Source organism: Thamnophis sirtalis, unplaced genomic scaffold (assembly GCF_051295495.1).
Source record: "Thamnophis sirtalis isolate CommonGarterSnake01/CBP01778 unplaced genomic scaffold, rThaSir2_p1.2 scaffold_10, whole genome shotgun sequence".
In the NCBI taxonomy this organism is placed as follows: Eukaryota; Metazoa; Chordata; class Lepidosauria; order Squamata; family Natricidae; genus Thamnophis; species Thamnophis sirtalis.
Genome location: NW_028261390.1, coordinates 72,525,470 through 72,597,558, shown reverse-complemented (window position 1 = coordinate 72,597,558; position 72,089 = coordinate 72,525,470). Strand labels below are relative to the sequence as shown.

The 72,089-nt window shown below is 43.9% G+C and overlaps 1 protein-coding gene across 1 annotated transcript; it reads right to left on the bottom strand.

The window, feature by feature from the left end:
* Window positions 1–22,732: 22,732 nt before the first annotated feature.
* Window positions 22,733–60,453, bottom strand: ADGRA3 (adhesion G protein-coupled receptor A3). The gene is made up of 19 exons (XM_087724900.1): window positions 60,123–60,453; window positions 55,634–55,705; window positions 52,042–52,113; window positions 50,559–50,630; window positions 50,162–50,233; window positions 49,677–49,837; window positions 48,500–48,713; window positions 46,910–47,074; window positions 44,147–44,348; window positions 41,809–41,958; window positions 38,219–38,380; window positions 37,288–37,491; window positions 36,642–36,858; window positions 35,941–36,149; window positions 33,136–33,251; window positions 31,343–31,466; window positions 28,946–29,091; window positions 24,738–24,833; window positions 22,733–24,619 (listed from the first exon to the last, which is right to left on the bottom strand). Exons 1-19 carry the CDS (start codon window positions 60,356–60,358, stop codon window positions 23,350–23,352), a joined length of 3,960 nt encoding a protein of 1,319 aa, XP_087581026.1. The 5' UTR covers window positions 60,359–60,453; the 3' UTR covers window positions 22,733–23,349.
* Between the last annotated feature and the right edge of the window lie 11,636 nt (window positions 60,454–72,089).

The following is a 72,089-nucleotide window of genomic DNA, read 5'->3' as shown; positions in this document are numbered from 1 at the left end:
ATCTCTTCCACCCTCCCGAAACTTAGCAGTGTACCAAGAGTGCCCTCTGCTTCGTTTCATACACAGGCACGGCCTCTCCAGACCAGGAATGTAAGCCCACCCCTCTATTGAACAATAGCGTGCTTCTCCTACGTCCTCTTGGGTTACAAAATAGGAAGCCAGGACCTCACAAGGTATTCCTCAATCATGGTGAGACTTTGTGACAGTGGGATAGATGGATTTATCCTCCCATTTGTATCGCCCGTCACTAAATCATTAATAGCTCTAAGATACCGACAGATGTGCCAGGCCCTGCATCGTTGCAGATTAAACTGCTCCTGATATGACGCACGGCATCAAAATCAGGGGAAGGAAACCTTCGTCTAGGCTAAAGCAGAATCTTGCTCAGCTCTCTTGGCCCATAACTGAAGGACAGGACAGGACAATAATGAAGCAGTCTTTAGAAAATAAGTCTAATAATTTGAACACTCTATGGGCATTTATAGTTATTGACTAACCTCCTTGCAGCAAACAGCCTGATTAGCACAAGGAAAATAATCTGTTTCTGCCTCCCAGCAATTTGCCTCATGGTACAAACAGCCAGTTTCACTTTCAGTTTCAGTTCCCTCCCGATCATCAGCTGTTTCAGGCTGCAGGGAGCCTATTGCAGCCTCCGCAAGCCCCATTTTCCCCGTTTGCTGCAAGGAGGTAAATTGATGGGAGGCAGAGGCCAAAGGGTGGGGGGCAGTGGGTGGGTGGGGCTACATTCAGCGTATAAGACGCACCTAAATTTTCACCGTCTTTTAGAGGGGAAAAAGGTGCGTCTTATACTCCGAAAAATATGGTATTTACCAAGGACATGAATGATGAAGAGAAGCCGAATATGTTGTGACCTAGGCTTCCCAAAATCATGAAGCAGGCTCCTCGTCCTGATAAAACCTCTTTTATTTAGTTGGAAGGGAATTCCTCTCCAGCAAAGGACAAGAAGCAACGGGTGGAAACTTATCAAGAAGAGAAACAGCTTAGAACTAAGGAGAAACTTCCTAACAGTGAGGACAATCAACCAGTGGAACAGAAGTTGCCTCCAGAAGTTGCGTCTGTTTCATCACTTTTTAAGATGAGGCTGGACAGCCATCCATCTGAAATGGGATAGGGTCTCCTGCTTGAGCAGGGGGTTGGACTAGAAGACCTCCAAGGCCCCTTCCAACCAGGGATGGGTTCCTGTACCGATTGGTACCGGTACCGCTTCGGTACCTACCACACGTTGCTCATACATGTGCAGTTGAATGTAATTTGTTCTGCTCAGGCGCAGAAACATGCTTGCAATGGCAGAAGAAACTGAATCACTAGCAATAGCAATAGCAGTTAGACTTATATACCGCTTCACAGTGCTTCACAGCCCTCTCTAAGCGGTTTACAGAGTCAGCATATCGCCCCCACAGTCTGGGTCCTCATTTCACCCAGATAGATAGATAGATAGATGATAGATAGATAGATAGATAGATAGATAGATAGATAGATAGATAGATAGATAGATAGCAATAGCAGTTAGACTTATATACCGCTTCATAGGGCTTTCAGCCCTCTCTAAGCGGTTTACAGAGTCAGCATATCTCCCCCACAGTCTGGGTCCTCATTTCACCCACCTCGGAAGGATGGAAGGCTGAGTCAACCTTGAGCCGGTGAGATTTGAACCGCCGAACTGCAGATAACAGTCAGCTGAAGTGGCCTGCAGTACAGCACCCTAACCACTGCGCCACCTCGGCTCTCTACTCCAGTTGGGCTGAACCTGGCCAAACTGGGAGCAACCCACCTCTGCTTCCAACTCTGTTATTGTTATTATTAAGCCCTGAACAGGAGAACGGAGCTGGGAAGCAGGTTGATGGGGTGGGGAGGGAATGGGGATTTTGCAGTATCCTTCCCCTGCCACGCCCACAAAGCCACACCCACAGAACCGGTAGTAGTGTAATTTGAATCCCACCACTGTCCTGAAACTGTCTGTTACTTTGTTAAGAAACTGCAGATCAAAACTGAACCACAGGGCACATTTCAGTTGTGTATCTGAGAAACATTTAAGGCCTAAGCACAAAAATTAATATTGGGGATTGGCGTTCTTAGGCGTGGGAGTTTTTCCCTGGTCTGACATCATCTTACTTTGCAAACAGCTGGCTCATCATTTACAAGTGTCATTTCATATTTCGTCAAAGAGAAATGAACACAAGATAGTAACATTTCATTCCTTTTATATTTACCTACTTAGGAAATTTACTTGCCACCCATCTGGTATCCAATAACTCGCTCGTCTAAATGATCAATTAATGATGGTTTAAGATGATTTACAATATATAAACACCCAGTTATAAGACTGTGAGTCAGGATTCTCTTTAAACGAGCAGAAAAATCTATGAAAAGGCTCCACAATGAATAGTCGTGTCACAAGTGCAGGATAGATATTTCAGATGACTTAAACCCAAGAACAATGGGATTTGAAAACAATGGCTATCACTTCTTATGAAATTGTCTTTGAGAATGAAATCTGCAGATTTTCACGAGGCTCCTTTCAGAAATTAACCGAATGTCTTCATTCCCTAACCTTTCGTGACGTATTATAAAAAGCAAAGAAAATTACATTCTCTTCCTTCGACTTTAAATAGGGCTATAAAGAGACGCAAGGGAAAGAGGAAAGGTGGCTTGTGATGGAAACCAACGGAAGGGTTACAAGGGCTTTTATCCGTCAAAAAGAAAATTAGCAATGAATGAATGCTATCAAGCAAGGCTACATCACGCCTGGCTGAGGATATCTGGAAATATAATAAGAGGCATAAGGTGGCATTTCAACCCACTAGATTGCAACCGTCTCTTCCTGACCAGGGAAGATACGATGGGTTTTCGAGAATTGTATCCGGATAATTCTGGAAATAATGCGCTGCATTGACCCGACGGATAAAATGACTTCATGGAAATGTTCGGAGTGCAGTAACTAGAGCAGGGCTGGGTGTCAGGCTTCCAAATAGCATCCAAAATTAAATCAGAGTCCAAGGCAAAGGATTCCTCAAAGTTCCAATTTATGAAGAGAGCCACGTTGGCACATCTGGGAAAACCCGAATCTGAAAGCTTCCTGATTTTCCCCACCCAGTTGAAATCTTGCCCCCACACCCACAAGTCCATCCCGTGGCCCAATCTCCCACTGACACACTGGCAGCTTCCACCCATCCAGTTCCGGCCAGGTGCAGAGACAAAGGATGACCTTGGCTTTCTAGAAAGAATGTTGTTATGGCTACATAGCATCTAACTCTAATCCCCCCTCCCATTTTCCCACCATAGAAAAGGCATAGTAGAATAATAGAAAGTGTGGCGGGCCAAAGATCCAAGAGAAAAGATGGATGCAGCCCTGACAGGTAACTTGAGATATCTGGAAATCAACCGTGCATAGATTCTTTCTAAAGTCCGTGGGAAGGAAGGTGAAAAAGACATTTGAAAGGAGTTGTAGGGCTGACTGAATATTCTGTAGTTGATTTGCTTGAAGGTAACCGTGTGTGCACCAAGAACCTTCCAGATAAACAGAGCTGCTACATGACATCCACGCTTAAAGGATTTCTTTTCCCTCGACACATAGACGAAGGAGCTTCCCTTCCCAGAAGCCCGAGGTAGTTAAAAGGCTTTGACAGAATGATAAATAATAAGAAAAAGGAAGAAACACTTTCCTCGCGGCCTGAAAGAAAGAAAAAATAGTAGGTGGAATTGAAGGAGGTGAAAAACTATCATGATTCTTTCGGCAGGAAATGATACAAGTTACCTTTATGGGAAAACAGAAGTGATAAGAAAGAACTGTCAAGCAGAACACTTCTAAAAACAACCTATCGTGCTTCGGCATATGGCTGAATCACAACATCAATCCTATTTATGTGCAAAATGGTGCATTTGGAAGCTGCTATTCTGAGCCAGGAATGAACTTCAATGGAGCTCCGAAGTTCAAGCCATTGATGCCAAACGGCCAGAGTTGCTCCGAGGTTTCCATTTGGCCATAAAACATGCTGTTGAACATGTGCTGGGAGGGAGACGCATGGGGGGGTGGGGGAGAGCCATTAAACCAGTGGTGAAATGCAATTTTTTTTTACAACCAGTTCTCTGGGCATGGCTTGGTGGGTGTGGCAGGGGAAGGATACTGCAAAATCCCCATTCTCTCCCCACTCTGGGGCCAGCCAGATGTCGCATTTTCTAGTTCTCTGAATTACTCAAAAATTCCCGCTACTGGTTCTCTGGAACCTGTCAGAAGCTGCTGAATTTCACCCCTGCATCAAACTATCTTGCTGTAAGCATCTTATTTTTAAATCTCAGCATGCTAACTACGTTTGTGTCACCTATTAGCTGATCCAGAATAAATGCACTTCCATCCCCCTTGCTAAGACTGAAGACTCCCTGTTGTTCCTTCACTTGTAAATCCAGGTTGATTGACTTTCTCCATTGTGCTACATTACAACGTGGTTTCTTCATTGGGGTGGGGGGTTAAATGTGCTTTGGAACCATCTCGTCTGATTAATAAGCCATGGATTGAGATGCTCTGTGATATGTGGGCTCTCAGCCACTATATCAACAAAATATGGCTGAAAGATTCACGCATGAGCTCAGACACCTAAATAATACAATACCAGCCGGGTGCAGCAGCTGGCAAAAAAGCCAACATAGAGCCATAGAATTGCAATGTGATAGATGTTATAATTAGATAGATAGATAGATAGATAGATAGATAGATAGATGGATGGATGGATGGATGGATGGATGGATGGATGGATGGATGGATGGATGGATGGATGGATGGATGGATGGATGGATGGATGGATGGATAGGTGGATGGGCAGGCAAGCAGGCAGATGGATAGTTGGATGAATGGATGGATGGATGGCTAAACAGACAGACAGACAGACAGAGTTAGAGAGATAGTTAGAGAGATAGAGATCTTTTTCCTGTAACAGTGAAACATACAGCAAATCCAGAAAGAATCGTGGCCCCCCCAGGGATCATCCCAGCTTTGGAATTGACGTCACTGTGAACCTCAAGGCTATTTTTATTTATTCAACTGTCAAATCTCATGCAATTTTGAAAATCCTTATTAGGCTTCTCATTTGCTGTATTAAGGACATCACATTCGATAAAAGAGCCACCTGCGTCCCTTGTTTTGGTCCAGGTTCACTGCTATTCTTATTATGGAGCCTTCTGTCCTTATTTCACTTGGGTTTCAATTCTCACGGCAGACTGTCTTTCCTGGGTGAATCTAATCTGAATTCAATGCTCTTTCTGTGGTTCTCCCTCTTTCTCTCTCTCGGTATCATTTAAAGCATTTTAATAGCCTTTTCATTAACACCATATGCTTATTTGGGTATGACATATGTTAGGATATTATAAATAGACTTCTTAAAACCGGCTGCTTTGCCATTTAAAAAAAAAACACTCAGCAGAAGCATGGAGATGTAATCCTTGGAAGCATAAGTTATGGCATTTGAAACAAATGTATATATATATTATTATATCAGTCTAACTTTATAGCAGGCAGCAGAAATGTTTTCTTGCTTTAGCTGGTGTTCCAAGCTTGGATGAATTCTTATAGAGAAAGAAGCATTCTATTTATCCCTATTTAGATCACAGGTTGTTCTGACCGAGGCTTCCCGAGAGCATGAAGCCAACTCCTTGTCCCGACAAAAGCCCCTTTTATTAATTGACTGTGAATTCTTCCCATTCACATCCAGCAAAGTCTTTCAAGGGAGGATTTACGGTCACAGACCTTATCTGGCTTGGAGAGCTGCCAGGCCGAGATCTGCAAAACTTGGCAAGGAGCCTCGGAGAGTCACGAACCAATGAAGCGAACTAATGGCCTCCTGCAAACTCCACTCCCCCTTCGCTCCTCTTTTGTTTCCTCTGGGAGGGGCCATTCATTGTCAAGCTGTGGCCTTACTCCAGTGGCCGGTTCCAGATCCCGTTCCAACCAGTATGATGGCAGCGTCCACATGGATGCGCATAGCGCACACATGCTTCTTACTGTCCAGTGACGTCTCCATGAGCCTACGCAACGCTCCAGCTGCTCAGCAGAGCATCGCACAGGCATTGTATGCGCCGTGCACAGATGCACAGAAGACTTTAAAGACAGATAAGGAGTGAGGGCGGGCAGGTGGGCCCTCCAGAACACCGTACCAGAACGGTAACTGGTGCTCACGGCAGGCTCTGGTATGCCCGTACAGGGTTGCACCGCCTGCAACCCCCCTCTGCCTTACTCCCAAGTCGACTGCTGTTCTTTAGCTCTTCCCTTCGTCTGGCAGCTCTGCGCATGCGCACCCTGGGAACAGGCTCCAGCTGTTCTTCTGCCTCACTGATGTCTGACTCCGAAGGCAGCTGATAACTGTCGGACGGCTCTGGCCCCCGTCTCTGCCTCCGACACAGAGCCCTCCTCAGAGCCTTCCCCAGACTCCAGGACAGGCCCATCTTCCTCCCCAACCTCTTCATTGTCTGAATCGGCTGCCAGCTCTGCTGGTGGGTCACAACACAGCTCCCTTTGTTTAACAAGGTTAATATGAAGGCTAATCCATTTTATCCTTCTTTCACTCTCCGAGGTGCAGCCCTGCCGAGTTCTTCCTCCATCATTGGGTTCACTCTTTAGGTTCGATAACCATGATCTAATCGCTCGTTTCTAGCTGTCAGCTAGATGGATTCATGGTGCGAATGCAATTACTTTAAGGAAACAGAATATGTATTCCACTTCATTTCCAAACATCACTTTCTCTTTGGAAAGGAGGCGTCACGGGCAAATTTCCTTCAAAAATGTGCCAAGCATTCATCAAGAGCTCTTCGTTAACCATTTGCACTCGCCGTTCCCTGCCTCTCCTGTAGAAAGTTAACCCCCACCCCTAGAAAGATGAAATATTTTAGGAAATATTGAAAAAGGCCAAATATTCTCTTTCCCTGGATGAGAAATGGAAAAACATGTTTTTAGGCAGGAAACAGACTCTCTCTCTCCCTCTCTCTCTCTCTCTCTCCCTCCCTCCCTCCCTCCCTCCCTCTCTCTCTCTCTCTCTCTCTCTCTCAGGTGCAGAGACAAAGATGACCTTGAGTTTCTAAGAAGAATGTTATTATGGCTACATATCACCCAATTCCATATAATTGCCTGTTCTGACCCCCACCTTGTCCGTTCAGAAACGAAAGCCAAACAGAACGTTCAAAGGAATGTTTTTTATCAGTCCCGGCTCTTGCTGGCTGCGAGCCCAAAATAAACACAGATAAATGCTCTGGCAAAAGTCCTCACTCATAAACTACTACAAAACAGGATTATATCAATCAAGTCACTTATCCAAGTGCTTTTCTCGATGGTTGCACACGAACGGAGAACGTTGACTAGAACAGAAACGGAACGCTGACTTCTGCAACCAGAGCGTGGCACCATCAGTCTTTTATCCACAGGAGGAAATCTTAACGAGCAACAGCTGCCCGTTATCATCTCCAGTGAATCCTCAATTGTTCCTTACGTCGGTCAGCCCTTCTCCTGCGTGCATCCCGAAACAACTCACAGGAGGTTTCTGTGTCAGCCTCTCTCACTGATCCAAGGCTCAGTCATTACCTGGGGGCCACCTAGTCTCTCTGAGCCCTGCTCGGAGTCAGAACCCTGTCGAGGGCCCTCCACCTCCTCCAGGCCTGACTCATAGGGTCCCTCGCTGTCAGAGTCTGATAGCAGCTTCAAAGGCTTCTGCTGAGCCACAACAATCCCCCTTCCCATTTTCCCACCATAGAAAGTAGACAGTAGAAAGTGTGGCAGGCCAAAAGAAAGGGTGGCTTGCAGGTATGACAGTGGTCCTGTCCACCATTAAAACCATCTTTCCAAACAGCCACCCCAGTTTCCAGTGTCTTTCTCCCCACTTGGACCTGAACCCAGAATGGACGTTTCTTCCGAGACTCCCTGGAGTGAGGAGCTCACAATCTCCCTCTCAAACTTTCCTAAGTTCCACTGGGGAATTTTAAGAAGCCGAAGAAAAGGACACCAGGAAGGGGACAGGCAGCCCGAGACTGAATTTCTCAAAAAAAAGACTTGCTGCCGATCTTCAAATTTTCATGTTAATAACATCGTGGATAAAAAAAAAAGATGAAAGCAGCTGTTCTGTTCACCGTTTAGTCCCACCTGAATCTTCAGGAAGTGAGAATTGGCCTCCGGTCAAACACAGAGAAGCTCATGGATTCAAACTTTTGGCAAAGTTGTTAAGCCCATCTTTTCCCAGGGATGTTTCAAAACATCTCCTCAATCACGTTTTGTTTGAAATCAAGACTTTCCCATCATTTATTGGTTTACAGAAAACATTTATCCTTATTTTTTTTGGGGGGGGGGCAAATAAAATCCTTATTTTGGGGGGGCAAATAAGCCTCCAGGATGGCTTAGCTGCAACATACGAAAACAATGGCCAAGAATAGGAAATAGTCGGGCTTGTATCTCGAAGGGAAACACAATTTATTTGGCACTCCTAAGCTTTTTCATTTTTTAAATGTTTGATCAGGCAGTTTTCTTTTTTCTTTTTTTTCTTTTGAACACATAAACACAATAACAAAGACATAGACTACATTTATACATGTTCCTTCTAGTAGCCGTTTTGAATCGGTACGTTTTTATATACAATATTTTCCCTCCTAATACACTACCATTGGATTTAACCATTTTTTTTAAAAAAAATTATTTTAAATACATAAGTACATCAACAGAAACAAAGACATGACTTAAAAACAACATAGGAACAATAAGTTCCATCGTATATCATACAGCGGTTCCGAATCGGTTTCTTTGCAGTTAGTGTTTTCCCTTCTATACATTTCTATCTTTCATTCATAATTTCCTTATTTGTTATCCATTTTTATGTACTATTCTATATTTATTTATATACTTAGCTACTTATGACCAAATATTATTTACCTATATTGTGCTTTATATTTTTACTGTCATTTGTTCTCTTACATACAGATTATAGGTATACATTCACATAGTTATTCTTTTTCTTTGCCATTCTTATATTATTATTATCCAATTTGGAAGGTTATAAGGTATAATTTGGAATGCTTTGTTTACCATCCTTCGCACCTGCTATGATACCACCTTATTTTCTCTTTCTTTTCTTTTCTCCCTCCCTTCCTTCTCTACTTCCTTCCTTCCTCCTCTCCTTCCCCTTCTTCCTTCCCTTACCTCTCCCCTACTCCTACCCTCTTTCTTCTCTTTCCTACCCTCTCTCCTCTTTTTTCTCTTCCTCCCCCCTCTTCTTCTTTTCCTCTCCCTTCCACCCACCTCTCCTTACCTCTTTCTTCTTCCCCTACCTCTCCTCCACACTTCTTCTTCCTCTCCTACTATCTCTCCTTCTCTTTCTCTCTCTTCCACCCTCCACTCCTTTCCATTCCTTCGTCCCTCCATTCTCTACTTCCTTCCTCCCCTCCTTTCCTTCCTTCTTCCCTTCCTTTCTTTTTCTATTGTTATAGGTGTCTAAAAATTTAACCATTTTTAACCCTCTTATTTCATTATCTTTTACTTCTCTATCTATATTTTGGCTACGTACATCAGGCAAACTTTCTCCTTCTTTTGCTTGTGCAACGTTTTTCCTTGGTTTGTAACTTTGATCTTTCTTAGGTTCTTATCGGTAATCTTCGTTGCTTTCCTTCAAACACCTGTAACATTTTCCCCCATGCTAGATAATATTCTGTCTCTTCCTTCCCTTGGATTTCTTCAGTTAACTTCTCCATCTTGATGCAGTCTATAGAGTCTTTCTAGACATTCATCTTCATTTGGTGTTGACTTATTTTTCGATCTCTGCGTGAATCCAATCCTAGCCGCTGAAACTATATGTAAGATTAGATATAGGGCCTCTTTTTTATATTTAGTCGTCATTATACCTAATAAGAATGTCTCCAGTTTTCAGTCGATTTGATTTCCTGTTATGGATTACAGCCAATTTTTAACTTTTTCCCCAATATTTTTTGGATCAGGGAGTTTCCAACCCGGAGGAAAATGTGTGTGTGAAGTGTGATCTGAATTCTAGAATCTCTCTCTTTTTTTGCATCTCCTTGGCAGAGAGATACAACCTTATTTTAATTATGGAGTCAGGGTTCTCTTACCGTATTTTTCAGAATATAAGACGCTCCAAAGTATAAGACGCACCTAGCTTTTGGGAAGGAAAATAAGGGGAGAAAATCTGCTTCTGCCTCCCAGCAATTTGCCTCCTTGCAACAAACAGCAAACAGTACAGCCTGAATCAATCAGCTGCCTCCAGGCTCCGATATCAGTGAGGCAGATGAACAGCTGGAACCTGTTCCCAGTGTGTGCATGCACAGAGTGGCAAGATGAAGGGAACAGCTAAAGAACAGGGGTCGACTTGGACGATGAATGGGCCCTCCCAGAGGAAATAAAAGAGGAGCGAAAGGGGAGTGGAGTTTGCAGGAGACAATTCGTTTGCTTCATTGGTTCGTGATTCTCTGAGACTCCTTGCCAAGTTTTGCGGATATCGGCCTGGCAGCTCTCCAAGCCAGATAAGGTCTGTGACCGTAAATCCTCCCTCGAAAGACTTTGCTGGAGGTGAAGGAGCAGAATTCATAGTCAATTAATGAAATTTGTTGGGACCAGGAGTTTGGTTCATTTTCTTGGGAAGCCTCGTTCAGAAAAAAACTTGTCTGAAAATATAGGGCAGAGAAACTCAGGGTTGGGGGGGGGGTGAGACACTTCACCAGTGTGCGAAATGCTTTTCCTTCCCCCATGAGAGGGGAGGGAGGGAAATGCCCCTCGAATGCGACGCTTGGAGTCATCTTGAGTTCAGAGAGCAATTTAGCTGCGACGGTTGAAACTAAAATTAGACCTTAAAGCTCAAATAAACATCTCTTCCTTTCAGGGACCTTATTCAGCTAATATGTTTCAATCATTTATATTACCCTCCGTTTTGAACTCATTTCTAATCCTGCCCAGTATAATGAAGGCTGAGCTTCATTATTGTGGAGGCCCTTTCGACTCCTATTAACATAGTAATTCGAGAGATTTCTTTGACAAACTCCAATTCCTCCATCGGGAGGGGCTTTTTTTTGTTTTTTTGAGTCTGTACTTTCCTCCTGATGCTCCTCCTTTTGACCCAAGCGGGATGAATGTTTAATTATCTCTTTCCTCGTGTCCTATTTTAATAAGCACCCGGACTGTTTTGGAGAGAGGATATGTATTTCACATATTGGTTTTTTTTTTCATTTTATGCCTGTGCCAGCCCTTAGACGCTAAGCAGCTTTCACAAATGTTTTAAATTTTGATACTTTTCCCCCTCCCTAAAAGAGGGAAAGGGAGAAAGGGAGAAGTATTTCATCAATATTGCAAAAGTATGGCGTTCAGATAAGCCTCCTTCGAGGGGAGTTTGTAGTGATTTTGGGAACACATTCCGTGCAAAAACTTAGGAATGGTTTGCCACAATTGCCTTCTGGAATTTAAATTTTGTTTTCCCAGTCTGCAGAGCCGGACAGTGAGGAGGTTGGGGAGGAAGATGGGCCAGTCCTGGAGTCTGGGGAAGGCTCTGAGGAGGGCTCTGTGTCGGAGGCAGAGAGGGGGCCAGGGCCGTCTGACAGTTATCAGCTGCCTTCAGAGTCAGACATCAGTGGGGCAGAAGAACAGCTGGAGCCTGTTCCCAGTGTGCGCATGCGCAGAGTTGCCAGACAAAGGGAATGGCTAAAGAACAGGGGTTGATTTGGGAGTAAGGCCACAGGTGGATAGTGAATGGCCCCTCCCAGAGGAAATAAAAGAGGAGTGGGCTTTTGCAGGAAACAATTAGTCTGTTCATTCGTTCGTTCATTTCAGGAGTGTGAAGATCTGTCCGTGAATCTCAGAGACTCTGTGCCAAGTCTTTCCTTGCACAGCACCTCATTTGGGAAAATATTTACATGGCACCGTTCCAAGCTAGATAAGGTCTGTGGTCATAAATCCACCTTTGAAAGACTGTTTGCCAGGCATTTGCTGAAGGTGAAGGAGAGGAATTGACATTCGTTTAATAAAAGGGGTTTTGTGGGGACCAGGACTCGGCCTCGGGCTTTTTGGGGGAAGCCTCGGTCAGAACAGGAACCTCCAAAAGTTGGATTAGTTGAAATGTGATTCAGGGAATCCAGTCCTATATCCTACAGGCAGGCATCTCGATTAACTGGATCTAAGACGGCTGTGTGTGGCCTGCAGACACCACTATAGGATGCAACTTGCACTTAACAGAATAGAATAAGAGAGTGGGAAGGGGCCTTGGAGGTCTTCTAGTCCAACCCCCTGCCCAGGCAGGAAGCCCTATACCACTCCAGACAGGTGGTTGCCCAATCTCTGTTTAAAACTTCCACATTTCTAAAACGATGCATCTGTCCAAGGGTTCAGTTCCCACTGACCTGTATCTCCCACTCGTTTCCCACCAGTTACCTCTTTCTGCAATGCAGCATATCTCCTTAATGCCAGAGACTGACTTTATCTTCAAAAGAGATTGTTGTAAAAAACAAAAACAAAAAAAAACCACCCTTTGATAAGTCATAGCTTTTGGCTTTGCCAAGTAAATCAATTTTAATTAAACTTAGTACACTGAGGCACTGACTCATTCCTCCCCCCCCTCTCTCCCCATTTCTTTGAGACTGGCTGCAGGGTGCTTGTCAATATTGAAGGAGGAAGTCAGGGAACAAGGTGTAACTTCCAACTTCCAATCATAGTTCACTGTCCTTTCACAGCATTATTGGGTGTTGGGGCTGAGACGTCCACCGTGAGATATTTTTTAAAAAAATGAATCTTCCATTGTGCCTAAGCCTGTTAGCTTGAAAATAAAAGAGGGAAGCCAGAATAAAATCAGTTTAAAAAACCCACTCAAGGTAGAAAATCGGAGTTTTTATTTAGTTAGTTAGTTTGCCAAACATGTACAAGAGGTGGCGCAGTAGTTAGAGTGCAGTACTGCAATACTGCAGGCCACTTCAGCTGACTGTTATCTACAGTTCAGTGGTTCTAATCTCACCGGCTCAAGGTTGACTCAGCCTTCCATCCTTCCGAGGTGGGTGAAATGAGGACCCGGATTGTTGTTGGGGGCAATATGCTGACTCTGTAAACCGCTTAGAGAGGGCTGAAAGCCCTATGAAGCGGTATATAAGTCTAACTGCTATTGCTATTAAGTATAAAGATAAACATGGACACGAATGAAGGAAATGGGGACAAATAAATGGGGACAGTAGGAGAGGGACGGAAGGCACGCTGGTGCACTTATGCACGCTCCCCTTTAAGGACCTCTTAGGAATAGGGTGAGGTCAACAGAAGACAGTTTAAGATTAAGATTAAGCTATGGGGGGATTTGAGGATGTAACAACGGAGTCAGGTAGGGCATTCCAGGCGTTGACCACTCTGTGGCTGAAGTCGGATTTTCTGCAATGGAGTTTGGAGCGGTTGACCTTGAGTTTGTATCGATTGTTTGCCCATGTGTTATTGCAGTTGAAGCTGAAGAAGTCATTGACAGGTAGGAGGTTGTAGTAGACAATTTCGTGTACTACGCTTAGGTCACACCATAGTTGCAGGAGCTTGCAAATGTTGTTCCATATTCTTTCCCAAGCTTGGCCCAATAATCAGTCTTAAGAGACGGAAGGAAACATCAAGGTTGGAATTTATTTTCCTACTTACAGGTAGTCCAACCTGACTCACAAACGTCGTTGGCTTGGGATCTTTAAATCTGGTTTCCTTTCGGTGTGATCCACTGCCGGGAACTTGGCACTCAGTTCAGTGGTGCATTTAGAGTTAAAAACTGTTTAATCTCTGACTGGAGATCACATTAATTAACGTAATTATCCTATCATTAGGTGAACATCTGTCCCAGGCTCTGATAAGAGTTTGTATGTAGGAGCTTCTCAACCACCAAATGTATCCCAGCCGGATGCCTTCCACATATATTTAGACTACAAATCTCGTAACTCCCATCCAGAGCCAATGTTACACCCAGCTGCGTTCATTCCTCTTAGTTTTGCTCTTTGGAGAAAGTGGGTGTAAAGACCTTCCATAAATTCTATTGATAGCTACTGAGGCTGGGAAGGTTGGGCCACAAGGAAGACTTAGCGCCAAAGAATGGAGGCCTTTGAACTCGGGGGCTGGAGAAGAAGACTCCTGCATTGAGTCCCTTGGACTGCAAGGCCATCCAACCGGTCAGTCCTAGAGGAGATCCACCCTGGCTGCTCTTTAGAAGGCCAGATCCTGAAGAGGAAACTCAAAGACTTTGGCCACCTGATGAGAAGGAAGGAAGCCAAAGAATGGAGACCTTTGAGCTCTGGTGCTGGAGGAGAAGACTCCTGCATTGAGTCCCTTGGACTGCAAGGCCATCCAACCGGTCAGTCCTAGAGGAGATCAACCCTGGCTGCTCTTTAGAAGGCCAGATCCTGAAGAGGAAACTCAAAGACTTTGGCCACCTGATGAGAAGGAAGGAAGCCAAAGAATGGAGACCTTTGAGCTCTGGTGCTGGAGAAGAAGACTCCTGCATTGAATCCCTTGGACTGCAAGGCCATCCAACTGGTCAGTCCTAGAGGAGATCAACCCTGGCTGCTCTTTAGAAGGGCAGATCCTGAAGAGGAAACTCAAAGACTTTGGCCACCTGGTGAGAAGGAAGAAGGACTCCATGGAGAAGAGCCTCATGCTGGGAACGATGGAGGGCAAAAGAAGAAGAAGGGGACGGCAGAGAAGGAGGTGGCTGGATGGAGTCACCGAAGCAGCCGGCGTGAGCTTCAATGGACTCCAGAGGATGGGAGAGGACAGGAAGGCCCGGAGGAACGTGGTCCATGGGGTCGCGATGGGTCGGACATGACCTTGCAATTAACAACAACATCTCCCTTCTGAAGAATCAAGTCCCTTTTCAATGGAACTTGATTCCTGATTCCTTTTCCTTTTTTCCAATTACCTAAGTAGCATCCAGATCTGTTGCTGGCAAGGTGGCTCTCCTTCCCATCTCAGTTCTTGGATGAGAATGTACATAAACATTTTCTTAAGGGAAAAGGTTCTCCTCACACATGTGGGCTAGTCATTCCTGACTCTAAGGGGTGGTGCTCATCTCTGTTTCAAAGCTGAAGAGCCAGTGCTGTCCGAAGACGTCTCCGTGGTCAAGTGGCCGCCATGACTCAACGCCAAAGGTGCACGGAACGCTGTTCCCTTCCCGCCAAAGGTGGTCCCTATTTTTCTACTTGCATTTTTACCTGCTTTCAAACTGCTAGGTTGGCAGAAGCTGGGACAAGGAATGGGAGCTCACTCCGCTATGCAGTGCTAGGGATGTCTCTCTCTGTCTTTCTGTGTGTGTGTGTCTCTCTCTGTCTCTCTCTCTCTCTCTCTGTGTCTTTCTGTGTGTCTCTTTCTCTGAATTCATGCCGAGCTTCTTTCCTGTGGTCTTTGGAATCATGGGGTTATTTTTTTAAATAACCTCCAATCTGAGCTAGGGTTACTGGAAGCAGATGTGGGTATGTGGGGTGTGACAACCCTGTTTTTGCACAACGAAGCTGATCTTCCTCTTTCCTGCTTGAAAAGACCGATAATAAGAGAAAGAAGGTGAAAATTAAATAAGTGAGCACGCACCTCCTGAAAGTCGTTGTCCATGAAAGTTGCCATAGAAACATTGGCTTATTCTGACTCTCCAAAGTAAGCCATTGGACTCAAAAAATGCCATTTTAAACCCATCCCAAATCACTTTTTAGGCAGCATTAGGAATGTGATTTTCAATTTGGCCTTCCTGTCCTCTCCCATCCCCTGGAGTCCATTGAAGCTCAGGCCGGCTGCTTCGGTGGCTCCATCCATCCACCTCCTTCTCTGCCGTCCCCTTCTTCTTCTTTTGCCCTCCATCGTTCCCAGCATGAGGCTCTTCTCCAGGGAGTCCTTCTTCCTTCTCATCAGGTGCCCAAAGTCTTTGAGTTTCCTCTTCAGGATCTGGCCTTCTAAAGAGCCGTCAGGGTTGATCTCCTCTAGGACTGACCGGTTGGATGGCCTTGCAGTCCAAGGGACTCAATGCAGGAGTCTTCTCCTCCAGCCCCAGAGTTCAAAGGCCTCCATTCTTAATTCTTCAATCATAAGGACCAGATTGTTACCCACATTACACATGCAGCCTCTTTCTCTCTCTCGCTCTTGTTTTCTGGAAATGTTATGCAAAACCTACATTCTTCAATAAACTTTAGTTCTATAATCCCACATCATTGCATGGCTCAAAAGATGATCTGAGGAGATGGAAAAAATCCTTAACCCAGTTGAGCCAAGGTGACATCTGGTGACTGACCAGGAAGAAATGGTGTTTTGTCACTGCTCTCTTTTGGGAAGTCCCCTCCCCCTCCCCCAATTCTTGATCTAGCCTATTGCTCAACTGTGGGGGGTCAAGGAAAGTACACATTGACCCTATAACTTCATGAAATAAATAAAAAATACTCTTTTTTGTTTTTACCTTGCATTACATTTCAAATAAGGGACACAGTGGCTCAGTGGCTAAGACACTGAGCTTGTCGATTAGAAAGGCCGGCAGTTTGAATCCCCAGCGCCATATAATGAAGTGAGCTCCCGTGACTTGTCCCAGCTTCTGCCAACCTAGCAGTTCGAAAGCCCATAAAAAATGCAAGTAGAAAAATAGGGACCACCTTTGGTGGGAAGGGAACAGCGTTCCGTGTGCCTTCGGCATTTAGTCATGCTGGCCACATGACCACGGAGACGTCTTCGGACAGCGCTGGCTCTTTGGCTTTGGAACGGAGATGAGCACCGCCCCCTAGAGTCGGGAATGACTGTGGATCCAGTTGTAATGCATCCAATTTGAAACGGGTATCTCTATTCCATTTTCCTTCAAACGAAAATGCAGAATTTGCTATAAGTTTGCTTAATGGACCAGATCCACAGGGACTTTTTTCATTCCGCGGCATCTGCTTCAGTATTACATTGGGGAACTTATTTCCAACAAGAGTTTACAGCTCTACGTCACCGTGCAGAATACATTAAGGCAGAGCCACCGCATCCAAAATCACCTCCTTAAAATGCAGGCCTGCTCTTTTGAAAAATTAATCTTTCATTGTTGTATTTGTTCGGATAGTTGTGGCAGCTGCGTAACTGAGACGGGGGTGGTGGTGGGGAATTGTTCTTTGGAGCAGAAACAAACATTCGAACGGGTAAGTTTGTTCTGAATAAGGCTTCAGTCGTCACATCCCTTTTCTTGCCTTGAAATCAGGGTTATTTGAAAGAGAAGGGGGTTTTTTGGCTTTAAAAAAAGATCCTTTTCATAGGCCACTCCTCGGAATTTGCTTCACTTGCAAACTTTACAGATGTAAATTTACAGATTTAAGTAATTCCAGTTGCTGTTGGGACTGCAAAAGAACCACCCAATGTTCTGGCTTAGCCAATGGGGAACCACAGATTCTGATTCTGTTGGTTGGGAAATCTATGTTGCCTAGCTTATGGCCAAGAATTAGGGAAGGAAGGAAGGAAAGGGAGGAATCAAGGGAGGGGGGAGGGAGGGAAGGAAATAAGGAAGGGAGGGAGGGAAGGAAGGAAGAAGGGAGGGAGGGAAGGAAAGAACAGAGGGAGAAAGGGAAGGAAGGAAGAAAGGAAGGAGGGAAGGGAGGGAGGGAGGGAGGGAAAGGAAGGAAGAAGGGAGGAAGGGAGGGAAGGGAAGGAAGAAGGGAGGGAAGGAAAGAACAGAGGGGGAAAGGGAAGGAAGGGAAGGTAGGAAGAAAGGAAGGAGGGAAGGAAGGGAGGGAGGGAAGGAAGGAGAAGGGAGCGAGGGAAGGAAGAAGGGAGGGAGGAAGGAAGAAGGGAAGGAAGGAATCAAGGGAGGGGGGAGTGAGGGAAGGAAGGAAATAAGGGAGGGAGAACGGAAGGAAGGAAGAAGGGAGGGAGGGAAGGAAAGAACAGAGGGAGAAAGGGAAGGAAGGAAGGGAAGGTAGGAAGAAAGGAAGGAGGGAAGGGAGGGAGGGAGGGAAGGGGAGGAAGGAGAAGGGAGGGAGGGAAGGAAGAAGGGAGGGAGGGAGGAAAGGGAGGAAGGAAGAAGGGAAGGAGGAAGGGAAGGGAAGGAAAACATTGCCAACTTCTATCTCATACAGGTATAAAAACAAAACTCTAAAAATCTCTATTAAAAGGAATAAAAAATATACAAAATAACAATAAACACATGGCTAATTAAACCTATCATACTATAAACGGGGATGAACTAATCAGTCAATTTCTCGCTGCAGCTGATCTGAGGTCCCAGTCGGAAGGATTTCCAGGGCTTCTGGGCAAAACTTGGCAACGTTGTATGTTGTGGCAAGATTAGCATCTGACAGCAGCCGGGAGGTGTCAAACTCTGCTCTCCGGCTGCCGTGGGATTTACAGAGTGTTGCTGAAATGAGGCTACTACGAACGTCTCTTGTCGTAGAGACCTTGGAGGAAAACATTGCCCCTCCGCAGGGGGGATTTTCTCGTGGGGCCGGCTTCCGTATCTGATGTCTTGATAGAGGTTGTGATGTTGCTTCTTGCCTCTCCTATAACAGATCTCTCGAGATCCCCCTTTTCAAATCCCTCAGCCCCACAGCCCCCTTGATTGCTTCTGCCTCTGGATCTCGTCTCCGTATCCTTAAAACCCTCCTTTGATTCCACTCCGCAACTGTTCTGATTCCTTCTCCATGGCATGGAGAGGGTTTCTGTGGGTGTCCGAGTGTGCATTTGCACAACGGGGAGGAAAAACTGAAATTCTTTCATGGGATGAACTTAGAACGTAGAAATAGAATAAGAAGAGTTGGAAGGGACCTTGAAGGTCTTCTAGTCCAAGCAGATCCTGGACCTCTGATGGTGGACCTGTGGCACGCAGAGCCCCCTCTGAAGGCACATGATGCCCCAGCTCACCTCCACCGCGCATGGGCACATGCCTCCCACCGGCCAGCTGATTTTTGGGTCTCTGCTGCGCATGTGCAAGGGCAGATGCCCCCTCCCCCAAGCTCATTTTTGCTCCCAGGGAGCTACAGGGAGGCCCACAACATGGTTCATGGACGGTGTGTGTGTGTGTCACTCGCACATGCACGGGGAGAGCACAGGGGGGGTCACATGTGCATGCATGAGGGGAGAAGGGAGCACGGGAGGGCCAGGTGTGCATGCAGGGGGCCAGGGCACGCTAGGGTGGGGATCGCACACACATTGTATTGTGAGTGTGGTTCCGCGGGTGGACTGTTGATTTGATTGATTGATTGATTAATAAATTTATAGGCCACCCAATCCCGAAAGGGCTCCGGGCGGCTTACAGAAAATAAATTTTAAAAAGTGAAGAGGAGGAAAACAGATTAAAAAAGAAAACACATCATGCACCCAGTCTAATCGGAGCTGGACCTCGGTCAAGAGGTCAACAGCCCCAGGCCTGCCGGAATAGCCAGGTTTTGATAGCCTTTCGGAAGGCCGTGAGAGTGGGCAGGGTCCGGATCTCTGGGGGTAGGTCATTCCATATGTTGCACAGAAGTGCAAGAGCCAAGATGGCGCAGTGGTTAAATGCAGCACTGCAGGCTACTTCCTCTGTCTGCAGTTCAGCGGTTCAAATCTCACCGGCTCAGGGTTGACTCAGCCTTCTATCCTTCCGAGGTGGGTGAAATGAGGACCCGGATTGTTGTTGGGGGCAATATGCTGACTCTGTAAACCGCTTAGAGAGGGCTGGAAGTCTAACTGCTATTGCTAGTGCACAAGCTTTCGGCACGCAATGACCAAGAGGTTATCCGTCACTGCCCTGTCCTATTTCAGACAAGCCTCTTGTTGAAAGCCTCCCGGGATGAAGCTCCCACAACATCTGGAGCTGGAACTTCTGCTCGTTTCTCCTGAGTTCCAGGTCGCTTCTCTCCTTCGTTAAGCCTCCATCCGTTGCTTCTGGTCCTGCCTCCTCGGTGCTTCGGGAAAGAGATTGCGAGTGAATGGAATTGGGGGACATCCATGCCTTTGAGTCTGCTTGAGGGCAGTGGCTTCGTTCCCTCTTTAACCCCACATTCTTTCCAAACTGGCCCATTAACCTAATTGGGTTTCTGCCTCTAGGTTTAAATTTTATTTCCCTTCCTTGGGGGGAAAAGAAGCAAGTATCCCACACAGCAGGCGGCTTCCTGGGCGTGGCTTTGTTCAAAATAAGTTCGAATCGTGGTTTGATGCACATCATAGCCCCAGCGAAAGGGAGATGTCGTCTAGAAGTGATTGTCAGGCCTGCAGCCATCTTTTCTTTCGGATCTCAGGCCCGCCACACTTTCTATTATTCTACCGTGCATTTTCTATGGTGGGAAAATGGGAGGGCGGATTGGACGCAGTTAGATGCTATGTAGCCATAACAACATTCCTTCGAGAAAGCCAAGGTCATCCTTTGTCTCTGCACCTGACCGGAACTGGATGGGTGGAAGCTGCCAGCATGGCAGTGGAAGATTGGACCATGTGATGGGCTTGTGGGTGTAGGGGCCAGATCTTGAACTTTCAACTGGGTGGAGAGAACCGGGAAGCTTTCAGATTCAGGTTTTCCCAGATGTGCCAACGTGGCTCTCTTAATCAATGGGAACTTTGAGGAATCCTTTGGCCTTGGGACTCTTGGATCAGAGTACATTTTGGATGCTATTTGGAACCCTGACTGTGATGTGATTAGGAGAAGCAAATAGAGATGCTATAAGCAGAGCGAAGCCGCAGAAGACACTGCATTATCCGCAGCTGTAATCATTTCTCGCATGCCAGATGCTTCTTTAGGAATATAAGAGCAATGAGGAACAATCTCCCCTTTAAAGACTGTATAATTATAAGGGCGAATGCTGTCAAACAAGAACATGTAAAACACCGCCATTCGTTTGAAGGGCATCGATCCACAGTGGTTGGATATTCCTCAAATGAAGCTCCTTCACAGACAAGCAAGCCACTCCACAACAAAAGGAACACATGTCGGGAGCCACAAATCCCAGGCTTATTAATGCTCTACAAGGAGGCATGTTCAAACCCAAAGGAGCTTATCCTGGCTCAGGAGCTAAGCAGGGTTAGGATTAAGCCGAGTTAATACTGGGATATGACATCACTAGGCGATCCCGGAACGGCAGACTTAAGCTGGTAAATTAAAAACAACAGCCACGCACCGGGGTTGTGGCAGCCATCAACCACACAACTGCTAGGAAAATGACACAGCAGCATAGATCAAGTTGTGGTCCCAGCAACCTTCCCAGATCCTGAAACAAATTGTAGACAACAGATGTGCCTGCACTTTCTGTATTTCCCGGAGCATAAATATGTGTGTCCAAATCACTACATTTTAGTCCTGGGTTTTGGGGTTGTGTGGGTGCGTGCATGCAATTTTGTGTTTTTTAAATGGAAAGACTGATGTCAGGACTGGCTGATTCAATTCCTTTTGTTTTCCTTTGAAAACTATGAAACAACGGTTATCATCCATCCATCTATACCATCTATCAACTATGTTTGTATCTATCTATCTATCCATCCATCCATATCATTTATTATTCATCTATCAATTTATATCTTGTCTGTCCATCCATCCATCTGTCTTATCTTTCTTTCTTTCTTTCTATCTATCAATCATATCTACCAATCATATCTATTTATCTATCATCTATCAATCATATCTATCATCTATCTATCAATCATATCTATCTATCTATCATATCTATCTATCTATCCATCCATCCATATCATTTATTATTCATCTATCAATTTAGATCTTCTGTCCATCCATCCATCCATCCATCCATGTCTTGTCTTGTCTATCTGTCTATCTATCTATCTGTCTATCTATCTATCTATCTATCTATCTATCTATCATCTTTCTATCTATCTATCTATCTATCTATCTATCTATCTATCTATCTATCTATCTACCTACCTACCTACCTACCCTATTCTATCTATCATCTATCTATCATCTATCTACCTACCTACCCTATTCTATCTATCATCTATCTATCTATCTATCTATCTATCTATCTATCTATCTATCTATCTATCTATCTATCTATCTATCTATCTATCTATCTATCTTCTTTAAACAATCATATAATCCCTTGCGGGGTGGAGTCTGGGCAACCGAATGCAGCTAGCAGAGTGTGTACTGGCCAGATGCCAAAGCGGAGTTTTAGTCAGCAGATATATCTCATTGTGTCCAGAGAGAGAAATATTTCTTCCTAGGATCGAACTCACAGCCTCCTGATTGTGAGGCGAGAGCTCACAATGTTCTTCACAAAATAAACCTCTCTCTCTCTCTCTCTCTCTCTCTGTGTGTGTGTATGTGTGTGAATGCATGCATAAAACTTTTGTTAAATCCAGGGGCTGGCTGCAATCTTCTGTCAATGAGTGTCTAACACTGAATATAGCACTTTCTTGATAAATATCAAGGCATGTCCAGCTATTTAAACACTTAAAAATGCTACGTTACTTTAAACCACTGGTTCCAACCTTTTTTTGGCCATGCCCCATGTAAACATCTCTAAAATCCTAATGCCCCCCCCCCCCCCGTGACATACAGTTGTTACTTTGCTCAAAAAGTGAACTCTACTCAGGCGGAGGAAGCCCAAAAGGCCATCCACTTGGTTGAAACAAGGTTCAAACGGCCCCCATTCAAAATCAAATGGCTTCCCACGTTGTGCCCCACTGGCTTAAACTATAAGAGGACTTGTGCTGCACATTTGGAGGTAGAGATATGGGGTCAGATCCTAGGAATACAATCCTGGGCATTGTTAGCCAGCAGGAGAGTTTGTGGCCAGAATGGGGAAAGAGACAAGTCTTAGGACAGCAATTGGTACGTGACAGACGTTTAAAACAAGTTATTTATTTTACACAATTAAATACAAAAATGAAATGTATCGGACGTATCAAAGGACCATCTTACATGGAAAGAAAAAAAAGGATTTCACTGTCCAGGTTTGGCATCCCAAAACAGATGGCAACCGAAAGAGCAAAATGTAAAAATGGTAAAAATGTCACCGATGTACTTCCTAAAAGCAGATCCAAGCCCCCCACTCTTTCCCGAGGGCCCCCGCATATAAAATACCTTCATGGGACAACCGCAGAAAATGATTCGGGGCAGAGTACCAGTGTTCCTTTCAACCCCTTTTAGGGATGCGTTCAGTAGCCGGGTGTCAGCATGCTGTGGCTCCGGAGCCACATGCGGCTCTTTCGTCCCTCTGCTGCGGCTCCCTGTCGGATGATCCCAACAGCACCAGGAACCACAAAACCTGGGTAGGCATGACTGTGTGTGCGCATGCGCGTGTGTGTGTGTCATGTGACCTGGTGGGAGTGAGTGACGTTGAGTGGGCCACGCCCACCCAGGTTCTGTGGCTCCCGGTGTTTTCTTTTCTGTGGGAAATGGGTCCAAATGGCTCTTTGAGTGTTTAAGGTTGCTGACCCCTGCACTACACAGTAGTTTCATGTTTCCATAAGCCGGTCCTGATATTTCCGGTGCTGTCGGCACTCAGAAATGTCCCATCCTGGGCGCTGCTTTTCAGAGGCCCGTTCTGGACCGCTAAATTTAAGCCGTAGGACTTCTGCTGCCCTTCCAGCTCAACAGCGATGGGCTTCCTCAGCGGGTCTTTTTTAACAGCAGGCGGCACCGCTTTATCGGTGTTCCGGTGCCCTTTTTGAAGAGTGCTGTAAGTGTCGCTGCTGTCCGGCTGGGACTGGTTATACTGGCGTTCCCGGTAAGCCAGGTATGCTCTCCGGGTCCTCGAATGTCCTTCGGACGTCGTTTGACGCGTCTTAATTAAGCCGTTCTGGACGCTTCCTTCCACGCTGGTGGGGACATCGTACGCGTACTCCCGTAGGACGGTCAGCCTGCTGGCGCGGTGCCCTTTGCTTCGGTTCTTGTGATGGCGGCCGGGGTGCCCGTTGGTGCGCAAAGGCATCTCCAAAGGGGCCACGTGCATCTTGATCTCGTTGTCTACCGAGTGTTCGGTAAGACTGTTGTCCAGAGGGGGAGGGGGAGGAGGAGGGGGAGTAGGGCCGGCACTGGGGGCCACCAGGCTCAGAGGACACTGGGCCGCCGCAACCTGGATGTTGGTTAATTTGCAACCCTGCAAAGAGTTTTTTAAACTCGACGCACTCTTGTTGGTGCACGAGGACTCTGCACTGCTGTTGGTGCACTTGGCGGGGTCCCCCTTTGGGCCACTCGCCCCGGAAGAAGGCTGAACATTGACCTGTACCGAATAGGCGCTCCTCCCGGGGCAGCAGGACATCAACCAAGCATGTCGGACGTCTTCTCTGTTAACGCCGTGATGGGTTATTAAAAAACTGCTAAGGCACAAGGACAGGAGCCCAAAAAAGCAGCTGAAGACCAAATCCAAAGGGGGAGAGGAAGCCACGGAGAGGGCCCCCAAAACCCACAGAGCCACGTAGAGAAACAAAGTGAGGCTCACGCCCCGAAGTTGTGTGTGGAAGCTGTGCTCATTTTCCAAAGCTACGGTGGAAAGCAGCAACACGGAGAGCGAGTCCTGGTTGTTCAGGCTGCCGTGTTCGTTGGGGGCCAGGCGCTGCTGCTCTTCGCTGGGCTCTTTGAGTTCAAATTTACGTTCAGGGTGCCTCTTCAGCTGTATAAAAATGCTGAGGAAATACATGCAGTTTACAAAAATAATGAAGCCGGCAGGTCCATAAAAAGCTCCCAAGCTTGGTTCCCACGCCATCCAACAGCTGCAAGAAAAAGAGACATCCTAACTCTACAACTCTTGCAGGTCAGACACAAGCAGGTTCTCCACAGCCCCCCTTGTGCCTCCCCCCCCCACAACCAAACCAGCAACGCAATACTCACTAGGCTGAGTGAGGCTTGCTCCCGTAATTTCTTATATTTGCAGCAGCCGTTATCCCGCAAACGATGACAGGGATTCCTCCACCAATTAGGTAGAACCTAAAAAAAGAAGAAGCAAGAAGCCGACTATTGTTTTAAATATCAGTTTGCTTAAGAAATAGCCAGAAATATCAATAAAGGGGAACATTTGCAGCTCAGGGTTGGCGTGCAAGAATGTTTCGTGCTCTCTGAGGTGGCTTGCATTGTGGCCCGTCAGCGGTCAGCAAAGCTGGCAGAGGATTCGGACAGTGAGGAGGGTTGGGAAGGAACCTGGGCCAATCCTGGAGTCTGCGGAAGGCTCGGACGAGGGCTCTGTGTCGGTGGCAGAGAGGGGGCCAGGGCCACGTGCCAGTTATCAGCTGCCTTCAGAGTCGGACATCAGTGGGGCAGAAGAACAGCTGGAGCCTGTTCCCAGTGTGCCCATGCGCAGAGTTGCCAGAGGAAGGGAACAGCTAAAGAACAGGGGTCGACTTGGGAGTAAGGACAGAGGTGGACTATGAATGGCCCATCCCAGAGGGAATAAAAGAGGAGCAAAAGGGGAGTGGAGTTTGCAGGAGACCATTAGTTCACTTTATTGGCTCGTGACTCTCCAAGGCTCCTGGCCAAGTTCTGCAGAATGTCGGCCTGGCAGCTCTCCAACCCAGAGAAGGTCTGTGACTGTAAATCCTCCCTGGAAAGACTTTTCTGGAAGTGAATGAGCAGAATTCACAGTCAATTAATAAAAGGGGTTTTTGTTGGGACAAGTAGTTTGCTTCAGGTTCTCGGGAAGCCTCGGTCAGAATACCTGTGGTTTTGGGATCAGTTCTTGATCTTGTTTTGGGATCAGTTCTTTTGGCATCTTGGGCCTTCAGAAAACTCCCCATCCATTTTACTTCTTTGACTTTTATGTTACATTAGAATAGAATAGAGTAGAATAACATTGAATATAGAATAACAGAGTTGGGAGGGACCTTGGAGGTCTTCTAGCCCAACCCCCTGCTTAGGCAGGAAACCCTACACTACTTCAGACAAATGGTTATCCAACCTCTTCTTAAAAACCTCAGTCTTGGAGCATTCACAACTTCTGGAGGCAAATAAATTCCACTGCTTAATTGTTCTCACTGTCGGAAAATGTCTCCTCAGTTCTAAGTTTCTTTTCTCCTTGATTAATTTACATCCGTTGCTTCTTGTCCTGCCCTCAGGTACCTTGGAGAATAGTTTGACCCCCTCTTCTTTATGGCAACCCCTGAGATATTGGAACACTTTAGATGAGCAGGAAATAAAGTCCAATTAAAATCACGGTGTTACAATATTTTTACTCAATTTTGAGGAAAGCTGATCAGCTTCTGCCACCTTGTGGACAAAGATGGAGAGAAATCATTTTAACAAATAAGGCAGAGCAATATTAAAATGGGAAGCTGTGATCTGGAGCAAGATAAAATGACAAATTAGCCTGGCCTCTTCGTTTCTTACTGTTTTTCTATTTCACACATCCATCCAAAGTAGTTTTGAACTTTTTCAGATGGAAGAGCGAGCATATCATACATGCCCGCAATAAAAATGTATACAGAGAATAAGCTGACATGAATAATTATTAGCGAGATGTTAAGTCTCTGGATAGCTTCACTTATATTTCATTAGAAGCTTACGATATTTAAAAGAATGCAGTTCAACATGTTAAAAATATTTGATATCCTGTCTCTGGAAAAAAATGTACGCGGCTTTTCCTTTGCATTCTGCAAATGTTAATTCACTCTGAAGGCGAATGAGAAGAGAGTCTACTCACAGACCTCTCAGTTTTACAAATGTTCTCTTCTGCCATTAAGAATTTCCCTTTCTCAGTAAAGAGATATCCCTTATTTGTTATTTATGTCCGTGGCTTATATATGCAACTATCATGGAGCAAAACCTTTGTCTCATACTGTAGATATCTAGTTAATAAGAATAAGGTAAAGATTCCCCTCGCATATACATATATTCTAGTCATTCCCAACTCTAGGGGGCAATGGTGCTCATCTCCGTTCCAAAGCCGAAGAGCCAGCGCTGTCCGAAGACGTCTCCATGGTCATGTGGCCAGCATGACTCAACACCGAAGACGCACTGAATGCTCTTCCCTTCCCACCAAAGGTGGCTCCTATTTTTCCACTTGCATTTTTCACGTGCTTTCGAACTGCTAAGTTGGCAGAAGCTGGGACAATTGCCGACCTTTCTGATGAACAAGCTCAGCGTCTTAGCCACTGAGCCACTTTTAGTTAATAAGAATACATGACATATAGATGATGCCAAGTTATCCGCTGACAATATTTATATATCCAAGTATCTAAATTTTGCCTTCCTGGTGAGCATTCGCAATTAAGAAAGGAAAAAAAGAAAGGCTATATATATATATGAAGACCACGCTATCATAAATCTCAGTTAAGAACAAAGCAAATGAAACATAACCTTTATGTAAAAGAGGAAGTTCAATACTACACAAAGACCTTGTGAGAATAAAATTGTTGTAACTGTCATCTTCACCCAGTTAGGGGCTGAAAGGGGATTTAATGCTGGTGAGACACAATTAATGAGATTTGAAAGCGGGGAAAACAACTGAAGGCAAGAGTTCTTTGAGGAACCGATTAAATTAATGATTAATGAACTGAAAGTTCGGTAAGTAGAAGCAGAGATTCTAAGAGTCGTCAATCTACTGTTAAGAAGGATGTGAGAAAGGAAGAAAGCAGAAGACATTATTGGATGGAAAAACAGCACCTGAAACCGGTCTGTGTTACTTTCCAGGGAAAGGGATTAAACCAGCCAATGTGTATTTATTCAGAAGACGGTGGTTCCAAATGATTTTGAGACAGGAAAAGAGATAAACAGAAAGAAGCCAAATGACCTGGGAACATGGCAGGAGGTGACAGGCCCCAGGAAAGGAGGGGAACAAAAAAATCAGGAGTTTGGTAGCACCTTTTCTGACCAACAGATTTTATTAAGGGAGATCTGAGTCCTCTTTTGCATCGGAAGAAGTAACTGCTACACAGAAAAGCTTCTAAGCCTTTTCATAAAATTTGATGGTCAGAAAAGGTGCTTCCAGCCTCCTGGGCTTCCAGCCTCCTGGGTTTTTCTTTTAAGAATTATTATTATTATTATTTATTAAATTTATAGGCCGCCCAATCCCACAAGAATGACATGTAGGCTATCAGAATCTCTTAAATAATGGCCAAATTAGTTATGGCTAAGGAAAAACTTGTTTAAGAAGCCTATTTTTTTTTTTAAAAAGAAGGAAAAATGAAAAATCATCTGTAAAAATATAATAACGACATTATATTTTTTGAAATGGTTGGTTGTCTTACGTCTGCTTCAAAGCTACCTTAGTGCGAAGATCTTACTTACACCAAGCATTTCATCAAGAAAATTTACTTGAACGGGATGGTGACATATGCTCTGCTGAATTAATACGTATTTGACTTAATTAAGGATTAAAAGAAATTTCAAAACAGAACCACCTTTAATTACTGAGTCTACTGCCATTAATTAACCTACCCTGCTTACATTTGTTTTTCCCTTTAATATGGAACTTATGAAGCAACATTTCATATATTGTTGATTAAAGTTGATTAAACAGAGGCGTTAGAAGCAAGTGAGTTTTGATCAGCGTAGAGAAACTTTCCTGCACTTCTACTTTTGCTATTGCTGATGATTTATTGTATGCTTTTGCTTAGACAGTGTTTCTCAACCTTGGCGACTTTAAGTCCTGTTGGACTTCAACTCCCAGAATCCCCCAGCTGTGCTGGCTGGGGGATTCTGGGAGTTGAAGTCCAACAGGACTTAAAGTCGCCAAGGTTGAGAAACACTGGCTTAGGGGCTTATAATGAAGGGAAATAAAAATGAAGCCATTTTTTTTTTCCTTCTCTGAATTCTCCTTCCCAAACAGAACAAAAGACACTATCCAGAAATAAAGCCTTGATTCCAGCTTCAGCATATTCCCTGGATGTTAAAACCAGCAGAGACCTGTAGAAATTTGTGTTTTGGCAAGCATGAAGTGAGGGTAGTGGTCGTGTGCCTGTGGACTCTTTGGATTTCCCCAACATCATCCTAGGACTTTTGAGATAAACTCTTAATTTGGCCCCCATGATTTCAACTCCTCCATCAAATTTGGTCCAGTCGAGTTACGGCGATTGCAATAAAACAAAGCTGGATTGCTGGCTTCTCACCTCAGCATCGGCCTTGGAGGAGGAGGAGGTTCCCCAGGATCCTGGCACCGTTTGGCCTTTCTGGTGACTTGTTTGTAGATGTTCCTAGATGTGAGTCCCATCCATAACAAGGTGGCAAGGGTGGAGTAGTGCAAGATTATCCCAACCTGGAAAACAGTCGTCAGAAACTTCATGTGGATCAAGAGAGAAATTTTTCCCCCCATCTCTTCACTCTCCGATTCTTCAGCAGTTTGTTTTGCAAGCAATCTAACCAGTAAAGCTCGCTAAGGAACAGAACGGTCATTGGCAAAGCTACTAAAGAACTCGCTCTGCTTTCCAAAAGAGATGCATTTATTAAACTTCTAATTATCTTTTTAGCATATGTTTTCAACACTGCACACCAAGACAACTAGACACAAGGACAGATTTTTCCCGAATGCCATCACTCTGCTAAACAACTAATTCCCTCAGCACTGTCAAACTATTCACTAAGGCTGCATTATTATTATTCCTATTAGTCTTCTCATCGTTCCTATCCCCCATCTCCTCCCACTTATGACTGCAGGACTGGAACTCTGTTGCTCGTATCCTTACGATTTATATTGATATTGTTTCCTAATATGATTTGATTGCTTAATGCTATGAGTATCATTAAGTGTTGCACCTTATGATTCATGACAAATGTATCTTGTCTTTTTATGTACTCTGAGAGCATCTGCACCAAAGACAAATTCCTTGTGTGACCAATCACACTTGGCCAATAAAGAATTCTATTCGATTTCTGTTTTTTATTCTGATATTTTATTCTATTCTATTTCATTCTATTTTATTCTATTCCTATTCTTTATTCTGATATTCTATTCTTTATTCTGATATTCTATTCTATATTCTATTCTATTCTCTTGTTCTACTGCTCAGAAATCCCTTTGCGAAAAAGAATACAATTGTAATGGCAGCTGATATTGAAACAGACCCAGGAAACCAGCGATCCGGTTAACATTTGACAATATGTGACACAACTGCTGACCTTTCTGATCGACAAGCTCAGCGTCTTAGCCACTGAGCCACCACATCCCTCCCCCACCTTTTAAAAAGACGACTCGTTAACAAAACAAACACAAACGGATCTTCTCCAGCCAAGGTTTGTCCAGGGGCGTTCATGACAGCTGACAGGATCTGGCAGTTGAGCCTCCCTCATTTGAAGGAGGTTGGGGAAAGCTGCTATAAATCAAAACCGCAAGAGTGTGATTTTTTTTGTCAGGACCTTGTCTTGGGAGTCCTTTGACTTTTGGCTAGAAGAATTAATGGCCGTCATCAATCAAAATAAGGGCCAAGTGAAGAGCACCTCACTGGAGATCTCCAAGTGGCTTTTTTGCGAGCATAAAATGACTTGCCAGCAACGTAGCAGCACGCAGAGACTACAGAACTCACACACACCCAGGGACACGTGACAGGCTGCCTCAGAAGATCTTTAACCAATAACAGATGCTCATCGATATGATTCTTGTAATCTATTCACCCAGGATCTACACAAACAAGTTTTCTTTTCCTCCACACCTTGCCTTCAAATATTACACCTGTTTGGCCACTCCAGGTAGCTGATGAAGGGAGCTGTGGCTCACAGCTCCCTTCATCAGATATATATATGTAAAATAAATAAATAAAGGGAGACTAGTATAGATCTATTTCAAGCTATTTAGCTCTCATCAGCTAGCCATACCCTTACTGGGAATCGAACCTGTGCTGTATTGCATGTTAGGGAGACGTCTTAGCGAACACCTTCTGTTCCTGTAAATATGTTGTATTTATCAGCACAAATACAACATATGTAACAAAAAGGCAACAGTAAAAATATTGGGTTTCTGCCTGGATGGCCTCTTGTGACGAGCCGAAGGACAGAGAATGGAAGTAGTGATCGTCCTCCCATATTTGGGCATACCGGGGGTTCTAAAATCTAATAGATACCTTTCACCCTGGCTTGGCTGATAACGGATCAGAGCCTGTGGCCTAATGGCTAAGACGTCTGCCTAACATGTAATATAGCCCAGGTTCAAATCCCAGTAAGGTTATGGCTAGCTGATGAGAGCTAAATAGCTTGAAATAGATCTATACTAGTCTCCCTTTATTTATCAGCACAAATACAACATGTATGTATGTATGTATGTATGTATGTATGTATGTATGTATGTATGTATGCAAATTATAATTAATTATATATCTCCTGGAAATATGCTACCAGACACCTATTGTTTAAAATTGTTTTAAAAATAAAATTGATGTCCTGAACATAAAGTTCCAGAAAATTAACAGTTAACACTGATTTTTTTTTTTTAAAAAAATCCCCTTTAACTAATGGACTTCATTCTTGAGTTTAGTTTTTCCTTTCCCCGCAATTTTTCCAGGATGCGTCTGACTTACCGCTTGGCAGATGCTGGTATGTTTGGTCTGAGTTATGCCTCCAACAAACACCAGGCATGTCAGGAAAATATGAAAGCTGAGGTTTATTAACATGTGCCAGCTTTTAAGGCTGATCCTGATGACACTGTGGAATGGAAAAAGAAAACCACAGCAGTTATTTTGCAGACAAACCTAAGTATTAATCGATTAGACAAAGAAATCATTCGTAATTTTGGTCCCCAAAACTTGAAACCATCCTGGTAAAACTCAAATGATCAATGCAAAAACGTATTTACAAACGTGATGCCTTTATAACAGCAGGGGGGAAAAGCTAAAATCAGGCAGCCTGATCAGCTAAGACAGACTGCTTTTAATCTTCAGGGAAGGTTTACTACTGTAACACGACTAAAGTCACCGTCTGTTCCTGTAAATTGCAAGGATTTTTAGAGCCCCTTTTAGAATAAATGCTCACTTTCCATGAAACCATCCTGCTTGCTTAATTTATGCAAATGTTCTAGAGCAATGCCAATACTTTTCAGACTTTAACTGAAGTTCAGCAGTGAATTGGTTTCTTGCAGAAAGTTTCTCTGCTATTATTCATCTCTTACTGACATCTTTCTGAAGCCACATTAGGCTAAATTTTTCATAAACTAAGACTTGCTCAATCTATAAACCCGAGGAAGGGGAGGGTTCTACACAATTTTAAACAGTTGTATTTGCCCCTCTGTATTTAGGATGCTGTTATCAGTCCAAAACAAAAGAAACCACGGCAAAGCAGAATTATTACAGGAATGAATTTTGCAAGCATTCTACGGAGCTGCAACAAATGTTAGAACTCTTTTTTCTACCAGCAGGATCACAAATATTTCAAAAATAATTAAAGGCCCAGAAATAACCCTTTCTCTGCCTGAAGCGTCAGAATGGGCCTCAGTGTTAGGAGAAATTAAATAAATGAAATAAATGTTAATAAGAGTATATCTGGAGCAGACTTTAGCATGATAGATTATGAGCTTATGGTGTAGCGCACGTTAGGTGGCAGAGCCATTTTACTGAACTCTTTTGATGATTTAATACCCCGAATTGAGGAATATGACATTGAAGCCTTCCTGCTAATTCAGTCTGAAGCTCTGCATTTTTCAGTATTAATCTTCACACGTGCGCAGATGAGGCAAGGAGGCACATTTGGTGAAATGTTAGAACGATGCCAAGCATGAGAAAGAAATGCTTCATGAAGCACAAATGGGGAATCTTTCTTCAAAGCGGTATTTACACAAAGCTTGTGCATCTGTTTCGCTGCCTCAGGTCAGTAGCCAAGACGGCGAAGGACTGGCTACAGGTAGTCCTCGACTTACAACCACAATGGAGGCCAAAATGTATCTTGCAAACGGAGAGATTTGCTGAGGATTGCCCCTTTTTACGACCTTTCTTGCCACAGCTGTTAAAGCGAATCACTGCAGTCGTTAAGTCAGCACCACCGTTGTTAAACCCGGCTTCCTTGACGGCTTTGATTGTTGGAAGGTCGCTAAAGGGGGAATCTCACACGATCCTGGGACATTGCAACTGTCATAAATATGAGTCAGCTGCCAAGCGTCCAAACTTTTGATTACATGACAACGGTCGCAAAGTGTGAAAAATGGTGCTGTGTCACTTTTTTTCAGTGCCACTGTAATTTGGAACGGTCACTAAGTTGAGGACCACCTGCCCGTGAGTGCTTTGAAGGCAGATGTTTTGTTAGTGCCGGTGCGCCCCTCCCTCCTAACCCCCCGCTGGTTGAGCCCGAGTGAATCCACAGAGACGGAGAAGGATGAGGCTACCTGTGGTGATAGGCGTAGCTAATGTGGACCATCAAGAGGCAGCTCAGCAGAATCACAGCAGACACATAGACCACTGGGTGGAGGAGGCCGGCTGACTGGGGGAACCCTGTCAAATCCTGACAGGCGAGACAACATGAGACAATTCAGAAGGTTAGTCCAACCTGGGTCTAAGGTCTAACGTCAGGAGGGTTGCAAGTGGAAGATTAGGCCAGGCCAGGAGGCCGTGTGACTGGAGCAGAGCCCACCAGGCAGGATTTCATCAGGGAGATCTGCTCCGCCTCCCACCGTCCCCCTCCCACCCTTTCGGCAAGGGGGAACTGGGAGCCTCACCAAAGGTTGGATCACAAGGCACAGAGCATCATGAACACATCTATCCATCCATCCATCCATCCATCCATCCATCCATCTATCTATCTATCTATCTCTATCGATCATCTATCTATCTATCCATCCATCCATCCATCATTAAACTATGTATCTATCATTATCAATCTATCATTATCAATCATCTCTATGTCTATCATCTCTCTCACACACACACTCCCCCCTCTATATATATATATATATATTATCCATCATATCTATGTATCTATCGTTAATTACTAATCATCTATATATCTGCTACGTATCTATGTACTCTGTTATCTATGTTATCTATGTATCTATCTATGTATCCATCCATCTATCCATCCATCCATCAATTTCTGTCTCTCTCTCTCTCATCTATCCTATCCATCCATCATTATCTATCTATCCATCCATCCATCCATCCATCCATCCATCCATTTCTGTCTCTCTCTCTCTCATCTATCCCATCCATCCATCTATCATTATCTATCTATCTGTCATCTATCTATCTATCTATCTATCTATCTATCTATCTATCTATCTATCTATCTATCTATCTATCTATCTATCTATCTATCTATCTATCTATCTACTTACCTACCTACCTACCTACCTACCTACCTACCTACCTACCTGGCTAATCCTGCCAGTAAGATGCCTTCAGCATCTTCCTGGCAGGATTAGGGAGATCATAATATCCATAATGTGCAAACTGTGATTTGAGATAAAAATGCTAGAACCAAAACTAGTGCTGGATATGAATGAACATTGCCTTGATGGACAGGAAGGGTTGCAATCCTATTGATCATAGCAGGATGAAATGCGTTTGCACAGCGATGACAGAACGGCACAACAGAAAAGCTCACAACAAGAATGACAAAAAAAGAACAGCATCCCTGGGGTGCTCATCTCTGGTGAGAGAAAGCAAGGAGGCCGAAGTGACGCTGGGCTGCTTTTCATTTTCAAGAGGTTTAGGAATAGGAGGAAGGAACATCCCATTGCTGATTTGTACAAATGAGGATATAAATCTAAAGGATTTCTATAAATGTAGGAACTTTTGCCTAAAAGATCCAAAGCCTCATGTTTTTCATGCTTTTAAAAAGCAGTTCGCAGAAGGGCTACACGTTGTATGACTCAGAGAAGGAATTACCGCTGAGATAATGTCAATTAACTTATTAAAACAGCTAAAATCCCCCCATTAAAAAAGGAATTTTTCTTCATAGCAATCTCAGTGTCATATACTTTTTTAAAAAAAGAAGAAGATGGCATACCAATTAAAGTTCTGAGACCGGGATCTTGTAGATCCAAAGACCAGGGGGGGATGGGTGGGGGGTGATTTTAAGTACTACTTTTTCTTTCATAAGGCTTTTTAACAGGGCATGATCTCTCAGATTTCTTTATCTTTTTCCTCCTTTCCTATTTAACAGAACACTTGCAATTTCAAAACGTGGTAGCCTCATCCGCCTCTTATATACCCGTAAGTTGCTCTTTTAAGTTAGACAGTCCTTGACTTACAACCACGACTGAGCCCAACGTTTCTGTTGTTGGGTGAGACAGCCAGGTGAGTTTGGTCCCGTTTTACGACTTTGCTTGCCGCAGTTGTTAAGTGAATCGCCCCGGCCGTTAGGTTAGCAAAGGAATCCTGCTTCCCCATTGACTTTGCTTGCCAGAAGGTGGCCATAGGGGATCATGGGACATCTCCCCCCCCCCCCGGGAGAGGGACGCTGCAACCATCGTAAGTACCTGCCAGTTGCCAAGAGTCTGAATTTGGATCGCGTGACCATGGGGATGCTGCAATGGTCGTAAGTGTGGAAAACAGTCATAAGTCATTTAAAGTGTTGTTTAACTTTAGACCAGGGGTGTCCAAACTTGGGAACTGGAGTCCACAAGTCCTAAAGTTCCCAAGTTTGGACATCCCTACGGTCACTAAATGGAGGGATGTTAAGCCTGGACTACGGGTTTCCATCCCAGCGAAAAGGAAGGAGAGAGATTTGAGCCTGCGACTCTTAAAAGCCACCCAATCTGTCCACCTTGCGCCATCCTCTCTGCCAAGGGCAAGAGCCGAGGTGGCGCAGTGGTTAAATGCAGCACTGCAGGCCACTTCAGCTGACTCCTATCTGCAGTTCAGCTGTTCAAATCTCACCGGCTCAAAGGTTGACTCAGCCTTCCATCCTTCCGAGGTGGGTGAAATGAGGACCCAGATTGTTGTTGGGGGCGATATGCTGACTCTGTAAACCGCTTGGAGAGGGCTGAAAGCCCTATGAAGCAGTATATAAGTCTAACTGCTATTGCTAACTGCTAACTGTCAAGACTCCCCGACACGCCAGAGTTCATTCCTGACAGGTTGATACCGTGATAGGAACCACCCACCCAACCAAGGCCCCCACCTGGATGACGTTATCGGGGTGTTGTGTTTCCCCCCCCCCACCTGGCCCTTAAGGAAACCACGGAACCCACCATCAGGACGGCGTAATTGCTGAGGGAGGAGCACTGCATGGCGGTGACATTTTCATCGGAAAAAAGGATACGGCAGCCGTCTGATTTCCAACCGCCTTGTCCGTTCAGTAGACCGAAGTCCCACTGAGCCGCCACCGCTTCCGTCCCGTGCGCAAGGCGCCTCAAGGTCACGTTGATGGGGACGTCCTGATAGGGTGGGCTTACGCCGTCTTGTTTGGTCACAAAGAAAAGGAAAAGTGTGTGTGTGTGTGTATTTTTACGCACAGGCTAAAATTAAAGAGATGGTTATTTCCAGAACGGAGAGAGTGTAGGGCAGCGGCGTCAAAGGGCCAAGGGCTGGGTCCGGACCGCAGGGTACTTAGATGTGGCCTGCTGGGCCATCCTGGAAGCAGCCAAAGACCGCCGCGTGCGTCTTCTGCCAGTGAGAATGGGCTCCCAAGCTCTGCTTTTGCTGGCAGAGGGTTGCAGGAGGACGTGGCAGCCGAAAACGGAGCTCGGGAGCCTGCTTTCGCCGGCAGAGCACTCGGGCCACCAACAGGCGCCCCCGACACGAGTGACGTCGAGCTGTCCACGCCCCTCCCTGCCCCCTTCCCCAAGGTCAAACACAACGCTGATGCGTCCCTCAATGAAGCCGAGTTTGACACCCCTGGAGTAAGGGACGCAAGAGGGGACAGGAGACGAGAGCCCGCTAAGGGACAAACCTGCTTTGGTGAGGATGACCGGGGTGACCACCGTCAGGCGTTTCCTGTCGGCGCTCAAAGTGGTGGAATTGCCCGTCGACGGGAAGAGTTTCCCATTCCGGAAGGCGATCAGCTGAAGCCTGTAGAGAGCGTCTTCCGTGGGGGGCTGAATCTCTCTCTTCTGCCTCTGGTGAAACAAGGCCGGGGGCAGCTGGATGGACGCCTCCACAACCGTGTTCTGCAAAAAGGAAGCAGCGCAGTTAACGCAGGGTACAGGCAGCCCTCGAGGGGCGACGGCGCGTCGAGTGGAAGGTACAACGGCACTGGGGGGAAAAAAGTGACTGATGGCCTGTTTTTCAGGTGGTTAGAAGGCAGCATGCAGGCTGACTCTACCGACTGTCAGCAGTTCGATCCTGACCGGCTCAAGGTTGACTTGGGCTTAAAAACCATAGAGTTAGTTTTAAAACGATGCAATCTTTTGATATAGGATAAATGACATGCTGGTTTTCAGCCTAATCTCCCCCCCCCCCTGATCTGTTCATGTACAAAGGTCATTTCATGCTTGTAGTTGGAAATGGCAGCACCCCCAAATGCTCCAATGCCGGAGGGCACCTGGAACACAAAGCAGGTGCGCCCATGCGCGTAGGGTGGCTTAGCTTCCATTCACCTTGAGCGCGAGGCTGGACAAGGTGTTTGAGATGTTGCATTTCAAGCCCAGCTGCTTGTCCAGGCTGCCCTCCAGGTCTCTTCGTCCATAGTCAGAGAAGCCCGAGCGATCGGCCGCGGCGATCTTCCGGAACACGGTGCAGGTCATCCCAGTGAAGCTAGAGCCCTTGATGACGTAAGCTTCCACTGCAATATTTGGAGAATACTGTTGGAACAAAACGACACAAACAAAAATTCCGTGCTGTGTGCTGCAAAAGTGGTAGATCAGCTCCCCAAATACGCCAAATTGTTAGAATAGAAAACTTCCAAAAAAAACGGCCTTGGAAGAGTAAGCATTACATGTCTCTGTGTGTGTGTGTGTATAAAAATATTATATCAAATCAATCCGTTGATTGATCCTGTCTGTCGGTCCACTAGGCCAGTGGTCTCCAACCTTGGCAACTTTAAGACTTGTGGACTTCAACTCCCAGAGTTCCTCAGCCAGCTGGCTGAGGAACTCTGGGAGTTGAAGTCCACAAGTCTTAAAGTTGCCAAGGTTGGAGACCACTGCACTAGGCAATAGGCTGATTCTGTAGGCAGTTTAAGAGAGGCCTGTAAGTGCTACTGCTATCGTATGCTCAAGAAAGGAAACCCCCACCAAGTCACCAACATTTGGAGCTGCTACCCAAGTGCCCCTCCCACAGGTGTGGGGGGAGGAGAGCTCTTATTTCCCCATGCAGCCTTGCCTTGATCTGTCCCATTTCTGAAAGTTTATCTCCCCCCTTGAGGCCAAATGCAGTCCCCCACCCCCCACCTTCAGCTTCCTTTTCAGAAGTGTTACAAGGCTGAGAGGCAGAATCCCGATCCCTTTTCAAGCATTTCAATGAAAGTAAAACACAGCTTTGACTCGATCTGCGGGGGTCCCAATGGCAAACAAGTGTGTCAGTCCTTACCGTCGAGTAAACTTGAGCCCCATTAGCCAGCCGGTAGGTTGCAATCCTTTGTAAGCATTGTGCAATTCTGGTACAGGCCTTGGCTTCTCTCTGGGCCACCCACAGGATGTGTTCATCAGCCAGCATGATGTTGCTAGCAATGTCCACCATCACATCCCCCAGCTGGCAGGAGAAGAGCAGAAGACGTGTCAGCCTCAGCTTTGGCACAATTTTGCACAGAGGTTTATTCATTACCTTCCCCCCTTTCTCCATTCAATAAATGGATGTTGTTTCTTGAGCTTCACTTTCCATATTTGTATTATCATTCATTCAAATCCACCAATTGGAAAGGACAAACCCTCCCTTGGGTCTAAATTTAACCCTTGGTCATGTCACACGCTCCATTTATACCTTAAGTCTGTTTTTGTCCACTCAGCAAATTTCATTTTTAACGACAGGCCTTCAGCAGTTTATTATACCCACGTTTTGTTCACGTGGTTTTCCTAGGCCTCAAAATCGATTCTTCAGCAGGACTTACTGCGCCACAGATTAGGAAATACTTTCCCAACAAATGGAACGCGATTCTTAATAATGGTTGGTTATAATTGCTCATTTGAATAATATACTGGACGGAAAGCTTTTGGGTGCACTCCTAAAAAAATGCATAAGTAGGTTTCCCACCCCCCCTCCCCCCAAAAAAGCATAACATAAATACAAAGTTTGTGTTTGCAAAAATAGAAATTACGGTAATCGGATTGTGTTGGGTTTTATTTTTTTTAATTAAAAAAGGCATACAATGGGAAAAAAGTTAAAAGGCAGTCCTTACAAGGCTGTGGAGCCAAATTTTCAAATATTTTAGAATTTAGTCAAATCAAGCTTTTCAGAATGCTGGGAATCAATCAAACATCGATGTGATTGTTTATTCCTAGAGAAGAATAAGGTGTGAAGCATTGACGTTTGACTGAGCAAAATGTTTATTCTAGGAATGCCCAAGTTTTCTCCACCCGTCAACCAGGGAGAAGGGAGTTTAAATAAAACAAGCCCAATAAAATTAGCCATGTTTTAAAAAATGGATTTTTCTTTCATCATTTCATTTTCAGCTGTCTGCCTTTTCAGAAACGGGAAACCCAAGGAAATAGCAGTAGACTTATATACCGGTTCATAGGGCTTTCAGCCCTCTCTAAGCGGTTTACAGAGAGTCAGCATATTGCCCCCAACAATCTGGGTCCTCATTTTACCCACCTCGGAAGGATGGAAGGCTGAGTCAACCCTGAGCCGGTGAGATTTGAACCGCTGACCTGCTGATCTAGCAGTAGCCTGCAGTGCTGCATTTAACCACTGCGCCACCTCGGCTCCTATTACCAGGCAAGGTTAAAAGTAGCTGGACCTGTCCTGTAATTGCTTGGGTGAATAGGTGTGCCTTGAGTTCTTTTCCTGAAAGAGGGCCAGGTAAGACCAAACTTGACTCCTCTCGGGAGTGCAACAGGCTGGCTTAGTCAGCATGGAAAGACCATGGCGCAATCTGGATTTGACCCCCCCGTGCTGTAAAGGGAAAAGGCTGCCATCTGCATCTGCCTGAAGGAGGGGAAGGGCCACCAGAAGTTATTGGGCAGTAAAAGGTTCTTGGTACAGAAAACAAGGACTCCCCATTTCAGCACCAAACTAAATCTACACTGCAGGCCAATGAAGGGGGATATTTGTAGCTCAGGATTGACCCTGAGGGGTCCGTGGTGCTCTCTGAGCTTGCTTGTTTTCTGGCAGACGTCTCAGGACCCAACTAGGGAACATCATCATCAGTGCTAGGAGGGAGTGTGGCCTGCTGTCAGTTTATATTCAAGAAACTGCCAAAGAAGCCAACAGCAAACAGCCCGAGCAAAGAACCTCTGAGCGCACCTCACCAACCAACCCTAACAGGGTAAGAATGTAAACTGAGAGTAAACCCCATTCCTTACTAGCACTGATGATGTTACCTATTTGGGTCATGAAACGCCTGCAGGAAAACAAACAGAGAGCCCTCAAACTGAAGACTGCCAGCAAATTTAAGCCACCCTTGGTTGCCTGGAGTTATCCAGGTGCTCTGGGCTTAAGTGTGACTTGTAACTACTGAGTTAAGTGCTGCAGTCCCCCCCCCCCCCCCCCGGATCTCATTTGAATTTCATGAGGTACAATTAATTTCCCCCTGGAGACAAAGCAGTTTTTCCCTCCCTGCTAATTGACTAAAGTGGAACAAACAAGTTGTTCAGGAATTATTATTATTTTTTTTATCAAGAATTATGCCTGCATCCTTTGGCCTTTAAAACTGTCTGGCAAACATTGCACGGAGTATTTCCCCGGTTTGGATTGGCAATGCCAGGGGCAATGAGTGTGAATGTTTTTCCTCTGCAAAACGCACGCTATAAAAAGTTTCTTTATCAAAATGTCCTACTTAAGTCTTCCAGCTGGTTTTTGTTCTGTTTTGATGGTACTTCAGATTTGTATAAATAGAGGGAATCTATTCTTGGAAAGAATTAGCGAAGGGAACCAGAATTACATGGAAATTTTAAATTTAATTCAGAAAACAGTTAATGTCATTACTCCTCGGTTATGTACTTAACAATTGTCATCTTCCATCACATTAAAATATGTAATTTGCCAAGAATATCTGAAGATCTCCGAGTGCCGTGGACTTCTGGTATTTAGCAAAATACTTTTACAAGTTAACAAAAAACAATCATATCAGCCATCCAGGCCGTATTCCAAGGAGTGACCAGAATTTATATTGGACTGGTCAATATAGCAGGAAAAAAAATCTTGTATCATTAGAAAAATAATAGAACCCGAGTCAAGTTCCTAACATAGCATGATCCTATTTTCTAAGAATATTATGTTTTGTACTACATACTTTTATTGCACAGAACACCACTGTGGTAACTCTGGAGATGCTATTGCAATAAAAAGGTAGGAAGCTGGAGATAAAATTGCCATACAGATTTAAAAATACAGATTTCAGGGGTGGGGGGGTTATAGCTATTTCTTCACCTTTATTTTTGCTTCCATATAAACTGCTTATTTTAGTGTTAACAAGTATGAAACATTAAATCAAGAATCTGTAGACTTAATTTTCATAGCTCAGCAAAGTGACTTTAATACAATTTCACTGAGCCAGATTAAAACGTGTTACAGACTATCCCTTTTAAAGTACATCAAAAGTCTTGTCCCTGGATTTCCGTGTTATTTTTATAGAGTTAACTATTGTCAAAACAGTAACAAGCTAGTGTTCCTGTGTGACTTCATAAATCACAGCAAAAAAAATGTTTTAATCTTACTGCGATGAACTATCCAGTCGTACATATCATCATACATTTTAGATCACCTTAAAGCCTACTTGTACAAATGTGGAATTCTAGCACTACCAGTCTTCAGCAGTGACTTTTAAGAAAGAAATGCGGTGCTTTTAATTCTGAAGGCTCTTTCAATGTGACTGCCTTTGCTAAGGGCCAAATGCAGCTGTGGTCTTCAACATCCGAACATGCCGATGTGGAAAGGATGCCTTTTTATATGTTAGGGGAGGGAGGATCTTTCACAAGAAAATATGGCTTGCAGATTATTTGGTCTGAATTAAAGTTAGTTACCTCTTTATACTTCTCAGCAAAACGTCCAAATTTCTCTATCATTTCAGCCACAAAAATAACATCCATTTTGTCAGAAAAGTTTGCCGCTTCTACGGTGTAGGCCAAGAGCTGCCGGGCGGTGGCTACGGCATTGGTGAGGTTCAGCGGCATCTGCATGAAACATTAAAGGTGCAGGAAAAAGGCGTATGTAAAATACGTTCAAGGAATTAAAAATGGACTTGAAATGAACAGGCTGTTCTGACTCAGGCTTCCTTAACAAGCAAGAAGCCGAGTTTTGGTCCTGGCAAAACCCTTTTTATTTACACGCCTGTGAATTCCTTTCAATCACAGTCAGCAAGGCTTTCGCAAACAGCCTTTCAGAGGAATATTCATCAACACGAACCTTATATCGCTTGGAGAGCTGCCAGATAACCAGTTTCCAAGCGCAGGGCAAGGCAAAACTTGGCACAGAGTCTCTTATAGTCACAGAGATTTCCACTCTTGAAACGACCGAAGGAATGAATTGTTTCCTGTAAAAGCCCCCTCCCCATTCACTCCTCTTTTGTTTCCTATGGGAGGGGCCATTCATCATCCACCTGTGGCTTTACTCCCAAGTCGCCACTGCTTTCTTAGTTGTTCTTGTCTTCTGGCAGCTCTGCGACATGCGCACACTGGGAACAGGCTCCAGCTGTTCATCTCCTCACTGCTGTCTAGCTCCCTCTCTGCCTCTGATGCAGAGCCCTCCTCTGAGCTTCCCTCAGCCCCCAGGACTGGCCCAGGATCCTCCCCAACCTCCTCACTGTCCAATTCTGCTGCCAGCTCCTCTGGCCGCTAGCAGGCCACAACACAGGCTTCACGAAGTTCACCCAAACTCTGCAGTACAGGGAGTGCAGCTTTGTTTTTGTAAAACTCAGGAAACCTTCCCAACTCCCCTGCCTTAATCCACCTTCCCTGGGAATGGAATCACACGCCTAAAGACACCACCAAACACCTTCTATTTTATTGGGAGTTTCTTCTCATCATCCACTTAAGAATCATTCCGGGATGGCTGCCTTTATGTGGGCTGAAGCGTGTTGATCATCCTGGGATACTTATCGGAAATACACGAGAGCTGCTCTGATGATTTTGATTAAGGAGAAGGATAGAAAGCCGCTAAATAAATCAGTGGCATACCAAATAGGATTTCCTGATCCTCAGATGATCTACATCTTACTATACGTACACCACATTGGCAAAAGTATTGGCTCACCCATCCACATAATCAGAAGCAGTTGTGAGCGAATACTTTCGGCAATATAGTGTAGATCGTAAGGCACAAAGAGCAAGGAAGCTGATTTAACGGACGGCTTTAATCTTCTACGTGAAGTTTTTCCTGTTATAAGGAATTCTTCAGGAACGAACCAACCAGACAGACAAAATGTATTTCCTATACTCCTCCCAGCGGCCAGTAAGATCCCACAGGGTGGGCCTCCTTCAGATGCTGTCAGCCAGAAAATGTCTGCTGGCGGCTCCCCGGAGGAGGGCCTTCTCTGTGGCTGCCCCGACCCTTTGGAACGAACTACCCCCAGAAATCCGGACCTCACCCACTCTCATGGCCTTCAGAAAAGCTGTCAAGACCTGGCTATTCCGGCAGGCCTGGGGCTGTTGACTTCATCGTTGAGGTCCAGCCCCGACTGAAATGAATGAATCTGTGTTGTTTTTTAACTTGTCTATTTTATTTTTATTTTCTTTTATTTTCTTTTTCCCCCCTCTCTGTAAGCCGCCCGGAGTCCTCCGGGATTGAGCAGCCTATAAATAAAATTAAACTTGAAACTACTTCATGAAATAATTCTTTAGCAAAAACCTATTGCCGGTCAAAAACACAGCACAAACGACCAGCAAGTGTTCTTATTCATTAATTCTCCATTTAAACAGACACAAAGATGACTTGGGTATAATTCGGCAGTTCGAGCCTGACCGGCTCAAGGTTGACTCAGCCTTCCGTCCTTCCGAGGTCAGTAAAATGAGGACCCAGATTGCTGGAGGCAAGAGGCTGACTCTGTAAACATCCCTTAGAGAGGGATGTAAAGCACTGTGAAGCGGAACGTAAGTCTAAGAGCTATTGCTATTTAAGCTGTGGTGGCGCAATGGTTGGAATGCAGGATTGCAGGCTGACTCTGCCAACTGACAGTAGTTCGATCCTGACCGGCTCAAGGTTGACTCAGCCTTCCGTCCTTCCAAGGTTAGTCAAAAGGAGACCCAGATTGTGATTGCTATTGCTATACTATAAATAGCAGTAGGGATCCTGGATGCTTTGAATTATAAATGCATTTTCAAAGACCTCAGCATTAGAAGTATCTCACAAAAGTTCGGTGCCAACCTGATTAAACATATACAGGACTCTAGTGGCGTCATTTGCGTACTGGCAACGCGAGTAATCCTCTTCGGCCCAGCGACCTCCCCGGCCACATCTCCGCCATGCCCTCTTCTCGTCCTGAGCGCTGCCCAGGTAGATGCCACTGCCAGCTGAATATCGCGTGCACAGCAAGTAGGCAGTCAGGCCTGCCAAAGTTCTGGGCCACCTGGAGATCGGAAAGACAATGCTTGTGACACGAGAAGAGGAATGTCAGCGAAAGAAAACAACACGAAGTGCACAATAAGAGGAAATTCAGTTCTGCCTATTTTAGCTTCTGAGCATTATTATTGTTTTAAGCTTCTTCTCTAGATACCAATCTGGCAAAGCAAGTGATACCGGTAGTGGCATAGTTACAGGCATGTTCCCAAAGGAATGTAGTGATTAAAGTGCTTGCTTAGAAACCAGGAGACTGTGAAAACCCCGCTGGGTGAGACTTTGGGCCAGTCATTCTCTCTCCGGCCACCTTCACTTCACAAGGTTGTTGTTGCGGAGAAAATAAGAGGAGGAAGGAGCATTTGGGTGTGTTTGCCTCCTTGAGTAACTCATCAAGGAGGATTAAAATCAAATAAACACACAGGAACACTTATTCTTCCAGTGAGGTTGGGCTCCACCCAACCCATGGTGCATATTCCTCTCAAACAAGCCTGTATGATTTTACCTAGTTTGCTAATCTAGGAATTGAGTTGTGGCAACTGGATTTTTCTTTCTTTTTTTTGGTCTGAAATGTTTCGCTGCTTATCCAAGGAGCCTCTTTGGGTTGAAGTTTATACCAAAGAAACTCCTTGGATAAGCCAGTGTTTCTCAACCTTGGCAACTTGAAGAGGTCTGGACTTCAACTCCCAGAATTCCCCAGCCAGCGAATGCTGGCTGGGGAATTCTGGGAGTTGAAGTCCAGACCTCTTCAAGTTGCCAAGGTTGAGAAACACTGGGATAAGCAGCCGAGCATTTCAAACCCAAAAAGAAAAATCCCCCAAACCCTCAACTTCCAGGCAATTCCACCTGAATGACCAACTGACTCAGACCAATGACCGAGAATCTTCCTAATGGAACATCTGTAAGAAAACAACCAAGCTCAGAGGGCAGACCAAGGGCCTTCTCTCATTTGCTGCTTCTCCACAAATTCCTAACGTTTTCCCACAGCAGAAGCCAGTTTTTCTCTACACAAAAAATAAGGCTTTAAGCCCCTGATTTTGGTTATTTTAACAGCTGAGATAGAGGCAGGGGAAGCGTGAGTGTCATTTCACGAAGAGCTCCAAGTTTTAGAAATGGGAAAAGTGGCAGTTAGCCGAAAAGTTGAGGAATAAGGATGGAGGCAACCGGGAAAGGCAGAGTGTGAAACGAGAGTTATATAGACTGAGAAAATGGGATTCTTTGGTACAGCAGTTGTAGCAACTAGGAAAAAAAGGGTTGTCAATCTTGCACAGGTCTGGCTTGAGGGGAGGGAAAGAAGACTCAGCTTTGATTAGAGATAATTATCTAATTTTGGGGACAAAGGAAGGTATTGTGAGCAGAAATAATAGTAACGCTGTCTAGCTGAGCAAGACTATTATTACGTTAATAAAACATTTTTAACAAAAATAACATTTTAGGTATAATTAAAAGGCACCTGGTCGTTTTTAAATTGCAGTGTTTTCTTGAAACAAAGCAGATTTTTGGAGACTTTTTGTTTTCTACAGGATGCCACAGACATGAAGTTGATGAAAGGAGTTACCTTACACAGAGGGTGTTTTTAAAGGTAACAGCTGGCACTTCCAGAGGTAAGGTTGGGCAATGTGTAGCCATAACAACATTCTTTCTAGAAAGCCAAGGTCATCCTTTGTCTGTCAGCCTCTGCTTTGCTGCTGCTTCGGCTGCCATTGAAACGGGGAGGGGGGGGGCATGGTATTTGGGAGCAGAATCAATATGTGCCGGAGGAAGATCCTAGACGCTGGCCTGACCATCTCATTGCGCATGTAGGAGGAAGGGAGTTTCCCGCCAAGGTTAACTGTCCGGCATTCCATCCTGGTGATGTCTTTTGAAGTCATCTCCCACCTGACAGTTGGGTGAATTATAATTGGACTATGGACTGGGGTGCCAAGGGGAGGGGATTGAACTATACATGATATTCTTTGCTTTCGTGCCTAATTAACCAGATTCAGCTTTGCTTCGCTACTATTTGTTTCTAATTAGTAAAAGTACACTTAATTTCAAACAAATGGAGTTGAGTGGTTTCTTTCCTGATTATTAAATGAAGCAGCACCTGACATTGTCTTTGCACCTCTGCACCTGATCAGAACTGGATGGGTGGAACTGCCAGCATGGCAGTGGAAGATTGGACCACGGGATGAACTTGTGGGTGTTTGGTGGGAAAACCTGGAAGCTTTCAGATTTGGGTTTTCCCAGATGTGCCAACATGGCTCTTTTAAATTAATGGAATTTTGAGGAGCTTCTTGGCTCGGATTCTTATTTTATTTTGGATGCTATTTGGAACCCTGACAAAATGATTATCACAAAAACTTACGGGCATGCTGTAGCATTCTCCATTTTATTCTCATTATCATAACTCGAAGGACCGGTGTCAGCTTCCTGCTCAATAAAGATACCGGCTCTGCATTTATTTATTTTTAATGATGACAGTTCAGATTAAGTAAGACACCGTTTATTATGTGGGAGGAGAGCAAGGTTGGGCAATGCTCAAGCTCAAAGGCTGCCAACCTGGCCTCTCAACACCCATCGTCACCCACCTACCTGAAGTCGCCTTTGTTGTTGACAATCCTCTCTGGGCGGCAATACTGGGCAGAGCTGTTCAGGACCACAATGTCCACAGTCCTTGAATTATTCCCACGCCTGGAGTGCACGTGACACCCCCAGTTTCCGGTCGACCCAGCTTGAATATTTGAGATGGTCAGGGCACTAGTGATCACAAGCAAGAGCAGCATTAAACATTTTTTTTTAATTATCATGTAATTTTTATTTTTTTTAAATATATTTTTTAAAAATGCCAATAATACAAACATGGACATATACAGTACATCTAAATAAAAAAAAACCTGATATTACAGTGCAACTGCATTGCACAGCATTAAACTTTGTTATCAAATCATTCCCGGGAATTGTTTTACTGGCAAGAAACAATGAATTATTCTACATCTGGGTGGCCTCTTTATGAGCTGTGGACTTCAACTCCCAGAATTCCTGAGCCAGCATGGGGAAGTCCATAGGTTGCCCATCCCTGTTCTATATTGACATCCAAAATTAACTATGAGATGCCTTAACAATTACTGTGTTTTTCAGACTATAAGACGCACCAAGATTTCAAAGAGGAAAGTCAGGAAAAGGAGTTTTTGTCCTCCCCGTCCCCCAGCAGCACTCTGCAGGCTTCAGCAGAGCTCAGGGAAGGCAAAAATGCCCCCGTTTTTTTTTGCCAAAATGGGGGCATTTCCCCCTTCCCCCAGCCCTGCTGAAGCCTGCAGAGTGCTTCTGGGGGTGGGGGAAGGCAAAAACACTTATTTTTGCAAAAAACGGTCCGTTTTTCACACACACAAAAAAACGGGGTGCAGGGGCGGGGCTTCAGGCCGCCCAAAATAGCTGTATTTGGTGCATAAGGCGCACCAACATTTCCACTTTCTTTTAGGGGGGGTAGTGCGTCTTATACTCCAAAAAATACAGTAGGCAGGCAAGGTTGCACGATCTTGCCGTACAAAAGAACTAGATCATTCCATCCAGCAGCTTCTCTGAACTATTGTTTAAAAACCAACGGTGAACTTCCTTCATGTTAGAAAAGGCCGCACCAATGAGACTAAAGAAACCGTCACAATTAAGACAACGCAGTGGGCGAGTAGGTTTCTACAACGTGGAAGTGAAGAATTTTGCAGGAAGAATGAGCAGTTCTTTTGCTTTTAAAAAAAACCAAAACCATTCAGGAAATTGTTTTAGAAGAGGTGATAGCAATAGCAGTAGACTTATATACCGCTTCATAGGCCTTTCAGGCCTCTCTAAGCGGTTTACAGAGAGTCAGCATATTGCCCCCAACAATCTGGGTCCTCATTTTACCCACCTCGGAAGGATGGAAGGCTGAGTCAACCCTGAGCCGGTGAGATTTGAACCGCTGACCTGCTGATCTAGCAGTAGCCTGCAGTGCTGTATTTAACCACTGCGCCACCTTGGCTCTTGATAATCACGCAGCGTATTAGAGAAATATTTAAAGTTTCTTTAAGTAGCAATTACGTCCTGTGAGAATTCCCCTTGTATAAACAGGCCCAACATCCATGTCTGGGTGCCCATTTAATCAAAGGGTGAAGAACACACAGACGGTGCTCGCAGAATTCTGTCTCTCACCTGGCAATTACAGAGCAGTTATGAACCATGTTCTTCTCCACAAAAATCCCCTGGGATTCATCCGTCTCAACGATCTTCCCATCTTGGTACCAAAGGACCTGCATGTCTTGGTCGATGTACGAAACCATGCACTGGAAAGGCAGGCTGTCCCCTTCAAAGACCAGCTGCCGATGGGACGGGCTCATGGAGAAAGACGGCAGCTCCAGGGGAGGGTCTGTTTTCCATGGGGGAGGGGGGGAGGAGAGGATTTTTTTTTTTAGCTAGACCACAACATACAAAAATACAGGTAGTCCTCAATTGAGCCGAAAATGTATGCTGCTAACGAAAACATTTTTTTTTAAAGTGAGTTTTGCCCCATTTTATAACCTTTCTTGCCATGGTGGTTAAGTTGAATCACTGCAGTTGTTTAGTTAGGGGGGGGGGAAAACAGCCTATGAAGAATTTTTTTAAAAAAATAAACATGTTTTACTATTGTTTTTTTAAGGAGAATTTAGGCCCACGGGATTTGGCAACAGAAAATAGGCACTTTTTGTCCGGTTTTTGCAAAAAAAAAATATGGAAACACAAAGAGACTCCCTCGGAACAAGAAACAATAAAGAAGATATGGACGTGCACAGAAATGGACAGACTGACTCTAGAGCTCAAGGATGAGGCAGAATACCACGAAATCTGGGACAAATGGTACCGATGGTTAGAAAGGAGGGAAAAAGGTCAGGACAAAAAAACACAGACAAGTTAAGAATTGGAAAATATGGTATTCAGAATGTGTGATAGGTAGAAATTGGATATGTACTTGTATGGTTCGTAATTATATAAAAGAAAGGATCAACGGACAAGTAATCTGACTGATTACAGATATCTATGTAATGGAGATAAGATGTAATTGTTGTAAGATCCAATCACTGTATGGAAACGTTTATGCCAGAAAGCTCGCCCTATGTCCAATGTTTTTAATGTTTATCTAATAAAAAGCTTTATACATACATACATTAAAAAATATTCACTTTTTGAAGAATACTTACTTTTTTAAAATCCACCCATGATGGCTGAGCAGCATCATAAAAATCAATGACCAAATATCAAATCGTTAAGAAAATTGGAAGGGGAAGATTTACGCTGTGGAGAAACCTAGTGCGATCATTTCAAACTGAGGGTGCTTGTCCTGCAGCATTCTTACCACAGGTCAGAAGTCCTTGCTTTATGCTCAGGATTGGTTGAGCCTGTAGTGATTTCGGATAGGCACATCTGGTGTCACGAACAGTTATATTTCTTTCTTGTAGCCACTGCTGCATCCATAGCATGTTACAATCACAAAGCAGGTAATCTGTCTGGAATTCGCTGAAATAATTTAAAAAAGAGAAGCAATATAATTAAGCGTGAAATAATTGAAATGCAGTAATTAAAATAGCCAGGATCGAGCTGTAGCTTCACCGTAAACTAAGATAAACTTAAAATTTTAACAAGCTTTAAAACAAGGGTACCACTGCTTTATTACGTTTTAGTATAAAGTTATGACAATTAAAAATAATATGAAATGATACATGTTTATACTCTTAATCTAAGAATCTTGGGATCATGAAGAAACCTAGTCAACAAAGAGGTTGCAAAATCTACTGAAAAATTAGATTGCACCCAGCAAATGACTCGTCCATTTGTACTTACAGAGCTTTTAATGAAGTTAGATGATCAAAGGTTCCTTGGGCAAGCAAAGAAAATAAATTTCCTGACAGGTTTCTAGGAAATGTGGAAACACAAACATTTTAGAAATCTTCCCAGGGACCAGCAATGCTGCAACGCAGAGTCTTCCAGTCACGTCACCTCCTACTACAGTACAGGTAGTTCTCGACTTAGAACCACAATTGAGCCCAAATTTATGTTGCTAAGTGAGAGAGATGTTAATTGAGTTCTGGCTTGCCTCCAACCAAAAAGAAAATAACCAGGCAGCTTCTTCATCAACACACAGACACTTACACCCTTTTTTTATTTAACAAACATTTTGCTTTAAGCATCGTTTTTTTTTTTTAAATGAAGTAACGAATACATCAAAAATAACACTTACAGTCTAATGAGGTTTGTCAATCCTTTAAAAATGTCTGCATTCAGGCATCCTATCTGGTTATTTGTTAAATCTCTGTTAAAAGAGGGGAGAGATATGAAAAAGTGCTGCGTGTGCCATGGGTAATTTTATCAAAATGATCAATTAATTAAAATTACCTTAGAACAGGGATGGCGAACATTTTTCTTACATCATGCCAAAATTGTGCATGTGTGCGCTATTGTACATGCATGCCCACTCAATCTCCCCGCCCACCTGCGCATGCACACATGAACACCCCTCCCCCTGCATATCCGTGCGCAACCCTTCCCCAGGTTTTGGAGGCTTTCCTGAAGCCTAGAGAGGATGGAAAAGGCCTTCCTCGGCCCCCCCGGAAATGACTGTTTCCAAACTTCCGGCTGGCCCTTTGGGGGCGTTTTCAGAGCCTGGGGAGGGCAGAAAATGGCTTTCTGGAAAACGGCCCTCCGAAAAGCAGGAACAAACTCCCTGTTGGGCCATAGGTTTCGCCACCACGGCCCTAGAACGTAGAGGGTTGGAAGGGACCTCAGAGGTCTTCTAGTCGAACCCCGTCCCCCCCTTGAGCAATAGACCAGTTAATCAGCCGAGATCCAGTCAAGTCAGCTGCCTGTGACCTCATTTCCTGCTCTTCTCAGCCCTTTCCCACCCTCCTCTCTGCACTGTAACGTTAGTTCTAGGGCGGAAGGTTGTTGGTAATCGCAAACACTGGAGAACGACAACAAGCTGCCCTTCAGGCAGAGTTTTAGACCACGCACTAAAGAAAGTTAGGATCGCAGAGGTCAGGAAGGCAATTCATCCACCAGAAGTGAAGCATCCACTCAAGCAACATTCTCAGACTAATTCCAAACAAATGGAAAAACCCGGTGAATCTGTTGACATTGAAGAAATCATATTTACAAGAAAGCCTAACATGCCAGCTGAGTTTCTTCTCCATTAAGTAGCTACAGAGTTGAAACTTGTCTTAAAAATGTGTCAACTTCAGCTTTTCTAAACCCTTTTTACCCTGGGGGAGCCACCAGAAAAATGTTCGGATTTCGGGGCATACCTGAGGTTTTTTTTTTAAAAAAACAACAACACATAGCAAAACTACAAAAAGAATTCAAAATTCATTCTTAACCTAAACAAACGTGCTTTACCATGTTTACAGCAACGGCAAAGTGACACGCTGGTAGTTGAACATGTAAAAAAAAAAAATCCCCACCGTCGTGGGCACTATATGCAAAGATTAAAAATAAATATAAGTCTATAAAGCATCTTGTAGAAGAGAAATCTAAATATTTCAGGCCTGTGGATTCATGAGTGGGGCGTTGGATGAAGATTATACACAATATTCTAAAACAGAAAATGGTTTCAGTTTGAGTGAAGCTAACTGGACATTGGGAGTTGTGTGGGTGGGACTACAGCTACCCCAAGCCTTCCTATTGCAACACTTCATTTATATCCCAGTTATAATACGGCCAATACTTACAATCTTTTCAGGGATGTAAGTCCTAGAAAAGCTCCTGGATCTATCACACTAATGAGGTTGTTCTTGAGATCCCTGTTTCAAGGAAAAAGGCAAAGCAGAATAGTTACAACCTTGCAGAAATTAGCAGGATTACTATAACCTTGGGACTGTTTCCCCACAAAATTAGTTGGGATAATGGAACCCCTTTTTATCTAGGTTACTCATTGGCACCTGCTCTACCACATTTATAATTGTCTCCAAAAGATACATCCAGATTAAACCATGAAAAAGTACAATTCCTCTTTCCAGAGAAACTTCCCACGTGAAGGAGGACTCTTGACAGTCCAGGGGTTCATTTATCTTCTTAGCCAAATTGCAGTGATAAAAGTGACAGGGTAACCATATCAGGGGACAAAGGCACAGCCCGTGAGTAAAACGCTGAATGCAACATTTAAACCTCAAATATGGAATAATTGTTTTTTGTTCTTACCTTGAAAAAATTATATAGTTCAACCTACAGAATCAATTACTTCAGTGCAAACGGTTTCTGGATGCTGCGTGGTCCCCTAACCCATACGAATCTACCCGCCCACCCCTTTTCTCCTCAAATCTTAACAGGGTCATATTTGATTGATGGCAGACAAACTGAGCAATTGCATAATGTCGTGATTAGGTCATTCAAAATCAAATGTTAAAACATCACAGGGGACCCTTTCAGGTACAGGCTCACAAGGTTCTTCTTTCCTGAACCATGACTAGAAATGCCTTAGGATCTCTTGCAGTTCCCTCTTATCTTATCCTCCAGGGGCCAACCTTCTGGATACGATCGTGAGTAAGGCTTAGCTATCGAGTTTGAAATTGCTATGGGAAACCCTTCTTGTAAGGGACCTGAGCTCCGAATTGCTGCAAAGTAACAGCACAGAGATAACTGTGTTGTTAACTGAAGTGCGTCCTTGGCAGCATTCCCAAACGCATCTGCCTGTGGATCCTGACCTCTGAAAGAAAATAAGGTTCTCTGGACCTCCTGTATGTGGGACGCGAGTGGGGAAGAGTCATGGATCTCTGTTCAAAGTTTTAATCTTTTTAATCGCAAAGTGGTCCTATAGTGAGATTGAATGCTAATCCCTCTAGATTATCAAACAATTATCTGAATTAAGTATACAATAGTACTGCACATAAAATTTATAAAAACACACCGTTGTATCACTAAAGACTTCTATTAATTAGCGCAGTTCCTGAAATAGATTACAATCAATTCTTAGTTGAGCAAACTATGAAGCCAAACAGCACGCATTCAGTCGACTAATTAATGGAAAGCTGTCAATATGCAGAGTTTCTAGGGATGAGGGAATAATCAGGATAACTAACTTTTGCAGGAGACCCACACACTGATAGTCATCAACCACAGGTTTAATAGCAGTTAGACTTATATATCGCTTCACAGTGCTTTACAACCCTCTCTAAGTGGTTTACAGAGTCAGCATATTGCCCCCAACAACAATCCGGGTCCTCATTTTACCCACCTCGGAAGGATGGAAGGCTGATTCAACCTTGAGCCGGTGAGATTAGAACCGCCGAACTGCAGAACTGCAGTCAGCTGAAGTAGCCTGCAGTGCTGCATTTAACCACTGCGCCACCTCGGCTCTTAAGCAGCTAACCTTAACCTATGTTAAAATTTCTCTCTTACCTCAGTCACAAATCAGAACTAAGTTATTTACTAGTACATGTTCTTGCAATTCTGATGAAAAATGTTGCGTTTGAGCTCAAGCAAATTAGTAAATGATTGAATCCTTACCACAAGCTTTCAAAGATAGGGCAGTGAATATATCTTTGTATGAAAAAAGATCTCCCTTGGATTTTACTCTCTGAATAGCTGACCCAAATGAGTGCAACTGTCAAATTGACCCAATCACATAATGCAGTATAAAGCTATGTGACACAAAGCTATTGAATTACTGAATAAAGAGAATTTGGTAGGTAGACTCAAAGGGAGATACATACAAAGGTGCAAGTACAGCAATTTAGCTATAACCCAGCTATAACTTTAGAGAGAAAACTGAATGGCAAACTATACTGTGTAACAGCCAAAAGGCTGTAGACCCTTTATTCATTCATTCAGCCAGGAAAGAAATACACTAAATCAGTGTTTCTCAACTTTGGCAACTTGAAGATGTCTGGACTTCAAGTCCCAGAATTCCCCAGCCAGCGAATTGAGGTTGAGGTTGAGAAACACTGCACTAAATGTTCAGCACACAGCAAAAAAAAATATATATATTTTAAAATATGCATTGATTCGTTTCCTTAAAGCACATGCAGTCTTTAATTACATAATACTTTGCTTCCGCCTATTATTTTAATGATTACCTATGTGGTCTAATTGCTAGGAACTTAAAATGAAAAAAACAAAAGTCAAAGTTGGCATTTCTCTTACAAGCTGAAAGAATAGAAACATGTATAGCATTTATAACTTGTTGAATAAACAGGAAAAAAACAGCATTCAAGGATCATAAATGTTGTTAGAGAAAGTCATGATAACTGATGGAGAATTGCTTAGCATAATACAGTGCTTTATTCAAAACATTCCACCGTATTAACGTGCTGAATTTCACCGCTGCTTGCCAGGACAATACTGCAGAGAAGGAACCCACGTCTGAGTTAAAGAATTTGGCCAGAGGATTCCACCTAGAAATGGTTCCAGTCATAAAACTAGCCTTGATTAGAAAAATCCCAGGGAAACTTGGTGAAACAATCCAAAACCTCCATCCGGCCCCAAAAGGCGACAAAGTAGTGGTCAAATTCCTCTCCTTGTTATCAAAAGTTTTGATTTCTGCAAACAATGTTTCTTATTAATGCCAGAAAGTTCCACTTCCACTTCAATGGTCCACGGAACACGGATAACACCAGGTAGCCCTTTGCAACAAACGAGATGGGTGGAAATGTGGACCCAGATCGTGGCTTCCATTGGTACCAGTTTTGTTTGTTCTCCTCCTAAAAGGCATCTCATGAACATTGACATTGGGTGATGCAAGAGTTGTCTCGCAACTTTCCACATTGCAAACGTCTTGCAACTTTCCATATTGCCTATTTTGCAAGGTGCACTTTCTACACATGTGCACTCTCTGTCTGACTAGACCAACCATCCTTTCCCCACAGAGATCACTGTTAATTGGAGCATTATTCGTTTCCATCAACCTGGCAGAACACATTTTGGGGTTCTGTCTGTTTAACCAAAATCTGTTTGCTTAGTAAAAGGACTTATATCAAACTCAGATCAAACGCTAGACCAGAGGACAGCAGATAGGTCTAAAGGGTTGACAGTTTTTCTCTTACTGCTGTAGATGTAGATGGTTCATTTATAAATAGACATGCATTGGATACATGCTCTAAGGACCATTTTTGGAAATATTCACCCAAACCATTTTTTTTTGGGGGGGAAGGGAGAAACACCTTCTGAAGCAATTAATTGCATGCTTTAAAATACGCCTCGTAGGAACTCTAGTCATGTAAGTACTTTGGCTGGAATATTTTGTTTGAACAAGTTTAATTAAATGTATGTAAATGCAGGAGGATTTTAACTTTAAGAATACTAAGCCATGTAATGGTGAAAACTTACAATCGTTCCAGAAGGCTTAGTCCAGCAAAGGAGCCATTCTTCAAGCCAGATATCTTATTGTTGCTCAGAATTCTACAAAGCAAAAAGAAAATCCATCCTAAGAAAAGTCCTTTGACGGCATTCTAGTAGTTTGCAAAGGCATTTGGTTTTATTCTTTCTCCCAATCTTAAATATCACACTCTCAATGGGTGAATTGATATAAAAGTAATTATGTAATTTATTAGGTGCATATATGATATGATTAACCATGGTCTCTTAGCCCAACAAGACTCCTACTAAATTTTTAAATGTAAGAAAGACAGAAGGAAAGATGGATTCTTTTCACTCCCTTTGCCCCTTCCTTTTCTTTTCATTTCTTTTCAAATGACACACGTGCAATATGAAAGGGGGAAAGATAGAAGTGGTTTGGATAGACTTAAACTTAGGAGAAGAGAAAAAACACTTAAACGAGAAAAAAAAAGAGTTTTCCTCAAGTTAAGCAAACAATAGAAAATTACATTTTTAAACAGGCATTACTAAACCTGCTTGAACAGTTACGCTGTCTATAGTAGAGATTGTTTCTAGAAGAATCAACAACACAAGCTTACAGATAAAAAAACCTAATTTTATTATTTTACACCTTTTAAAGTTACATGCAAGCTAACTTTAGAACCAAAGGTTATCTTCATAAAAGCATTAAATGCATATTTTAAAAAATCAATACATCTGAAGTAATCCAGACACAGTTTTCCTTAATAGAGAAACGCCATGTAAAGTTGTTGATATGAATGAGGAGCAAGAAGGAAGAAACTTCCTTCCTGCTAGTATGTAGTAGTATGACTACTATAAATCTCAAAAAAAGCTTTTCTGAACAGCAGCCACTATTAGTAACAGCTGAGGATTTATATATCACACGGTGGAGCGAAGGTTTCCTAAGAAAATACACAGCCACATGTACAAACAGAGAACTTTCTCAAAGAAAACAGTGGCCACATGGAAAGCTTTCTAAACCAAATATTTTTCTGGGAAGAATTCCAGCAAAAACTGTAAAAGAAACATAATGGGAAAAAAACTTCACAGATCTCCGCAGCTCTAATTTTAAATGCAATTTGCCAATGTTTACTGTATAAATTCAAAGTCTAAATCTGTTCTCATACAATCCTATTTTTGTTTAAACATTTCTTGGGGCTAGCTTCTGCCTATTTCGCTTGGAAGGGTTACCCGTACCATCCTTTCAAATGACACAAGGAAAGTGATTTCTCCCAGCAATTTGTCCACAATTTACCTGACATCTTATCTATCATCCATCTATCACTGGCCACCTCTGGACAGAAGTTAGTTAAATGATGCCTTGGAGTTAGACCAAGGTCTAAGGGATGGCGATACTAAACTTGGCAATTACAAGGGCCTAAATTTAATATAAATTAGCTGGCACCTTATGATTTCAAAGACTACCACCAATGCGACCATAAAGCCAAGTCTATACAAACGATGCCATATTTTCTTGTTCTCCACAATATTGGATCCCTCTCCCTTCTTTTGGTAAGGCAGATAAACTGCCCTTGCACATAACCGCTTCAAACCTTTTCAGCCATATGGGAAATTAAGTAAAGGTTATACTGAAAAGTAATGTTTTAAAAGTCAAATGCAAATATGAGTTTTTATTGCTTGCTAACAACAATGGAAAAGAACGGGCAACTAAAAGTTCTGCTTCACCAATTTCTGTAAGACTTATTTAAAAAAATTATTAAATATTAAGATTAACGTTTAGTCTTAATGTTTTACAAGGATTTATGCATTCATAAGTAATTAAATTATTTCTCAATTCTGCTAGTAGCCTTTTTGAATAGCTTAACATTTTAGTAAAGCAAAAGAGCTTATCTACGTGGCATTAATTTTTTTTTAAACCCCACAATGAGATATTAGAACAAGGGAATAGAATTATTGATAAGGATGTGCACAATGGTACAGTAGAATGTAAGTGGCATCACAACAGAAACAAAAGAGAAGTTTTACTTGAATATTTGGTTCTGGGCCCAACAAACTATGCCAATATGAAGAATCCACATTACAATCCTATTTTTATTCATATTGTGCTGCAATCCCAGAGGATTCTTGATGGTTCCCAATACAGAAATGATATAAATATGATCAAAACTTAGCCAAAACCTCCACCCCAGCACTATAGTCCAGCAGCCATTAATATACAATCTCCACAGTGCACGTCACAGATGAGGTTGGCTGCATTTTCAATTTTTCCAGGGAAACAAACTGGGATCACATCTGAGATTCCCTGGGAGGCCAAATCAGAAAGTTGGTGTTGCTGGCAGAGGTGGGGCCTAACGTCGCTACGACACGACATGCAATCTTGGGACTCACTTCAAAGCATGGGTCTCCAACCGTTTGGCTGGCCTGGGTCGTACTGACCGAAGAAGTATTGTGTTGGGCCACATACAAAACACATAATATGGCTGGCTTATTGCCTAGCCGGTTGTTCAGACTGGGCTTGGCGTTTCTGTTTGCCTACTGAGTCCTTCCCTTTTTATTACACCTTGTGGGGCCGCATTACTAGCTGTCCAGGGACGCAGCCTGCTCTGAAGTCTTAATTACCCAGAAGAAAACGATCAGGTTGAGGAGAGTAACAGGAAAATGCACTTCTTAAGACCGATAGGAAAGGGCATCAGAAGGAAAAGTATGAAAGCAGTTTAGAGAGGAAGGAGCAGGGTAAAACCAAACGAAGCTGACTGGATGGAAACCACCAAGGAATCCAAAGGCCAAACTGGAAAAAATAAAACTCTCACAAAGTGTCAATGGCAGGCTAAGTTACACACTGAGAAAACAACACAACATCCTGAAGGTGTTAATTTCATCCTGAAGAATCACTCCAGTTCATGATTCCTGTGTGTGTGTGTGTGTGTGTGTGTCAAACTGAAGATGTCTCCACGAAAGTGGGACCAACAGCAAAGGCCAAAGAATCGGGTGAATTGAGCAATTTCTTGGGAGCTTCTCTGGATAAGAAGAGCCTTGCAAGGAAAACACGCTCTTTCCCCTGCCTTTTCAGCACCGGGAGACAAGGGGAGATCTTGCTTGCAGCTGTGGGATCTTGTAAAGGACACAACATTTGCAAAGCTCAGGCTGCTCGCAACAGGTTTTTTTCTAATCAAAAGTTTTTAATAAAAACTGCCCTACAAACTTAGCAGGGCGCTAAGCCTTCAAAAGGTAACACCACCGTTTTGCTGGTGTAAATACTGGTGCTTGCACTGTTTCACACACACCCTGGACAATTTCCGTAACTCTCAGATCTGCAGAATCTGGAAACTGGACCCGGGAACCCTGCTGCAGAGTGATTGGGACGGTTTGTCCACAAGTCTTAAAGTTCCCAAGTTTGGACACCCCTGCCTGAATCTACTTACTGACGGCAACGATGTGGGACAAAAAATGCTCTTGTTATGAGGGTTTCGCTCCATTTTTACAACTTTTCTCGCTCCAGTCGTTAAGTGGATCACCATGGCTGTTTAGTTAGTAACCCGGTTGTTAAGTGAATCTGGATTTCCCCACACTGACTCTGCCAGTCAGACAGTCAAAAAAAAGGGGATGACCGCAGTCTGCAACCGCCATCCGTGTGGACCGGTTTGAGAAGCATCTCAATTTTGATGACGTGAAACTGGGGAGGCTGCAATGGTCGTTAAGCGTGAAAACCGATCCTACGTCATTTTTTCAACTGCCCTTCTAACTTCGGTCACTAAGCCAAGTGTTATAAGTTGAGGACTGTCTAACAACAGTTCTCACCCAATCCAAGGAAGGGCTGCATCCTACTGGACGGTCACTAAGCGGATCGCTGTAAGTCGAGGACCGCCTCTAAAAGGAGAGTCAAGGGAGGGACCCAGGTTGAGGAAGGGCTGCATCCCCCTGAACGGTCACTAAGCGGACCACCGTAACTCGAGGACAGCCTGTAGGAAGGGAGGGAAGGGAGGGACACAGGCCAAGGGAGGACGGCATCCCATAGAACGGTCTCTAAGCAGACTGCTGTAAGTCGAGGACTGCTTCTAAGAACAGAGGGGGGGAGGGGAATCCAGGCCAAGAAAGGGCTACATCGCCTTGAACGGTCACTAAGCGAAACGTTGTAAGTCGAGGACTTCATCTAAGAAGGGAGTCATGGGGGGGCGGACCCAGTCAAAGGGCTGCATCCCATCAGTCACTAAGCAAACCGTTGTAACTCGAGGACTTCCTCTAAGAAGGGAGTCAAGGGGGGGACCAAGGAAGGGCTGCATCCCATTAAACGGCCACTAAGCAGGCCGTCGTATCTCGAGGACTGCCTCTGAGAGGGGTCAAGGGAATGGAACGGTCACTAAACGGACCGCCGCAATCCGAGGCAGAAAGGGGTGGAGGGAAGAGGGGAACCAGCGCGAGGACAAAAGGAGGGAGGGGGAGCCGCCCACCCACTCACCCGGGCGGAGGGCGCATGCGCACTGGACCTTCCCCCCCCCCCCCCCGTTGCGCGGCTACTCACAGGCTGACGGTCCTCTCGGGGAAGGCGCCGGGCGGCAGGACGTGGGCCAGGGCCAGGCTGCTGCACACCACCTTCTCCCCGGGCCCCGGAGAGGCCTTGCTGCTGCCCCGCGGGCGACCCCCGCCGCCCCCGTCCTGCTTGCACCCGGCGGGCAGCCCCGGCCCCCCGCTCTCCGCCAGCGCCAGCAGCAGCAGCAGCAGGCCCCCCGGCGGAGGAGTCCGGCCCGGGCCCGCCATCGCCGCCTCCCCCCCCCCCTCGTTCAAGGCAAGCCCGAGCGCCCTCGCCGCCGTTGCCGGATCCCGCCGGCCTCGGCCGCCATCCAGCCGCCCTCTCGCCTCAGCCCGCTTGCTGAGGAGACGCGCATGCGCCGCGCTCCGCCCCCCCCTCCCTCCCGCCGTGGCGCATGCGCGGCCCCGGCGCTCCTCTTTCCATTCTGCCCCGGTTGCATTTTTTTTTCTTTTCATTGCTCTGGGCAAGAATCGCTTGTGGGTCCTTTGCAAAGATGGTCCATGCAGGGAGGGCGTCCCTCGGCCCCCCCTCACGCAGGGGGCTCCCTCGGCCCAGCAATAAGGGGAGATAGGCCTCCCCCCCCCGGAAACGTCAAATAAAGCTTCTTCTCCAAAGCACCAGAAGGCAGGACAAGAAGCAATGGGTGGAAACTAATCAAGGAGAGAGGCACCCTGGAATTAGGGAGGAATTTCCTGACAATGAGGACGATTAATCAGTGGAACAGAAGTTGCCTCCAGAAGTTATAAATGCTCTAACACTGGAAGTTTTTTTTAAAGAAGAGACTGAATAACCCTTTGTTTGGAATGATAAAGGATTGCCTGTCTAGGCAAGGGGTTGGACTAGAAGACCTCCAAAGTCCCTTCCATCTCTCCTATTCCATTCCATTCTATATTCTATTCTATTCTATATTCACGTATTCTATTCTATCCTCTATTCTCTATTCTATTTTCTATTCTATTCTATATTATATTCTATATTCACGTATTCTATTCTATACTCTATTCTATTCTCTATTCTAATCTATTCTCTTCTATTTTCTATTCTATATTCTATTCTATTCTATATTCTCGTATTCTATTCTATACTCTCTTCTATATTCTATTTTCTATTCTATATTCTAATCTATTCTCTATTCTATTTTCTATTCTATATTATATTCTATTCTATTCTCTATTCTATTTTCTATTCTCTATTCTATTCTAATCTATTCTCTATTCTATTTTCTATTCTATATTCTATTCTATTCTATATTCTCGTATTCTATTCTATACCCTATTCTATATTCTATTTTCTATTCTATATTATATTCTAATCTATTCTATTTTCTATTATATTATATTTATATTCTCGTATTCTATTCTATACTCTATTCTATATTCTATTCTATATTCTCGTATTCTATTCTAATCTATTCTCTATTCTATTTTCTATTCTATATTACATTCTATTCTATATTCGCGTATTCTGTTCTATTCTATTTTCTATTTTCTATTCTCTATTCTAATCTATTCTCTATTCTATTTTCTATTCTATATTCTCGTATTCTATTCTATATTCTATTTTCTATTCTATATTCTATTCTAATCTATTCTCTATTCTATTTTCTATTCTATATTCTATTCTATTCTATATTCTCGTATTCTATTCTATATTCTCTATTCTATTTTCTATTCTACATTCTATATTCTACATCCTACATCCTATATTCTGTTCTCCTATTCTGTTCTGTTGTAGTCTACCCTATTCTATTCTCCCTAACGAGATGAGGACTTCTTTGCTGCTAACTTCATGCATCCCATAGATGCTTTTTTGATTGAATGAGAAAGGGATCCTGAAGTCCACGTACAGCTAGTCCTTGACTTGCAACCACAATTGAGCCCAAAATATCCGTTGGTTAAGTGAGAGACTTTCGTGAAGGGAGTTTCACCCCAATTTAACCACCTCCTTTGCCACAGTGTTTAAGTGGACAACAGCAGTTGTTAAGTTAGTTACACACTTATTCAGTGAATTTGGCTTCCCCCATTGGCTTTGCTTGACAGAAGATTGCCAAGGGGGAATCACGTCCCGTCCCCCCCCCCCGGTGACACTGCAACCGTCATAAATATGAGTCAGTTTGCCAAACAGCCGAAATCACCTGTTCCTGGGGATGCTGTAAAGGTTGGGAGTATGAAAAACGGCCCTAAGTCAAATTTCTCAGTGCCGTTGCAACTTTGAACTGTTATAAGTCGAGGTCTGCCTATAGTTTTTAAATGGTTCTATTTTATTTCCACGTCCTAATTTCGTGAAATTGGCTTCCCAGCCTTCAATAGCAACTGGGAATGGCGCCTTTAAATGGGAAAGCAAGGACCAGCTTCCAGAAGAGGCATGCGTGGTCGCATTAATTTAATTTTTTTAAAAAAATGTCCTCCACGCCTCTTGGCCCTGCCCTGTACAATAAGAGATGGTTTCCCATTGGTCGCCTTAACGGGATGCTGACCTTCCTGGGATTTCCATGTGGTCTCCTTTCCCTTCGAGCCCAGGCAAGAGTAAGCAGACCCTGCCAACTGCGGAGACATTAATCCAGGAGCGTTTTGAACAGTTGGTGCAGGGCAGGGAGCAGGTGAAATTTTGCAACAGATCAGTTTACAGTTTACAAGAAGTGGTCTTCAGATAGTTTGGACCGGTTCGCCCAAACCAGAAACAGAAACTGCGGGTGGGCCTACCCCAGGGGTGAAATTCAGCAGGTTCTGACAGGTTCTGGAGAACCAGTAGCGGACAGTTTGAGTAGTTCTGAGAAGTGGGACGTGTGGTGGGATTGGAGATTTTATAGTCTCCTCCCCTTGCCACGCCCACCATGCCATGCCACGCCCACCAAACCACGCCCACAGAACCGGTAGTAAAAAAATTGACCTGCCCCTCCCGCCCTCCCCTGTCCAAGCTCCATGCTGTCCCGTTCAGGCACGCTTTTAAGGCCGGGCGCATGTGCTGACGGAGTGTGTGGGAGCAAAGCGCATGCGTAGAAGGGGCTCATGCTCACCCCTGAACTGGCGGTAACAAGATGTGAAGCCCACTGCTGATTTACAACCTCCGATTTTTGGAGCTGGCGTTTAGGCAAAAATGAAGCTTACTATTTTTTTTTTTCTTTTTAGGAAAAAGAAACCAATCTGCTTTTTCAAGACCAATCCAACTTGGTTTAAAAAAATTCTTCCAAGGAAAACATTTTTCCTCGTCCACAGACGGAATTTGGCTCGCCCCCACTAAACGGCTGTACGTCCTTTCCAGTAATTCTTCTTTTGCACACACGGAACTGGAAGACAAAGGGACCCTGTTGCAACCTGTCGAAGCCACTGAGGTGCGAATTGTGGGTTTTTTTTTTCCCCCACCACCTTTTTTTGATCCAGACTCCTCAAGGACGGACAGAAAAACTTCAGCTGCTTCCTTGCTCACTCATTTTGGATGCATTTCCTCTGGTGAGTGCCTGCATTTATAAAACTCTTGTTGTTGTTGTGGTTGCTTATGGATGGTTTGCACATTTGTTCATGTGATCCGTAAGGTGGGATTCAGCAGGTTCTGACCACTTCTGGAGAACCGGTAGCGGAAATTTTGAGTAGTTCAGAGAACCTGCAAATACTGCCTCTGGCTGGCCTCGCCCCCATCTATTCTCCGCCTCCCGAGTCCCATCTGATTGGGAGGGAATGGGGATTTGGCGGTATCCCTCCCCTGCCATGCTCACCAAGCCATGCCCATCAAGCCGAGCCACGCCCGCCAAGGCACGCCCACCAAACAGCCACGCCCACCAAGCCACGTCCACCAAGCCACGCCCACAGACTGGTAGTAAAAAAAATTGAACCCCACAACTGATGTGATGCCCTTTTGCTGCCTTCTGACAAGCGAAGCCAATGGAGAAGCCACTTAACAAACTGTGATACTAACTTAACAACTTCAGTGATTCACTTAATAAGTGTGGCAAGAAAGGTGATAAAATGGGATAAAATTCACTTAACAAACATCTCACTTACCAACATAAATTTTGGGCTCAATTGTGGTCGTAAATCGAGGACTGCCTAATTCTAATCTCCAGGGCTACAATATTTTCTGTGCTTTTAGCCAAGGACTGCCTTGTATGTGTCCAGTTGTCTATGGTTGAGGTGATCCATCCATCCATCCATTCATCCATCCATCCATTTATCATCTATCTATCTATCTATCTATCTATCTATCTATCTATCTATCTATCTATCATCATCTATCATCATCTATCTATCTATCTAGCTATCATCTATCTATCTATCTATCTATCTATCTATATCCATCCATCCATCCATCCATCCATCATCCTTCCATATCTATCTATCTATCTATCTATCTATCTATCTATCTATCTATCTATCTATCTATCTATCTATCTATCTATCTATCATCTATCTCCATCCATCCATCCATCCATCCATCCATCGCTCTCTCTGTGTGTCTATGTGTGTGTGTGTGTCTGTCTCTCTCTCTGTCTATCCATCCCCTACTTAAGATAAATGAGGTGTCCATTTAATCAACTCTCATTTAGCAGACTTCAGTTGTACTGATTCAAATGCCCAACCCCCCCTTGAAATAATAGACAATAAGTCTATTATGAATAGGCAATAACTCTTGCATTTGAATTATGTCGGATAAGGCAGTTATGGTTAGGTTAATTCCCCTCCCCCCCAATTTTATAACATCTCTATCAGTTTGCCTCGTGACTTCATTATACAAATGAGGCAGACTGCGATGGTGAGAGGCTTCCATATTTTACAGAGAGGAGATAAAGAGAGATCCTCACACGTGGTCCATAAAATTCCCTTTCATTACAAACAAACTCTCTGAATCTTTTCTAGTGGCAATTGTGTGCTTGATGCATGTGTGACAGGTGGCAGGGAGTTACTTTCAAGGTAAATTCAAAGGGGGGGGGAGAGGGAGAGAACAGAATAGATCATATTTATTGACCTGGCTGTTTTCCAAGCCTTAATCAGATTTCACGTAGAAGCCACGGGGCCTGGTTTGAGTGGGAAGCTTAAAAAGCATAAATCAGAAACAGAAGCAATAATAGCTAGGTTGACACACTGACCAAAGCTGAATCCCAACCTCATTACAAGTAGTGACTCGACTTACACAACAGTTCGCTTAGTGACCATTCAAAGTTACAACGGCACTGAACGTATGACCGTTTTTCACACTTAGAACCGTTGCAGTATCCCCATGGTTCACGTGATCCAAATTCACACGTTTGGCAACTGACTCATATTTATGACGGTTGCACTGTCCCTGGGGTCACGCAATCCCGTTTTGTGACCTTCTGACCCGCAATGTCAAGGGGGGGGGGGTAGGAACCAGATTCACTGAACAACCGTGTGCCTAGCAAGGTTATAAAATGGGACAAAACTCACTTTACAAAGGTCTCACTTAGCTGCAGAAATTTCGGGCTCGATTGTGGTCGTAATTCGAGGACTACCCGTATCTTTCCTAGACTTTCCCAACCTGTGCAAAATGAAAGATGTTCGCAGAATGGAGAAAACCCGCAGCTTATCTCTGGCTCAGTTAAAAGGCATCTTCTTGGAAATGACGGCCCTTTAAACGAACGCTGGTTTTAAATTGTATAGAATGGCTCCCTGCCTCTCTGATCAAACGACAGGACAACAATCCATTCAGCATGAAAAGGGATGCTCTTTAAAAACAGAACCTTTAAATTTACATCTGCTTAGATAACCCATGTGGCAATTGTGTAAAAACACCCGTATTTTCTAATGCTGTTGCCATTTTGAAACATTTCCTTCCTGTGAAAATGGGAAATGGCCTCTTTATATCAGTGGGACGAGGTAAACGTGGCATCGAAGTCCTTATCTCCCAGCGTGAATGGAGTAATAAACATAACTGTTAAATAAAATGGGAAGAAAGCACATTCGCCTTTATGAGCCTCGGCACAAAACGGTGGCCACAATAAACCCTTTTCCCCCCAAAGTCATTTTTTTATGCTCAAAAGACCAACTGCGAATATAAACGTTTTTTTCTCCTTCTTGTTACTTCATTTGGCTTATCGCTAGAGGAAGGTGGAAACTGATGAGGTTTTGGTTGATAGGCTGAATTTCCAAGCAACATTTAAACGAGAACTTTCTTGCACCCTAATGGCCAAATGGCTTTAGTGAAGATGTATCTAGTGTCCTACTAACAAGTCCTGATGGACTTGGACCCTTAATCTATATATATAAAAGCAAAATACCACTCACGCAGCATCAAGAAATCTCCAGAACCTTAAAGCCTACAAACTTGAAATGTGGCACATATGTTCCTCTTGGCTTCTAGGTGGTTGCTTAGAAAGGATTTTTCGAAATGACCATCAGATCATTAGTATTTCTTATACAGTATTATTAACATGCTCTGATGCTAAGGAGTTAGAAGTTCTGCTCCCCCTCCCCACCTGAAAAGAACTCTGTTCCAACGGCCACTTGGGTGTGGGCGTGGCCAGCACATGACTCATCCAGCCTGCGTTGAGTTAGACTGAGGAAGAGAAGGGGATAAGATAGGAGAGAGAGAGGCCTCTGTGGGGCAAGGAGAGGAGAGGATCCTGTGGGGCAAGGAGAGGAGAGGATCCTGTGGGGCAAGCCTGAGGGGGAGAAGGGGAGAGGAGAGGACTAACCCTAACCCTAACTGCTCATTAATTTTCAAGAAGTGTAGATTTATCAAGCCTGATCACATAGTTTCATAGCGGAGTACAGGTATTCAGCTAGTCCTTAATGTTCTAATTCCTGTGGGTGCAAACACTTCTTCTGAGATGTCCAATTTATGTATCCGGTGTATTATAAGATCAGGTTCATTGGCAGCTTTAAGAATAGAATTTCTCCTGCTTTCATAAGTGCTAATCTTGGAGGAAGCGAGTCAAATGTCAGGGTACATTTGTGGAAAATTTCATCACAGGGTTTAAGGCAGAAGGAATAGGATGAAACAGCTGCTTGCTTAACTTCATATTTTTCTGGACATCTTCTCTGTTAGACATCTATAAGTATGGTGTTTAATTTAGGCTTCATAAAATGTTATTGCAAGCTAATTAATTGCCATGCAAATTAAATGAATGCCAACTCCACATATTTGCAGTATATTAAAAGCCACTGTGTGTGTGTTGATATCCACTTTCAGTAGTATTAAAAAATTCTTAATGATAAGATGCTTAATAGTTCTATTAATAATAGCCATCCAAATAAAAGACACGAATTATCCTTTTAAATCAAGATAAACAGTGCTATATGGAATACTAATTCATAGCAACAACAACAGCAACCCTGGGTGGGGGGCGACTAGTAACCAATGCTAAATCCGGCGAAACAACTGGCCGCCTGTGATACAATTGTATAATAATACTATTTCCCTAGATATCTCATCTTTCACTTGGGTGCCCTTTTACACAAAATTAGTGTTAGATTCAATAAATGTGGCTTGTGTGTTTTTTCGGAATGAGTGTACAACCCATGCTGAGTAACAGAAGAGAAAAATCACATTTGTACAACAGAGGCTATTTGTAGCTACTGCCGCCTAATATTAGCAATGTTGTCTTTGGCAGTAAGCATCTTACAAAGTAGGGTGGAACAATTACTCCAGTATCTACGTTGATCTGTTCATTTGCATCTGTTCGTGATGTTTCTAAGAAAAACTCAGAAGTGAAATATTCAATATTCTATTCCTATTCCTATTCTATTCTATTTTCATTCCATTCTCTATTTCATTCCATTCTCTATTTTATTCCATTCTATACTCATTCTCTTCTATTCCTATTCCTATTCCTATTTCTATTCTATTCCCATTCTATTCCATTTCATATCTGTATTCTATTCTTTCCTATTCCTATTCCTATTCCTATTCCATTCCATTCCATTTCATATCTCTATTTTACTCTATTCTATTTTCATTCCATTCTCTATTCTATTCTATTCTATTCTATTCTATTCTATTCTATTCTATTCTATTCTATTCTATTCTATTCTATTCTATTCTATTCTATTCTTTCCTATTCATTTCATATCTCTGTTCTATTCTATTCTATTCCTTTCATTTGTAATTCTATTCTATTCCATTCCTATTTTATTCCATTCCATATCATATCTCCTATTCTATTCTATTCTATTCTATTCTATTCTATTCTATTCTATTCTATTCTATTCTATTCTATTCTATTCCTTTCATTCTTTATTCTATCCTATTCCATCCCTTTCATTCTTTATTCTATTTTATTCCCATTCCTATTCTTCTTCATAAGTTTTAACCTTATTATTAGGGCAAATTCTAAAGCGAGACCAGCCTTTCTTGTTTATATGACTTGACAATGCCATCTTCTGGATGTTTTGTTAAATAAATCACTCTGGCTAAGTGCGGCTGGTGCAGTTTGATCCTGCTTTGACCTCTTAAAAACCAGCTACTACAATGCCCTACTTCTCTCTGTGTGTGTTCATTAGCTGATGGCAGCTAAATCCCCAGAGGCTCTCTTATTTCAAGTTTAATTTCCAGACAGAGACACTATTTTTGTCTGCTTCGTATTTAAGAATTTGTTTGTGATCCCGGGAATTACTGGAGAAGAGAAAAGATCTCAAGGAATGCCTCCAAGGATTATTTCTAATTGATTTTTGAGACATAGGCGTGTGGTGTTTTTTTTTTTTTTGTCCCCATTGTTGGTTCAATGTTCAGTTTACTTGTGCTTGCTTTCTGTGCAAGGTGTTTGAATAAACTTAGCTTTCTCTTACCAAAATCAACGTCCTTCAAGCTTGGCCCATGTGGTCAATGGCTATCTGTTAATTAAGAATTAAAGCAATAAAAACTCTGCTTTGGTAATTAAGAGAGAACCCATATATTCTTCGTAAGCCGAAGAAAAGACGTGGAATTGAATTTGTATGCTTTTTATGGCTCTTTTTATTTTAAAGGTGCCGACTCTGTTGACCACTTCGGTAGCAGGGAGAGAGACAGTTTGGAACAGTGGTTAAGGTGCTGGCCTAGAAAACCAGGAGGTTGTGAGTTCTAGTCCTGCCTTAGGCATGGAAACTGACTGGGTGACTGAATATTAGCCCAGCTCCCCTCACAGGATTGTTGTTGTTGTGGGAGAGAGAGGAGGAGAAGGGAGGTTATTATTATTTATTATTATAATTATTCCCATGGGGATGCTGCAACTTTGAACAGTCACGATATGAGCTGCTGTGGTATAATCACTGCTCATATTTGTCGAGTGAGGCTACAGCTGCAGTGTTGTGACCTGAGAAAGCACAAATCACAATTTTACTCCCCCAAACCCTCTTTTATTTAGACGGCTGTGGATTGTGGTCATTCACAGCCCGTAATGATTCACAAACAGTCTGTGAAGAGTCCTACAGAAGTCTGCCAAAGTCTTTCAGGGTAATGCGGATAAAGCACCCACTTTTATCTCCCTTGAAACGCTGCCAGAGACCTAATTGGCAATTAGTTTTGCAAGGCCAAATGGAGCACAGAGTCAAACGGAGGTTCTCAGAGCTTGAACCGACCAGCATGAACAAAACTGCTTCCTGCAAAGGTTCATGTTCCATTCGCTCCTCTTTTATGTCTAATGGGAGGGGCCAATCATCTCCAAGTCTTACTCCTGAGTCGCCCCTTTTTCCTCAATTGTTCTTGCCTTCTGGCAGCTCTGCGCATGCGCGCACTGGCAAGAGGCTCCCCCTGTTCCTCTGCCTCGCGGATGTCCAACTCTGGAGGCTCCGGAGGCAGCACGTAACTCCCAGATGGCCCTGGCCCCCTCTCTGCCTCCGACGCAGAGCCCTCGTCCGAGCCGTCCCCAGACTCCAGGACTGGCCCATCTTCCTCCCCAACCTTCTCACTGTCCGACTCTGCCGCCAGCTCCAAAGGCCGCCCGCGGACCACAACACACAGCTTTCTGGGAGAGGACCGTCCATTCTGTGTCTCTCCGTGTTGTGATTTGTAAACCCGTGGCTCTCTCCAGATTCACCTACACCCCCGGAGTTTTGATTTATGTGTTTGTGATATGGAAGGCTAAATTGAACGGAGAGCCACATTTTTCATTTTGAAAACACCACGGCTGGGGAAAAAAAAAGAAAGAAACCTGCCACAATTGCTTTAAGGCGAGTGAAAAGTTTACCAAAAAAAGATGAGAGGTTAAGGAGCCTCAGAAATCCTCTGTTGGCTCCCATCAATCTTGCATTTTTCCTTAGGGGCGTTTTGCGGTGGGCCTGACCCGAACCCCACCACACAAATAAAATAGCCATTATTTCGTTTTTGAGCTTCTGTCCTTTCAGGGTGAAAGCGGTTTACACTTTGCTCCAAGCCTTGGTGATTTCTCCAGCTGGCTGGGTTCACACATAATGTTAAACAATAATTCATGGCTTGTGGGAACGGGGAACAGCTACCTGCTGATGATCCAGTACCATGCAGCCGTGTCACAATTTAATTTAAAAAGAAGCCATATCTTAGAGATTGGCATGGCGATATTTATTTTTGCAGTTCCGTCTCCCATTCGTTTCAAGGAAGAGTCAGAGGGGTTGAATCAGGAGTCAGGAAGAGCCTCGAAAACGCCAAGAAAAACTGATTTTTTAAGAATTGAGGGGCCCTTAGTGCCCTCTTCCTTTAAATAAAAACAAACTAGGAAAAAAAACACACACACAAAACCCCACCACTTGGAAAGAATTCCTTAAATGCTTGAGTGAAAAGGGGGAAGAAAAAAATCCCTCTTCCTCCGTGGATCATTTGTGCCTCCCTTATTCCCCAAGATGTTTTAAAGGAGAATGAATAACTTTTCCAACTGGTCCTTGTAGGGGCATTTGACTAGTCAATCAAAAAATTATTCACACGGCAAAGAACCAAACCGCTTAGTTGGGTCTTCTGAAAGGGCTCCCCCCTTCTCTTTAAGCCCATGCTTTTCAAACCCTTTCATTAGCAATTAAGGCAGGGGTGAAATGCTATCGGGTCGGGCCGGTTCAGCCGAACCGGTAGTAAAAAAAATGCTTTAAAAAGTAAAAAAAAAGTTCTGATGAGCCCGATTGTCAGAGGTTTTGAAAAATCTTTTTAAAGCAATTTTTAATTACCTATTCACCTGAACTGCTAGTAAAAAAATGCTTAAAAAGGTAAAAAATAAAAGGTTCTAGCAATCAGCTGTGCTGAGCTTGTTGGAACCTTTTAAAAAACTTTTTTAAAACATTATTTTTTTACTACTGATCAACTGTGCAATCTGCTGTGCCTGATTATCTGTGAGCTTCCTACTTGTTGCAAGGGTCCTGTTGTGTGAAGTCTATAGCAATAGCAATAGCAATAGCAGTTAGACTTATATACCGCTTCATGGGGCTTTCAGCCCTCTCTAAGCGGTTTACAGAGTCAGCATATCGCCCCTAACAACAATCCGGGTCCTCATTTTACCCACCTCGGAAGGATGGAAGGCTGAGTCAACCCTGAGCCGGTGAGATTTGAACAGCCGAACTGCAGAACTGCAGTCAGCGGAAGTAGCCTGCAATGCTGCACTCTAACCACTCTACCACCTTGGCTCTAGCTGCTTTTACATTGTGTGTGAGTCAGTTGTGCAGCCATACCCACACAGTCACATGAGCACCAAGCCATGCCACCATGCCAATAGAACTGGTAGGGAAAATGTTTGAATTTCACCTCTGAATTAAGGGGATTAGATGTTAAGATAAGATAAATTGACTTTTGAAAAGTGCCTTCAATCTCTCTCTCTGTGTGTGTCTCTCTGTCTCTCTCTCTCTTTCTCCTGTCTCTGTTGGTCTGTCTCTCTCTTCCTCTCTCCCTCCCTCCCTCTCTCTCTCAAAGGAAAACCCAACACGAAACTCCCATCTTTAGTTAAAGCTAAAATTAGCCATGTTGATTAAATGGATATTTTATAACCTGACCGTTAATCCCTCTAATTGGGGTTTTTTTTTTTTTTTGCTTTGAAAATCCTAGAACACGCCAATAAGGGCAGGGGACGGAAGGAGT

What these genes read in the sequence shown, in the direction of transcription:
- ADGRA3 (XM_087724900.1), bottom strand. Translation starts at nt 60,358, where the DNA reads ATGGCGGGCCCGGGCCGGACTCCTCCGCCGGGGGGCCTGCTGCTGCTG. An exon ending in TTGACAAACCTCATTAGACT is followed by an intron (nt 50,234 to 50,558) that starts GTAAGTGTTATT and finishes CACATTTCCTAG; the next exon opens with AAACCTGTCAGGAAATTTAT. An exon ending in GGTCATCCTCACCAAAGCAG is followed by an intron (nt 36,150 to 36,641) that starts GTTTGTCCCTTA and finishes TGACCAAACAAG; the next exon opens with ACGGCGTAAGCCCACCCTAT.